Genomic DNA, 59,709 nt, shown 5'->3' with positions numbered 1-59,709 from the left:
GAAACAACTACACTGAGAACTACCATAACCATGTGAATGAATGAAGGAACTGGAAAGCTGTCTAGAGTACAGGTGGGGGTGGGGTGGAATGGAGGGAGATTTGGGACATTGATGGGAATGTTGCACTGGTGAAGGGGGATGCTCTTTACATGACTGAAACCTAATCACAATCATATTTATAATCAAGATGTTTAAAGAAAGATATTATATTAAAAATTCAAGTATTATTCATCTTCATTTCTTCTGACACTGGAAGGCAACAATATGGCTAACCTCTACTTAAAGAATACTTATTTACAAATATCTCTTACATTTTGCATATTTCCTTATGACTTATAAAACCTTTCACACATCTTGCTTGATCTTTGTAGTTCTCTGAGTTAAGTGCTACTATCATTAGTTATGATTTGTATATGATTATGTGAATGCTCATAAAGGTCCATGGATCTGTTCGATGACATATAATGAGTAAGTGGGAAGAGTCACATATCTTGTCATCCTGCCTTTTGATTCTAATTATTTCAATTGCTCAGTTTTGTGCAAGACAATCAATCAGTCCTTTATCTTAAACCAAGAACAAAACTAGTGCACAATTGATAAGAATTGTCAAAATTAGATTCTCTGTTTGCACTTTCCACTGTACTTTTAATAATCTAACTCATTTATAATATTATTATTCAATTATAATAAATTCACTTTTAAATCTTTTAATTCACCTTTCTAATCATGCAACCAGGGCTCTATTAGCATACTCATTTTATAGGTAGAGAAAAAGTGAGAAACAAAGAATTTAAATTGTGTTTCTTAGATCTACAAAACTTAAGCTTGCTAATGATGGAAACATAATTTAGACCAAAACTGCATGGCTCCTGAGTCCTAAGTCATAAATCTAAGTTTCCTTTTATATTAAAAAATATATATTTGTGTATAGGAATATTTATGCTCGTATGCTCCAGGAAAAGGCATGTAAGATTTGTTTTATCCTAATTAGAAAAACATTTAAATTTTTTTTGTTTTTGTTTCGGTTTGGGTTTTGTTTTTTTTGTTTTGTTTTGTTTTGGTTTTTGGGTCACACCCAGCAGTGCTCAGGGGTTACTCCTGGCTCTACACTCAGAAATCGCTCCTGGCAGGCTCGGGGGACCATATGGGATGCACTATCCTTCTGCATGCAAGGCAAACACCTTACCTCCATGCTATCTCTCCGGTCCCTTTGTTTTTGTTTTTGGGTCAACCTGGCAGCGCTCAGGGGATACTCCTGGATGCAAGGCAAATGCCTTACCTCCATGTTATCTCTCCAGACCCTAATTTTTTTTTTTTTTTTTTTTTTTTTGGTTTTTGGGCCACACCCAGTGACGCTCAGGGGTTACTCCTGGCTATGCGCTCAGAAGTCGCTCCTGGCTTGGGGGACCATATGGGACGCCGGGGGATCGAACCGCGGTCTGTCTCCTAGGCTAGTGCAGGTAAGGCAGGCACCTTACCTCGAGCGCCACCGCCCGGCCCCCAGACCCTAAATTTTAATTAAAATTAAAAAATACAGAGACACAGGGAGGAAAGGTAAGAGTAAGAGAACAAAGAAAAAACTTTAAAATGCCTATGATAAGCTCAGCTATTCAACTGAAGAATAATGGCCTGAAGTAAGCATCAGACAAAAGAATCAGATCCCTTGACTGCTCCTTCTTCCCTCATAGTTCTCAAAGCATGATTAGTTCACATAACTGAGAATGAATATAGTGTTCAAAGATTTGTGATTTTCTTAGAACAGAATCCCAAATTGCCAGCCAATTATCTCTTTTGATTTCCAATCAAAGAAATTGCAGTTTCTTCCAGTACTGGAATAAAAACTAATTCTTGTGCTCTAAAGTATTTAGACTCAGTGAGATAGCTCAAAAACACAACGCTTGCCTGAAATGCATGAGGCCTCAAGTTTAGTCCCCAGCACCATAAAGACCCCCCCCCAATTAATTGTAGTATATCCCTGGTGGCCTCAAAGCAAGGCCAGGGTGACCCTGGTGATCTCTAGTGTTGCTGAGCCTATGCAGTACCACATTGCCATGCCTAAACATTAAACAGTTTGGTGTGCAAGAGCTTTGTTGAGTATTTCCAAGATTTGTCCCTATAAATACCATATAAATATCAATAAATACCATTTGGGAGACCCTTACCTAACCCATCCATATACTTTAAAGTAGGAGGCATTTGGATCTCCAAAGAGATACTTTCCTAAGGTGGATTTGGGTTTTTCTTGACTTGGGGATTCAGTTCTTTTTTTTTTTTTTTTTTTTTGGTTTTGGGCCACACCCTGTGACGCTCAGGGGTTACTCCTGGCTATGCGCTCAGAAGTTGCTCCTGGCTTCTTGGGGGACCATATGGGACGCCGGGGATCGAACCGCGGTCCGTCCTAGGCTAGCGCAGGCAAGGCAGGCACCTTACCTCCAGCGCCACCGCCCGGCCCGGGATTCAGTTCTTAAAGAAATCACAACCCACTTGCTATCATTGAACCTGACTAGTGCTGAAAGGAATAGTTAAATTTCAGCCATTTGTAATGTAACTGTTGTGTATATTCAACAATGCTCATGGGGTAAAGTGTAGCTACCAGATGTACAGGAAACTACCATCTGTGAGAACAGTTGCTTGAAAAAATAGGCCTCTTATTTTGGTTCAGTCACTATTGAGCTGCTCAGCTCGAGGAGGGCAGATCTTTCAGAGACTTGAAACTGAAGTACTAACACCTTTATCCCTTATGTTACAATATTGATGTTTTTAACTTAATAACAGGGTCTGAAGTGATAGCACAGCAGTATAGCCGACCTGGAAGAGACCTGGATTCAATCCCTAGCATCCCATATGATCCCCTGAGCCTGCCAGGAGCGATTTCTGAGCTCAAAGACCAGGAGTAACCCTTGACCCAAAACCAAAATAAATAAATAAATAAATAAATAAATAAATAAATAAATAAATAAATAAAAACCAATAACAAAACAACTCTTAGGAACTTTACTACAGCTTTGCATGTCATTTGGCAAACCATTTTCTTTTTTCTTTTTTTTTTGGGGGGGGGAGCAAACACGTTGATGCTCAGGAGTTACTCCTGACTATGCGCTCAGAGATCGCTCCTGGCTTGGGGGGACCATATAGGATCGAAGCGTGGACAGTCCTAGGCTAGCGCTTGCAAGGCAAACGCCTTACCTCTAGCACCACCGCTCCGGCCCCTTGGCAAATGATTTTCTTTGTATGGTGTGATTACTTTTATTTTTTTTTAATTTTTATTAAATCACAGTGAGATACAGTTAAAAAGTTATTAATAATCAAATCTCAGCCACACAGTGTTTCAACACCCATCCCTTCACCAGTGTTTCTGCCACCAATTTCGGCTACCTCTCAGGTCCCTCAATCCCCACTCCCAATCTGCTTCTATGGTAATTCCTATCTTCTCTCATTCTCTTTCTGTGTGTGTGTGTGTGTGTGTGTGTATGTGTGTGTGTGTGTGTTTTGTTTTGGGGGCACACCCAGCTACGCTCAGAGGTTTTTCCTGGCTCTGTGCTCAGAAATCGCTCCTGGCAGGCTTGGGGAACCATATGGAATGCCGGGGAATTGAACCCAGGTCGATCCTGGGTCAGCCGCATGCAAGGCAAATGCCCTACCACTGTGCTATCTCTCTGGCCTCTGTCTCTCTCTGTCTCTGTCTCCTTGCCTTTCTCTAGCTCTTCCTTTTTTCCTTTTAGGCACTATGGTTTGCAACACTGTTATGAAATGGTATCATGCATATCATTTTACTTCCTTTCAGTTCCCAGTTCTTATTCAGTCATCATTTTTAACTATTATTGTCATAGTGATCCCTTCTCTATCTTAACTGTACCTCCCCCCATCATTTCTATTGTCTCTGGATATTATTCGCATACCATGGGTTGTTCTTTTAATATCCCACAAATGAGTACGAATAGGCAAACAGTATTCCTTTACAACACATTCTCAATCAGGTCATTTTCACTCTGGCTGTCTTTTTTAGGTTTTATAGGCAACTCATGTACATAATTTTAAATACTCCAACAAAAATATAAACTGTGTTAATAAAAAAAATCATAACCTTGAAATTATAAATTTTATAGTGATGGTACTCAGAAAAGTATTTAATAAAAAGGGGGGCCAGAACAATCTCACAGCAGGTAGGGCGTTTGCCTTGCACATGTTCGATCCCTGGCATCTCATATGGTCCCCAAGGCAACTTCTGAGTGCAGAACCAAGAGTAACCCTGTTATGCCACTGGTTGTGGCACAAAAACAAACAAACAAAGTGCTTAGTAACAGTTTGGCTCATTTGGAAATCATTGGTCTAAAGAGCTTTGCATCAATTTGGTTCATATGTTTTTTAAAGCAAAACATCTTTAATTATTGTTTTTACAATCATATTTATTTTCTTCATCTCCATTCATTAATGTGGTGGTGACTGGAAGTCACATTCTTTTTTTTATTCATATCTTTATTTAAACACCTTGATTACAAATATGATTGTAGTTGGGTTTCAGTCATGTAAAGAACACCCCCCCCCTTTGCTGCTGCAACATTCCCACCACCAATGTCCCAAATCTCCCTCCTCCCCACCCCACCTCCGCCTGTACTCTAGCCAATACAATCAAGAATGTGACTTTCCACTTACCTCATTCATTCACATTGGAAAGTCACATTCTTGATTGTAGCACTTACTTTAGCTGCAATGTTTTGGGAGAGGAGGGGGTTGCAAACTTTAGTTTTGGTACTTGCACAAGCATACTAGTTGTGACACTCATCAGTGACCACACACTTACAATGTTCTCAGATTTATAGATAAATGAGCCAAAGATTACGTGCTTGTAATCACAGTTGCAGTGTCACTTCCAGTCACATTGTCAGTGGGTAGGGTATGAAATCAAGCTTATACCTCATGCTTGCACAGTAGGTATTTTGTCACAGAACAATCCTAAGGCAACCCCTTTTTTCTGTTCATATTTGACCTTTTGGGCTTATTTTATTTTTGTTTGTTTGTTTATTTGGGCAAGGGAGAGAGGATGATAAAATTGGGGATGGTTTTGAATCCTAAATTAGTCTACGGTCCTCATATTTGTTTTAAAGAAAATATTTAATCCAAAGACATTAGAAAAGAGGGCTAGGAGGACCATTCATGGTAGTAGGAAGATTGCTACAAACAGCCTGAGAATGCAGTTAGAGCAGATAAGGTGACAATGATAATGATCATAGGAAATGATCATTCTGAACAAGAACTGGGTGTTGAAAGAAAATAAAGTGATATACATGATACCCTTTCAGTAACAATATAACAAACCACAGTGTTTAAAAAAAAAAAAAGAAAAGAAAAGGAAGAGAGATAAAAATTGTCTCTCGGGCCCGGAGAGATAGCACAGCGGCATTTGCTTTGCAAGCAGCTGATCCAGGACCAAAGGTGGTTGGTTCGAATCCTGGTGTCCCATATGGTCCCCAGTGCCTGCCAGGAGCTATTTCTGAGCAGACAGCCAGGAGTAACCCCTGAGCATCGCCAGGTGTGGCCCCAAAACCAAAATAATAATAATAATAATAATAATAATAATAATAATAATAATAATAATTTTTGTCTCTCACAGAAGTAAGGGGAGAGGGCAGTAGAGAAGGTTGGAGGGAAACTGGCTGGGGACATTGGTGGTGGGAAATGTGCACCGGTAAAGGGTATTGGACATTGTATGATTAAAATTCAGTCATGAGGGGCCAGAGGGATAGCATGGAGGTAAGGCGTTTGCCTTTCATGCAGAAGGACGGTGGTTCGGATCCCGGCATCCCATATAGTCCCCTGTGCCTGTCCGGAGCGATTTCTGAACATAGAGCCAGGAGTATAACCCCTGAGCACTGCTGGGTGTGACCCAAAAACCAAAAAAAAAAAGAAATTCAGTCATGAACAACTTTGTAACTGTACCTCACAATAAATAAATGAAAGCATTTATTTTTTAATTAAATTTAATTAAAAAATTTTTAAAGAACTGCTGTGAATATGTTGGTAATCATGGTGCTTAAATAAAGATATTATTTTAAAAAGAGTACCATCTAGGATATTATACTTTTTGAAAGGTTATAAACTGAATTTCAATGTAATATTGCTGAATAAAATAATGAAACACTGAAGAAAATAAAAAATAAATAGAAATCAAACAAAAAATCTTCATAATTGGTCATAAATATAATCAACTAATTCCAATCGTGATTAAAAATATTGAAACTCAGGGCCGGGAAGGTGGCGCTAGAGGTAAGGTGTCTGTCTTGCAAGTGCTAGCGTAGGACAGACCGCAGTTCGATCCCCCTGCATCCCATATGGTCCCCCCAAGCCTGGGGCGATTTCTGAGCGCATAGCCAGGAGTAACCCCTGAGCGTCAAACGGGTGTGGCCCATAAAGAAAAACAAACAAAAAATATTGAAACCCTACTCTACCTTTACATATTAAACAAAGGATCATTCTTAATTTTCACTGAAAAAAAAAAATAACTGCTGTGAAACAAGAGCTGAAAAGTAAAGAAAAAGAAAGAATGTAATGATTAATAACAAGTTTACATTTTGTCTAAAGATTTATGCATACCCTCTTTGGATGACTCAAAAATGTAAGCATAAAGTATTCTATGATTTTACAAAGCTACTAATCATCTAATTAAGGTTTCTATCATTTATTTTTATGTTGTTACCACTCAACATCTGATATTATGATTTTCTACTGACATCTAACAAATTTTAATTGGCCAATGTGAAAACTTAAAGACTGCATATGTATGTGCCTAAGAAAAACTCCCAATTTTGTTCCCACAAATTTTTTTTTGGTATTTTTTTTTGGGGGGTCACACCCGGCAGTGCTCAGGGGACCATATGGGACACCGGGATTCGAACCAACCACCTTTGGTCCTGGATCAGCTGCTTGCAAGGCAAACACCGCTGTGCTATCTCTCTGGGCCCAAAACACCCACAAATTTAAAGCATTCTTATCACTATGTCAAAAGCTGTAAAATGACATACATCACTTTAACTTTTCTAAACCTGCAGGTTATTTGTTTTGACTAGTTTGTATGCAAAGTAACTGAGTTTCCCAATGTTTTCATTTACATTTATATTTTTTAGTACTTAGGTTTGGAGAATTTAAATTCTTTGTCTCTGAATCAGATTACTCGGAAGCAAATTTCAAACTAGTTGAAATTACCATTTTTCTAGCTGTATAGACGTGCTAATTACTGAATTTACTATTTCTATATTACTATCATTATATTTCCTTATTGGTACACTGGGGGTTCACAAAATTTATCTCCTGGCCTAAGATTATTGTTAAGATTAAATAAACTAAAGCCAATACAGTATAAGACTTGTGGTATAATAAGCATCTAATAAGTTTTAGCAATTATATTCTATTTAATAGATAACACTCCATTTTCCAGAAGAGAAAACTGAGACTGATTAAATGACTGCTTACAATTTTAAAGAGTAAAACCAGATCTCATGTGTAAATGACTCTGGGGAAGTGAGAACCCAAGATGTAGAAGTCACTGGTAAGGTCTGATCTCAGGCAAGTAGAGTTCGCTCAAAGAAGTATCCATCTATCACTCGGAGAGTAACTCAATTCATTGTAAGAAGGAAATGGATATTTATTTTAGGGGAGAGTAGGGCATGGACTCTGTGTCAGCCAAAAGGTAGGATGTGAGAGGGGATTAAAACAGAATGTGTGCTTCTGTGTTTAGGGAAGACAGAGTAAGGGGATTAGGGAAAGCATGATATGTGCTCTGGGTGTTAAAACAGGTATGTGCTTAAGGTGATTAGTCCCACTCATGTGTTGTGTCAAATAATTAAGGATGGGCTGGATGGAAGTGGATGCCATCCCAGGCCACGTGGCTCCGCAACCCCCATCCAGCCGGCCAGTTCCAGGTCCAGGTGAACGGAGGAATCAGACTCATTCAGAGACAGGCATCAGGAAGCATCAGCTTTATTCATGCCCTATTCACCACATGTGTGGCCAATATCATAACCAATTAAGCATTCAGCCATTCTAGGCTAGCCCTGCGTCTTAATTCCTTTCAGCCATCTTCCTTTGACCTCCATCCTGGTCAAAGACCAAAAGAGGCAAAGACCCTAAAGCCAGAGAGCCCAGCAGGGCAGCCACCCCTAATCCTCTGGTTCAAAGGCTATCTACCTTTTCCAAGACCCCTCCCAGGAATGGGCGAGGTCTTGCAAGTAAGGTCACACATAATATCTGGTTCCCAAGACCCCTCCCAGAAATGGGTGGGTCTCAGGTAGCTACACCTAAATCCAGGGTGGAGTTACACTCATGAACTACAAATCTTAGCCTCTTTTCCATTTTTTCTTTTGGTTTGGAGGGGCTCTGTGAACAGTGCTCAGGGCTTATTACTGGCTCTGTGCTCAGGGGTCACTCCTGATAGTGTGCAGATAATCCAATGTGGCATCTGAGATTGATTTTGGGTGGATCCTGGGTGGATTGATCTTGGGTGGATGTGCAAGGCAAACCCTTGGACTACTTCTGTGATTCCTTTGGTCTCTTATGCTGCCTTTCTCATTTAACCTTTGTAAAAATATTTTCTAATTGAGGGCATTCAAGGTCCAAAATTAACTTAGTTCTAGAAAGAACTTTTCATTCACTTTGTTGCTAGATGCAGTTCTGTTTTTTTTTTTAAAAACTTTATGAATATGTCTGTTTCACTTTGATTTATGAATTATTCTCCTTGGAAAAAGAAATAAAAGAAAATGAGAAAAATAAAGGAAAATGCAAAAGTGGAATTTGAGGAGAAAATATTATAAAGGGTAAGCATTAGAAAAGGTGAATTAAATTCACTAACTCCTGCTGTGACTCAATCTTATTTTTGGCATTTTGTTATTCAAAGATAAGCCTTTGACGAGGAATAGAATTCCTTAGTCATTTTTTTTTTTTTTTTTTTTTGGTTTTTGGGTCACACCCAGCAGCGCTCAGGAATTACTCCTGACTCTACGCTCAGAAATCGCTCCTGGCAGGCTAGGAGGACCATATGGGATGCCAGGATTTGAACCACCGACCTTCTGCATGCAAGGCAAATGCTTTATCTCCATGCTATTTCTCTGGCCCCTCCTTAGTCATTTCTAAGTGTGATGACTTAAGTAATAGTTATTTCAGATACTGAAGAATAGCTCATAAGCAAAAGAAGACTCAAAGAATCACCTGACTTTGTTCCTTGCAGCTTTGAGCAAAGTTTGTGTTACAACATTCCAAAATCAAAATCAAAATCTACAGTTTTTAATTATTTCCAATAGTATTTAATTATTATTTTTCCTCATTTGGCACTATAATTTTCTCTTCTTTTTTCTTGCTATCTTCATTTTGATCTTTCTGTAATTCAACAAAAGCTAAATTTTGTTGATCATAGATAAAAAACGATTCACACAAAGAGAAGTAATTTTTCAGAATAGCCTAATCAGGACTCTATTCTCACTTCATTGGATCAGTGCTTTCTTGTGTTGTTCACAAGGATCCTCATGTCTCTCCCAAAAGAAAGAAAATGAAAAAGTTTGCTGCATTTTTCAGAACAAGGTCTCAGTTCTCAATGGACATGAGTGGCCTCCATTCTGGTTCCTGCCCTCTTCATTCCTATCTATGCTCAATGTCTACAGCTTCTTGAAAATTGTCTTCAGTTTCTAGAACCTTGCATCACCCAAAGCACAGATTCAACAACACTGAGATCATGAGACCTAACCTGCAACCACTGAATTTTGTAATGTGCCTGTCAAAGTACAGATGAGTAGAGGGGTAAGGTGGAGGAGAGGGTAGGAGATGATGAAGTACGGAAATGAATAGTGGTGGTGAGAGTTGAAACTGGTGATGGGATTGGTGATGATGAAACATTAGATGTCTAAAACTCAATTACAATAAATTGGTAAATCACAGTTCTTTAATTAAATAAAAATTATTTTTAGGGGGGCTGGGAAGATAGCACAGCGGTAAGGCGTTTGCCTTACATGCAGCTGACCCAGGACAGCCGGTGGTTCCAATCTCAGCATCCCATATGCACACACACACACACACACACACACACACACACACACACACACACCACACCACACCACACCACCCCCATGTCTGCTAGGAGCGATTTCTGAGCACAGAGCTAGGAGTAACCCCTGAGAGCCGCTGAGTGTGACCCCCAAACAAAACAAAACAAAAAAACCAACAACTTTCAATTTTTATTCTACAATCTATTTTGCTTTTGTTTTTCATTAAATTAAAGCCACATGCCCTGTGAAAAGGAAAGAATAAAGAGAAGAAAAGAAAGAGAGAAGAAAGAAAGAAAGAAAGAAAGAAAAAGAAAGAAAGAAAGAAAGAAAGAAAGAAGGAAGGAAGGAAGGAAGGAAGGAAGGAAGGAAGGAAGGAAGGAAGGAAGGAAGGAAGGAAGGAAGGAAGGAAGGAAGGAAGGAAGGAAGGAAGGAAGGAAGAAGAGAAAAGAAAAAAGAAAGGAAGGAAGGAAGGAAGGAAGGAAGGAAGGAAGAAGAGAAAAGAAAAAAGAAAGGAAGGAAGGAGAGAGGGAGGGAGGGAGAGAGTGGAGGGAGGGAGAAAGAAAGGAAGGAAGGAGAGAGGGAGGGAGGGAGGAAGGAAAGGAGGAAGAGAGGGAGGGATGCAAGGAGAAAGGAGGGAGGGAAGGAAGGAAGGGAGGGGAGGAAGGAAGGGAGGGGAGGAAGGAAGGGAAGGATGCAAGGAGAAAGGGAGGAAGGAAGCCGAGTCAAAAATACTAACTGGGGGGCCGGAGAGATAGCATGGAGGTAAGGCGTTTGCCTTTCATGCAGGAGGTCATCGGTTCGAATCCCGGCGCCCCATATGGTCCCCTGTGCCTGCCAGGAGCAATTTCTGAGCCTGGAGCCAGGAATAACCCCTGAGCACTGCCAGGTGTGACCCAAAAACCAAAAAAAAAAAAAAAAAATACTAACTGGGATCGGAAGTATACATGGAGGTATGACATTTGCCTTGCATGCAAAAGGCTGATGATTTGAATCCCCGGCATCCCATATGATCCCCTGAGCCTGCCAGGAGTAATTTCTGAGCATAGAGCCAGGAATAACACCCTGAGCGCTGCCAGGTGTGACCCAAAAACCAAAAACCAAAAAAAAAAAAAAAAATACTAATTCACACTGCTCCCTATCCACAATGTCTGGTTACCAAAATAATAACAATTACACAATTAAATTAAAATGACAGCTTTGCAACTTGCTTTTGGCATGCAACATTACCTTTCTGAAATTTATTCATGGTATATTTTTTACCTCCATTTAGTATTCCATGGCATGAGTATTAGAATTTATGCAAATTCCTAATGATGAAATATTCGAATTTTCCCAGGTTCTATGCAATAATTAATAATGCAAAAATAATTTGAATATAGGGTAAAACTTTTTAGGGTGAGGTTACTCAACAGAACTTACTAATTGATGTGATGAAATCATAGTGATATGAAATATTCCATATCTATTCATCAATATAGTAGCCACATTTTATTATTGCGTGTTTGGAATAAGACTAGTATAACTGAGAAAGTAAATCTTGTTGCTTAGTATTCAGAAACTATATATATATATAATCTCGTATGGCTTACAGAGCAAGAGCCAATGCCAATAGCTGGTGACAAATTAAAGTCATATGCTATTGGGTATAGAACCCAGGGCCCCACATATTCAAAGTATGTGTTCTACCAGTTAAGTCACATCCCTAGTCCTAGTAAATTTTGTTTGTTTGGGCTATAACCATGTGGTGATCAGGGCCTATTTTCAGCTGAAACTCAGGGATTGCTCCAAGTGCTATTTGGGGAACCATATGGTGCCAAGAATCAAATCTGGGCTTCATACATGCTAAACATACACTCTAGTCCATTGCACATGCTCCTACACACCAATAAAATTTTCATTTATTCAATTTTAATTAATAATAAGTTAAATAGTCAAAGTAACTAGTAACTACATTGAATAGAATAGCTTTAGATATATGTATATATTATATAAAGATATAAGGTATATGTATGTATGTATATATACATATAATAAAGGTACTGGGTCACACAAATGATTCCTAAAGGTAAATATTAATTCATATTTCCATAAGCAGTATATAAGAATTGGCAGCAGTGCTTCTGAATTTTCTGCCTATTTATATATATATAAAGGAATTAAAACTTTATTTTAATTTTCAATTATTTTCAATTATTTTTGTTGATTTGTTTTCCAGTCTCCCTTTTTGTGGAGACTTTGACAAAAATTTTTATTAAAAATTTATAAAAATTCTTATTATAAAAATTCTCATCACCAAAAATATAATATAACCATGTATGTTTATGAATGGTAACTGCACTTGTTGTGGTGATCATTTCACAATACACACCAATGTGGAATTATTACATTATACATATGAAACTTCAATTATACCTTAATAAGAAAAACAAATTCTGGGACTGGAGCAGTGGTGCAGCAGTAAGGTTTTGCCTTGCTAATCGTCTGACCTAGAACGGACCACAATTTGATCCCCAGAGTCCCATATGGTCCCCTAAGCCAGGAGCGATTTTTGAGTGCATAGCCAAGAGTAATCCTTGAACGTCACAGGTGTGGCCCCAAAACAAACAAACAAACAAAAGTAATAAGAAAAACAAATTTAAGTTTGTTTTTTATTTCCCCCATTAGATTTAAGCTCTTTGGGGTTCAGGACCAATGTCTTGTTTATTATTGTATTTTAAGTGGCTAATAAATTTGCACCAAAAAGTTGGTGTTGGATTCATAAGATAAACAGGAGAAATATTTCTCTTAAATAAAGTTTCAGCCTAGGGTCAGAGAAGTAGTACTGGGTTAAGGCTCTTGCTTTGCAAACTACTGACTCTGGTACGATTACATAGGTTGCTCTGAACACTGCCAGGTGTGACCCCTAGGCAGTATCAGGTTTAAGTTCTGAACAGCTCCAAAACAAAAGAAAAAAAAATATGTGAATATATAATTTATGTTAAGTCTATTGTTTTTGTGGGCAATATCCCTCCTATTCTTCTTGATGGGGTGGGGGATTTTTGTGGACATAGAAATATCCCCATAAATAAAAAGTAATTGGGGCCGAAGAGATAGCACAGCCGTAAGGCGTTTGCCTAAGACACAGAAGGATGATGGTTTGAATCCCAGCATCCCATATGGTCCCTCGAGCCTGCCAGGAATGATTTCTGAGCACAGAGCCAGGAGTAACCCCTGAGCGCTGCCGGGTGTAACCCAAAATACAAAACAAAAAATAAATAAATATAAAAATAAAAAGTAATTGTTCTAAAAGGACTTCACTCTTCAACTATAAACAATCTTTTTAAATCTCATTTCTCATCTCTCTGTCTTCTTTCCCCTTATCATATTATTCTGTACTCTTGCCACACCAAATTCTAGTGCACTGAATTTTATGCAAAAAAAATAGGGTCTTGAAACATTGACATAATATGTTAAACATTCATAAATCAATATTATTGAGCAACAGAATTTAGGAAGCAAGATTATTTAGTGATAAATGGAACTTTATTTAATAGAAGATACTCCTTTACTAACTAAAACAGATCTTCCTAGTATTACCATGTTTAATTACTAAGAAATCAGTAGCTTCATAGAATACAATTCTGACAAATTTAAACATAATGAGACTTCTCTAGGGGATGGAGAGATTGTACAGCAGGTAAGGTGCTCGCTTTGCTTGAGATCAACCCAGGTTCAATTCCTAGTACCACATATGGTCACCTGAGCATACCAGGAGAGATTATAGAAGTAATCCCTGAGTACCACTGGGTATGGGTTCCTTCACCCCCCCCCAAAATACATAATGATGCTTTTCATTACCTTAAGTTCTGCATACCTTGTTACTACTAAAAAAAAAAAAAAGATTTCATAAAGCATAATTAAGGGCCCCGGAGAGATAGCACAGCGGTGTTTGCCTTGCAAGCAGCTGATCCAGGACCAAAGGTGGTTGGTTCAAATCCCAGTGTCCCATATGGTCCCCCCATGCCTGCCAGGAGCTATTTCTGAGCAGACAGCCAGGAGTAACCCCTGAGCACTGCCGGGTGTGGCCCAAAAACCAAAAAAAAAAAAAAAAAAAGCGTAATTAAAATGCTCAAAACTTTGATTAGTCTTTCTCATTATTCCCAAGTCATACTCAAGCCTATTCAAGCTTCTTTGCCATTCTACATTTCCTCTGTTTAGAATACTCTGTCAATTGCCAGCACCTAAAACAGTGAGTAGCAGAAATGTCATATCCAGAGGGAAGAATACCATTGCTGGTATAACATTGTCATTTCAATGAGATAGTACAGCAGGAAAGGCACTTGCCTTGCATGTGGCTGACCCTGATTTGATCCCTAGCATCTGATATGGTCCCCCAAGAACTTCAGGAATTATTCCTGAATGCAGATCCAAAAGTAAACCCTGAGCATTGCTGGAAAATGTCATTTCAGGATATTGAAAAAAATATTGCTGAAAACTAAGCCCACGTAACTAACAATGAAGTTTAAAAAACTGAAACAGTGCCCAAAAGGTGGCTTAACAGCCTGGGGTGCATGCTTTGCATGCAGGAAGCCTGAGCTTAATCCTTGGCACCAAACAGATCCCTCGGGTGTACACACACCCACACCCACACCCACACTCATAGCCCTCCACCCACCCACAAACACACACACAAACACACACACACACACACACACACACACACACGGCTGAAACACTTAAAATCTGAATCTGCATTTTTCTGTGCAAAGGAAGAAAAGACAATGGCACACAAAGACATGCAAATTACTAAAGTAAGCTAGATAAAAGAAAAGTATGTAGACTTCCCTGATCTTGTTTATTAGCTTTTTATTTTTCACGCTCAAAGGAGAAATATTTATCACTGAGAAACCACAATATTTTCAAGAGAAACTAACTACCCAAATTTGTCCACAAAACTTCCCACTTTTAAACATCATCTCAAACATTTGAAAATGCTTTAAAAGTCAAACAATACTTCCTGGAGCTAAATTTGGCGATAAGGTGTGAATTCTTATATTTATTATCCAATCTATGAATGATCTATCAGGCGGCTTTACTGACCAAAGTAAATCTCAGAGTGAGGTAGGGCTACATTTAAATGTGAACAAAATGCCAGTCTCACAGAGTAATTGTATTGATGTATGGCCGGGCTTCCATCCAACAAAAACATCTGGTCTTTCCTATCAAAGTAGAAGCAATTAGGGCCTGGAACAATAGTGCAGTGGGTAGGGTGCTTGCCTTGCAGTGGCTGACTGGGGTTCAGTCCTCGGTAACCCATTTGGTTCTCCAGGTCCACAAGAAGTGATCCCTGAGTGCACAGCCAGGAATAAGCCTTTAGCACCACAAACAAACAAAAAAATGTAAAAGCATTTACCAACATAGGTCCCAGACTAATAAATCACAAAGAACACCGTTTTTACTGTGCTCCTTTGACTCTAAATCTTAAAAAAAAAAAAAAAAAAAAAAAAAAACCCACAAAAAAACCCCACAAACTTTTGAGGTTGACTTGAACTAATATGCAGGTGCATGGAAATGTAAAAAACTACTATGTCTTCAAGTTTAAGGAGTTACATAAATTTTATGGCTTTAGATTGCTTTGTGTACCTCTAGGAAAATTTATAATGTACTGCAATCTGGGGTCTTGGGGGACAAAGTAATTGTACATGGGTTCTGTTTAATCGTTCTTTGATTGTAAGTTTAAACTTGGGGTGTCAGCAGGGGGATTTCTTCTGAAAACTCTGTTTTTGGGTGATTGTCCTTCCACTGTAACTTTACCTTGTCCTCTTTCTTTGTATCATTGTTCACAAAATTAAAAATAAAAATATCACAAAGAAGGCTTACTGGAACCCCAAGAAAGCAGCTGGGAGAAGATATCTGCAATGGCAGGTGGTCATAAGTCACATCACTTATAAAGTCATTTTTCTGTCATTGTGACTTTCATAGTAGAATTACTGCAGGTTGTATTGTTCTGTGAGGTGTCACTAGACCTGACAACACATCTTCAGATAGAGTTCAGGGGGGTGGAATGTCAGAATTCTCTATTCTGGGGAAAGTTCTTCTTGGCTAGGTTATGGGGAAGAAAACAATTTGCTTCTGAACCTCTTTTCCATGCTGAGTATATGCTAGGGGCTGAGTATATAGGTGTGAGTTTCTGGGTGGAAAATGGCACTAAGGCACCACCCTGACAATGAAGGCAGAGCAAGAGACCTGGCAAAGAGATGATGATGATATAAATCTCTAGGCAAAGGGTGGGGAAATATAATCACTGGCATGAAAAGGGTGGCTATAGCTGCAAAACTGGTCCCCTCCACCTTCCCCAGTGATTCCATCTCTTTTCTTTTTCTGACTCCTGTTCTGGCATTTGTTTTGTTTTGTTTTGTTTTGTTTTGGGGCTACACCCAGAGGCACTCAGAGGTTACTCCTGGCTCTGTGCTCAGAAATCACTCCTGTAGGCTCAGGGGACCATATGGGATGCTGGGGATCAAAGCTGGGTCAAACATCAGCTAGGCAAACACCCTACTTGCTGTGCTATCGCTCCGGACCACTGTTCTGGCACTTTAAACCTCTCATCTGTACTGGTTCCTATCTCTCATTTTCCCAGTAGACTTTGTGTTTTCCATTTTTCCCAGGAGAACCTCCCTAGTTTATTGCACTAGCACCCTGGTCTTGTCAAAAGATCTCCCCTGTATTTTCTTCCCTTTCACTGCAGAGTAGTTGCTGTGTGCCCTACCATTCCAATAATAGTACCCTCATTAAAGTCACCTCCAACCCAGTTGTCAAACTCAATCACCCTGGTTTTTCTGAAGCTATCCATCTCATTTACCATCTGAACTTACTCTTATACCTGTTTTCCTGAAGCATAGTTCTTTACATATTCTCCTATCTAGAACTCCTTTGTCCTTTTTTTTTTCTGCTCTTGTTTTCACCAATATTTCTCCAGAGGTGACACATTCTTGTAAAATAGTAAATCCTAGGGGTCAGAGCAATAGCATAGCAGTAGGGCAATTTGCCTTGCATCCAGACAACCTGGGACGGACTGTGGTTCAATCCTCGGCATCCCATATGGTCCTCTGAGCCTGCCAGGAGTGATTTCTGAGCGCAGAACCAGGAGTAACCCCTGAGTGCTGTTGGGTGTGGCCCAAAAATGAAAGAAAGAAAAGGAAGAAAGGAAGGAAGGAAAGAAGGATGGAAGGAAGGAAGGAGGGAGGGAAGGAAGGAAGGAGGAAGGAGAGAGAGGAAGAAGAAAGAAAAGAAAGAAAGAAAGAAAGAAAGAAAGAAAGAAAGAAAGAAAGAAAGAAAGAAAGAAAGAAAGAAAGAAAGAAAGAAAGAAAGAAAGAAAGAAAGAAAGAAAATGAAAGAAAGAAAATGAAAGAAAGAAAATGAAAGAAAGAAAATGAAAGAATGAAAGAACCTACACATATTCCAGTCTGGAACCATGCCTTCTCAAGATGTATTGAAAGATGCATGCCTTCGCAAGCAGTGTGTGGACTGGGCTTAAAGCGCCACTGTCCTCACTCAGCCTGGAAGCTTTGTGCTAAGCACACTGTTGTCTGTTCAGGATATGAGTCTTAATTCTTTTATCTCTTTTACTTGACCATATGTAAGTTTATTGATGACTTTTATGGTTCTAACTCTAACTATATGGTCTGCCTAATCTCCAGACATCTTTTCATATGTCTCCTGGACTTTCATTTCAGGTATCCTGTGGGTTTCCCACATTTTCCAGTACCCTAAATGAACCCATAATTTGCTTACTCATATAATACAAACATGTCTACTTTTCTATATTCTCTCTTGGCTAATCCTTCCATCTTCAGATCAGAAAGATAGCTCAGCAAGCTAGAGCATATACTTTTAAAACAGGAGATCCAGGTTCAGCCTATATTATTACATGGTCCCCTGAGCACTGCCAGGATCAAACCCTGAGCAATGAGCTGGGAATAGCTTCTAAACCAAATCTTCTCATTCATCAAAAACTTTAGATTCTGTGCTTATTCCTTCTTCACATTTTAAGGCTTTCCTTACCTGAATGCAGAATAGACTTCTAGCTAGTTTCCCTATATCCAGCAGATCTCTGCTCCAAATTATCTTCCCCACTGCCATCAGCAGGGTTTTGTTCTTTAGAAAAATCTAAGCACACTGTCCATTATTTAAAGACATATTTTTCCTTTTCCTTCTAATTAGACATAGGATAACATCCAGAGGCTCAGGAATAGCATATAAAGCCCTTCATATCCTGGCTCAGACTTACCTTTCCAGTTCTACACCTTGTCCCTGATCTCATCACCTTCCTTGATCTTAACCACTTATGGCTATGATGCAGTTTCTTAAACAGGATTTTGCTGTGTTTTATTGCTCCTGTGTCTTGTCTGGTGCCTTACTAGTCTTTTTTTTAGACTCCTAAAATCTCACTCTCCACTCTTCCAGATTATGTTCCTTGTTACCACTTCTTCTTCACCCCCCATTGTCCAGACCTGGGAATTCTGGCCCTCATGAACTCAGATTTGAGAACTATTGGTGTGATAGTTTAACTTTCTCTAAAGTGATTTTGCAACTCTTTCCCACTATAGTGAGAGATTCTTAGGGAACAGGTTAAGCTTTAAGTTTCCAGGGGCTGAAGTAATAGATAGTATGGGGGGGGGGGTAGGGTATTTGCCTTGTATGTGGCTGACTCGGGTTCAGTCTGTGGCACCCCATATGGTCCCCAGAGTCCTCCAGAAGTGATCCTTAAGCACAGTTCTAGGAGTAAGCCATGAGTACTGCCAAGTGTGACCCCAAAGCAAAACAAACAAAAGCTTTAAAATCTCCATTTTATCAGCACCTTACATGATAGATATAAACTTTTTAGTTGAATTGAGTAGAATGCTTGATTTGAACCTTTTGTGTAAGAACCAACGGCTCATTTTAGTTTATTATTCAGCCTATGTCTTTCCTTCAATCATCAAGAGTGTCACAATAGGACAATTGATGGGCCCTCCTAGACCAGTAACTGTTTACTGGTCTCATATCCTGAAACTTTAGCTAGGACTCTCTAGGGACAATAAAACTGACTTTTATGTGACAAGTGATTGTTACCTTGCTATGGTTTTTTTTCTCATACCCTTTAACTAAGTAATGATTTTTGGTCTATCTAGAAAGTAGGTTCCCCAGAACTCTTGTATTTACAGAAAGAACATACAGATGGCGAATCAGGGCTTTCAATGACCAACAGATTCATTTAATGCTTTTTTATCATCCCAACATCTCTTTAAGGGGTCAGATTTTAGGTTTTTTTTTATATTTGCATATGTGTGTATATATGTATATGTCTGTATAATGTGTATATGTAAATATGTATATATAAGAGTTTCACAATCTCAAAATCTTGCCTAGCCAAGTTTCTTGTGTTGTAGAAATTTCCACCAAAAGTCATCAAAAAACCAAGCAGCATGCCCTGAGAAGTAGGTAAATTTCTGCAGAAATGGAACTCATGTTCCTAAAGAACTGGGTTCAGAACAAAAGGCGAGAGCTCCATTTTATAGAATATCTGGTGGGCTTGGGCATTTACTGGCAGCTGGCAGGAAACTGAAGTACTGAAGCAGAAATTCCAATGCATGTTATTATGCAAAGTCGGGTTTGGGACCACCTCAATTACATGAACATATTTGGCAAGCCTTTCCATTTGTTCAGGTTACTAAGGTTGCATAGTGAGGCTCTTAAACAAGGACATCCTAAATGCACTAGATGCTTATGTTGTGCCTCCCAGACTCAGCTATCCCTTTGCAGGTCCTGTTCTCTGATATTATCCTGCACAAAGTTGGCCTGTTTGAAACATGGGTAAGGATCTCTTTTTTTCTTCATCACTTGAAAATCTGGGGAGGCTGAATTAAGAGTGAGCTCCTCTGCAGGTTTTGCTGGGACAGCAAAACTTTATTGTCAGAACCCACATATGGAACTGAGCTGGGATGTTGTCAGACCCCAAACTCACAGACTCTCTAAAACCAGAAAGGGTGACTTCTTTGAAATAAGCCAGTGTATGTTAGTAGCATGGCTTTAGAAGGCTCTGGAGTGGATGGAAGAACTAGGTTCCAATGTCCCCTCTCTAGGACCAGAACTTGGCCAACAAGAATAAGAACAAGCAACAAGTTGCCAAGGGGGGGTTAAAAAAATGCAGAGACTAAATAGTAAACGATGCCCTCAAGGGGGTGGAGGGGTGGGGGGGCTTGGGGTACCATTTTGGAAGAGCCAAGCACTCCTTAATCTTGGACTCCATTGGAGCGGTTCACTGAACTCCTTCCTAGCAAGTCGAACCCCCCTTTGACTTGGGAAGGCTTTTCATTTCAGGTGCAAGTTGGCCTGCCTTAGGGTATTCGAAAGGCTCGGCCTCTGCCCGGCCCCGCGCAGGCTCCCCCATCCGCATCCCCCCGGGGCCTGCCAGCGGGATCCGGGGGCGTCCCGGGGCTCGGCGTCGGGTGGGCGGCGCAGATGGCGCGGGCGTGTCCCGGGGTCCCGCGGGGCCGGGCAGGGCCCCGGGCCGGAGGAGCGCGTCACGAGCCCGGCCCCGTCGGCCCTCCCCCAGGCGGGGCCAGCCCCCACGGCGCTGACTCAGCAACGCGAGGGGGGAGTTTTGTCCCTCCGCGGACCCCGTTTCTGGGCCTCAACCCTCCCCGCCGCCGCCGAACCGGTTTCCTTTTTCCGGCGCCCGGGGTGCGAGCAGCGACTTGGGCCGCCTGGGGAGCGCCCCGCCGTGCCAGCCCGGCGCCCGCCCGCCCGCAGACACCCGAGCCTCGCGACTCCTGCCGGGAGCCATGAACCACGCCGGTGAGGCAGCGCCGCGTTTGCCCCCGGCCGGGCCCGCCCGGGCTCCTGCGTGGCGCGGGCTGGGCCCGGGAGGCCCGCGGCTGGGCGGGATGGAGCGGCCGGGAGGGAGGACGCGGAGGAAGGGTGCTTTGCTTGCACCCCGCTGCTCACCTCGCTGCCCTGAGGAAGTTACAGTGTGTGTGTGTGTGTGTGTGTGTGTGTGTGTGTGTGTGTTGGGTGAATATGTGTATGTTTGGGTTGAGTGTTTGGGGGTCAATATGTGTTTTGGGATGAATATGTGTGTGTTTGGGGGTGAATGTGTGTATTTTGGGGCGAATGTGTGTGTTTGGGGATGAAAGTGTTTGGGGGTGAATATGTGTGTTTTGGGATGCCTGGCTGGTGTGTGTGTGTTTTGGGTGAATATGTGTATGTTTGGGGGTGAATATGTGTGTTTTGGGATGAATATTTGTGTGTTTGGGGGTGAATGTGTGTATTTTGGGGCGAATGTGTGTGTTTGGGGATGAAAGTGTTTGGGGGTGAATATGTGTGTATTATGGGGTGAATATGTGTGTTTGGGGATGAATATTTGTGTATTTTGGGGTGAATATGTGTGTGTTTTGGGATGAATGTGTTTGAGAGTGAAGATGTGTGTTTGGGGGTGAATATATATGTTATGGGGTGAATATGTGTGTGTTTTGGGATGCCTGGCTGGTGTGTGTGTGTGTTTTGGGGTGCCAGGGCTCCGATGCTGCCCGCCTCGGGTGCTCTTGGGGTCAACATCCCCCCTCTGGCCTTCTTCGCCGCAGGACTGAACTCGGAGAAGGTGGCTGCGCTGATTCAGAAACTCAATTCCGATCCCCAGTTCGTGCTTGCCCAGAATGTCGGGACTACTCACGACCTGCTGGACATCTGCCTGAAGAGGGCCACGGTCCAGGGCGCTCAGCATGTGTTCCAGCACGTCGTCCCCCAGGAGGGCAAGCCCGTTACCAACCAGAAGAGCTCAGGTGAGCGCCGGTGCGGCTTGGCGTAGCGAAGGTGGCGGAAAGTCGTCTGTATTATGCAGAAATCAAATCGGCCCAGGGAAGAGCCCGCCCCCCCCCCTATCTATCCCTGGTGTGAGAGAAGCGGGGGCCAGTTCCTAGAGAACTGGCGCCTGTTGAGGCAGGTCGGGAAAACGATTACTCCTTGCATTGTTTGGGTGCTCTGCGGCTGGCTTCTCAGGGGCAGGTTGGCTTTCAACCCTGAAATTGGGAATCCAAGTCCTTGGTGTGTAAATCACTCTCAGTGGCCTGAGCTTACTGACTCAGGACATATAGCCCTGGGTCTTAGGGATTTCTGTGCTTTGGGTACAAAAAGAACCAATCAGAATGTTTATGACCAGAGGATGCTCCTAATGGCCCAGAGGCCAGATACAAATGTAAGAGTGGGGAAAGAGGTCACCCACCAAATATTATTTTATTATTATATCTTGAGCCACACCTGCTGGTGCTTAAGGGACTCTGTGATTTTGGGGATCTTACCCGGGACTCAATACAAGTCAAGAGCTTTAACCCCTGGACTGTCTCTCCTGCCCCTAGATAATTTTAAATATGCTTTTTTGGTTGCAGTAATAAGTCAGGGCTTGTTTAGAGCTGATCACAACTCAAAGTATATGTATAACGTGGATGCATATATGGCATGTAAATTAATCTCTAATGTAGTTCTTAAATTTTTACAGAAAGTTATGACATTGTATAAATTAATATTTTATTAAAAATGCCTGTGGTAGTATGGAATGTCAAACTACAAATGATTCAGTTAGTAATATTACAGTGACTTTTAGGGGAAAGGCTGGAATTTTTGGTCTGGAGCAGATTGAGTCATGTATACTGTATATATTATACACATACTGTATTTATAAAAAATAATATGTGAACTGTGTAGTTTATTTTCATGTAGTTTTCACAATAGTTTCTTCAGATTACCTGTTAGAAAAATATTGTTATTGGGGCCAGAACAGAGGTGCAGCGGTAGGGCATTTGCCTTGTACAAGACTGACCCAGGATGGACCTGGGTTCTATCCCCGGCATCCCATATGGTCCCCCAAACCACGAGTGATTTCTGAGCACATATCCAGTAGTAACCCCAAGTGTTACTCCTGAGCGCCACCAGGTGTGGCCCAAAAACCAATAAAAAAAAGAAAATTATTGGGGCTGGAGAGATAGCACAGAGGCATTTGCCTTGTAAGCAGCCGATCCAGGACCTAAGGTGGTTAGTTCGAATCCCTGTGTCCCACATGGTCATGTCCCCCCCCCCCCCCCCCCCCCGTGCCTGCCAGGAGCTATTTCTGAGCAGATAGCCAGGAGTAACCCCTGAGCACCCCGGATGTGGCCCAAAAACCAAAAAAAAAAAAAAAAAAAAAAAAAAGAAAGAAAAATATTGTTATTTAGGAAAGTGGCATGTAGCTAAATTCAAGAAAGGTGAGCTCTACTGTTACTAGCATTACATTTAGATACATAGATTTTTTTAAAATTTTTTTATTTTTATTTTTTTACAAAACTATTGTTTGTATAATATAGACTATTTGCAAAACACCAACAAGTAAAATTGTTTTCAGTTGGGTCTTTATTCTGAATGTTTGTCTTTATAAATTATTAGTAATCTAACTTATCTATCTTACTTTTTTGTTTGGGTTTTGTTTTTCTTTGTTTGTTTGTTTTGATTTTGGGCCACACCTGGCGCCGCTCAGAAATCACTCCTGGCAGGCTCTGGGGTCCCATATCGGATGCTGGGGATTGAACCCAGCTCCATCCTGGATCAGCTGCTTGCAAGGCCTTTCTGCTGTGCTATCTCTCCGGCCCACTTTTTTTTTTTTTTTTTTTATTAACTTACCAATATGTTGTGGACATGTTTTTATAGTAGTGGAAGAGTTGTGTCCAAACAATATCTAGCTTTTCCCTTTGAATTTTTCTTAAAACAATACTTGAGGCCTCACAGACACTCATAATGAATATAGTTAAATTTATTTTGGAGCAAAATATAATTTGGCAAAGACATTCTGAAATGACTCTAGTATGGGCTAGTTTGGGGTCATTTGAAAAAAACTTTTTTCAGGGGAGCAGGAGAAAAAAAAACTTTTTTCATAAAGGCAAAAAGTTTTAACACAGCATATTCTGGGATTTGTTCTCATATGAAATATTTTGGTATTACTATAAATTGTCCAAAAGATTACTTACCTAGTACCAAAAATGGTGATCTGGAATTTATGATTATCCACTTAACAGGAAAAACAAAGAATGTGATTATAGAGTTGGAGTGTGGCAGAAAAATGTCAAGATCAGCAGTATACACACATCTGATTTGAAATAAATGGATAAAGATGATGTAATACGGATGAGGACAGGAAATGCACTGATGGCAGAATTCATGTTAAGCATAGGAATTGGTGTAAAAATGTCAAGTGGAAAAGCAGTTTGCTTCAGTGTGATTTTTAATAAATTGTTAAATTAGGGCCCGGAGAGATAGCACAGCGGCGTTTGCTTTGCAAGCAGCCGATCCAAGACCTAAGGTGGTTGGTTCGAATCCCGGTGTCCCATATGGTCCCCTGTGCCTGCCAGGAGCTATTTCTGAGCAGACAGCCAGGAGTAACCCCTGAGCACCACTGGGTGTGGCCCCCCAAAAAATAAATAAATTTAAAAAATTGTTAAGTTATTTAATATAATTGAATTATATCAATGTAATTTAATATATAATATAAATTATTGCTAGTAACTTATTTAAATTGTTAAACTAAACTAAATGTTATAGCCTGTTACTATTTCATCATATATCTATAACTGTTATATTATCCAGTTAACTCAACAACTTTTTAAAATTCTCATTGGGCTAGTAGGGGATTAATTTATATTGGGTGTCTCCTTATCTTTTTCTTTCCGAGGTGCCAGGGATTGAACCCTATAGCACCTCACACAGGCATTTTACTGCCAATGTACATCTCTGGCGTATGGTTGCCTTATCTTAAAGTTTATACTATATATTGAAGATTAAAGGGTGGATATTTTTAGCCAGGCATATAACTTAGTAGTAAAATATAGGCCTTTCATGTATGAAATCTGGGTTCCATCCCAGGCACCATAAAAAAGATGAAGTGTAGAAAAAATTTTATAGCTTTTTAATAGGAATTTCCCTCAAGTATTTTTATGTGTTTAATCTCTTTATAGTATATAATAATTCTTGCCAAAATAGGGCATTATCCATTTAAAAATTAATGTTCTTCCACTTAACAGGTATCTTTATGACTTTTAGAAATTTTTTTTTGCCATTTTTATCTTTTTCTGGCCACATTTTTTCCAACAGTATTTATTTTTTGAATTTTATTAGGTGATTTCCAATGGAGTCTTTATATAACACATATGTTTTATGTTTTTTTAATGTTAAAATTTGCCATATAAATTGAAAACAGTAATTAAATCTTATTAAAAAATTGTTTTCTGATTTAGTCTCAAATTGTGTAAGATCTTAGCATGGGTTTGTCGTTGAAGTATATATATTTGGAACAAGTAACCTGTGTGAATACTTAACATAGTTGGTATCCTTTCTCGTTTCAGGGAGATGCTGGATCTTTTCTTGTCTAAATGTTATGAGACTTCCATTCATGAAAAAATTAAATATTGAAGAGTTTGAGTTTAGTCAATCTTACCTCTTTTTCTGGGACAAGGTATGAGACAGATCTTATAATAGTTTGTTTTTTTTCATTAATATCAGCCTTGATAGACTTTTTTCATTTCTTATTCTTTTTATTTATTTATTTATTTTTTAAATATTTTTTTTGTTTGTTTTGTTTTTGGGTCACATCCGTTTGATGCTCAGGGGTTACTCCTGGCTATGTGCTCAGAAATCGCCCCTGGCTTGGGGGACCATATGGGACACCTGGGGATCGAACCACGGTCCGTCCTACGCTAGCGCTTGCAAGGCAGACACCTTACCTCTAGCGCCACCTTCCCGGCCCCCATTTCTTATTCTTAATTACTGTTTTCCTCTTATTATTTATGGGACATTAATTATTCTAACTTGCAAAATATCGAAAATACAGTTCTTTTGGAACCAGAGATATAGCACAGCAGTAGGGCATTTGCCTTGCATGCAGCCAACCTGGGAGGGACCCGGTTCAATTCCCAGCATCCCATATTGTCCCTCACCCTGCCAGGGGTGATTTCTGAGTGCAGAGCCAGAAGTAACCCCTGAGCACCATTGGTTGTGGCCCCAAAACCAATCAATCAAGTTTAAAAAAATAAAATAAAATATAGTTCTTTTGCTTGGTAGAATTACTTTTGGCAATGACATAATAAATCTGTTGACTTTTTTTTCCACTTACTTGAAATTTTTAACTTTAAAAAATAGTTTTCCCTTTAAGCATTTTCACTTATGTTATTTGGTTTTACTAGGACTTAGTTTTCTTTCTCTGGGTATTTTGTCTGAAAAGCAGTGACTTTTTTTTTTTTTTTTTTTTAAGTTTTTGGGCCACACTCGACTGCCCTCCAGAGTTACTCCTGGCTCTACTATCCTGGCTTGGGCACCATAGGGATTCTGGGATTTGAACCAGGTCCGTCCTGAGATGGCCGTGTGCAAGGCAAATGCCCTACCACTGTGCTATCTCATTGGCCTTTTTACTTGTTTGTTTTTTGAGTCACACCAGCTTGCTCACTGGCTCTATGCTCAGTAATCACTTTTAGCAGGGCTTAGGGAACCATATCAGGTTCTAGGATAGAACCCAGGATGGCTGTTTACAAGGCAAGCACCCTGCTGAACTATCTCTAACCCCATTTTATTCCATTTTTTAAATCTTTACAGATGTGTATTGATTGAAACCTCTACATTACAAATTTCATTTTAAATAAAGCATTAAGTGACATACACACAAATATAAGAAGAAACTTTAAATATTCTTAAGAAACTGAATAACAGCCTTGGGATGTACTTATGTGTGTGAGGCCCTAGGTTCAAGTTCCTAGCACTTCAGGGGGGGAAAAAAAGCTAAATACTAATACTTTTAATTAAAAAAATTTTTGTGCCAGACCCAGCTGGTCTCATGGCCTATTTGAAGCTCTTTGCTCAGGGATAAATCATGGTGGTGCTCAAGGAACCATATGGGCTTCTGGGGATCAAACTCAGATTAGCTGCACATAAAGCAAGCATCTTACCTGCCATTCTATCTCTTTGATCCCAGATACTGTTATTTAGTTTCAATTTTAGCTTAACATTCTTTATATGTTATTTCTAAGATTTTTATTGATAATGTCAATTTACCCTCTTTCTCTACTTTTATTTAACTTCTTTTAACTTAGGTTGAACGCTGTTATTACTTCTTAAATGCTTTTGTGGATACAGCCCAGAAAAAGGAGCCTGAGGATGGTAGACTGGTGCAGTACTTGCTTACGAATCCTGCAAATGATGGTGGACAATGGGATATGCTTGTCAATATTGTTGGTAAGCTCTACATTACTAGACCTTAAACTCAGCATGATCAAACAAGATCTGTAGTTAATTAGACTATGCCCTTTCTCTGGTGCTATTAAACAGAAAGAATTCTTTCCTCAGAACACTATACAGTTGACTGAGAATCTTTACACATCTATAAGTTATTTTTCTTAACTGAGAATGATAGAAGATAATGAGGAAGTACTATTAATGGTGAATTCGAGAAGAAAAGGTAACTCTAAATAGACTTTTTTAATGAAAAAATGCTTATCCACTGATAGAATAAAGGAACATTCGAATTGTAACTATTTGAAAATATCCTCAGTAACAGAAGGGTTTTTTAACAGAGAGCTTCATCACACTGAGCACCTTAAAAGTTTAATAATAAAACGCATTCCTCAGTTATGAGATGGATGGTTGTGTAGGTCAAATAACCTCTTTAATGTCAAATGAAAATGAACTTTTCTGATTGTGGCCTATTCTTTGAAGTAGATGCTATTTTGGCTAGTTTCTAACACTTGAGTACACTTTTAATTTGTTTAATTTTTTTTGGTTTGTTTTTTGTTGTTTGTTTCTAAGAAAAATATGGTGTTGTCCCTAAGAGGTGCTTCCCTGAATCTCATACAACAGAGGCAACCAGAAGAATGAATGATATTCTCAATCACAAGGTACAACATGTAATAGTGAGGAATTAAATTTGGAAAATGCATGCTAAAACTTGGGAGGGCTGGAGCAATAGTACAACAGGGAGGGCTTGGGTAAGGCATTTTACTTTCTTTCCTCCAAGAATGACTCTGCATTGTGAGTAGAATTGGAAATAAAATCTAGGGGGCCGGAGTGATAGTATCGCAGGTGGGGCATTTGCCAAACCAGGTTTATTATCTAGTTACCTATATGGTTCCCTAAACCCGTCCAGGAGTGATCTTGAGCACAGAGCCAGGAGTAAGTCCTAAGCACTGTTGGGTGTGACCCCCAAACCAAAATATATGTAAAAAAATTTTTAATACAGCTGATTATTTTTTTCAAGAGGACCTCTGGACACTTCAGTGTACAAATTTATGAGCAAGATCAGAGGCATATTAACTTTAAAATTAACTAAATGGGGTAGGGTTTTTTTATCCTTGTAAAAATTTTTTCATTTTTGGGCTAGACTGATAGAATAACAGATAGGACTTTGCCTTGCACACAGCTGGCCTGGGCTTGAATCCTAGCATCCCATATGGTCTTCGAGCACCAACAGGAGTGATTCCTGAGTGCAGAGTCAAGAATAATTCCAGAGTGTTGCCCAGTGTGGCCCAAAACTTAAAAAAAATTCCACTTTGTGAATTGTAATATTGTCGTGGATTTTCAAGGGAAAAAAATTTCCTTAATAGAGGCTAACGTGGACACAGTTTTGAGTTGCTTCTAAACATGTCAGTGTAGTTTATGTACTCACTAAAGATTTGATGTAGTTACTGAACTGCTTTTGATTGCTTTAGTTTTTGTAGTGAAAACTGAAAAGGTTTTCCTTTTTTTGACCCATTTTCCCAAGGAGAATTATGAATCCTTTAGTGATTCTTCTTTGCCAGCTAGTATCTTGGTTTTTGGTTTGGGGGGTTGTTTTGTTTTTTTAAGAACAAAGGAGTTGCCAAAATCTTCAATTCTAATCTTAGAGGCTAAAATTGGATTTGTTATCCATGGCATGAAGAATTCATTTTTATTTTGTAGCCATTTTTTACTCAAGAAAGTAGAAGTGGAAAATCAGAAAAATTGTAAATAAGACAAAGTTCTTGAGTTTCCCTTTTTTTCCCCTCTAATCGTATCAGACATATGTATGTAAAACATATAAAATGTATATATATACATACTTATGTATTACATATATACACGCATACATATATATGTAATCAGATGTTTCTCCAGAATCTAGGGATCTACTGTCGCAGGTTTATTTGTTGCAGAGCAACAGGAGTTGCATCTAATATTTTATGGGGTCAGGGAGTCGAGTAATTTGTGTCTTTCTCCTTATGGAAAATATTTTAGCTATATAACTAAAATTACTTATTGGGGAAAATACACTTTCTTTTGTGAACCTCTCCTGAGTTTTGGCTGAGGTATATTTTGTAGTAGTAGTAGTAGTAGTAGTAGAAGTAGTATTGCTATATTAGGCTTATTTAGTTGAATTTGAGGAAATACCAAAACACTAAATGAGTTTCTGTCATAGATGAGAGAATTCTGTATACGACTACGAAACCTGGTACAAAGTGGAGCAACCAAAGGAGAGATCTCTGCCACACAGGACAACATGATGGAGGAGGTAATAAAAATTACTTGGATTTTATTTTTCCCTTCTGCAGAATTCTGCAGAATATTCCTATTGGTTAGGAGGTAGTCATTGAATAAATTGCTGAGTTTAACTGAAAATTCTAATCTCCATTTTAGTGATCGATATAAGAACTTTATAATTCTCTTTGCAGTCTTGTTTTAATTAGGAAATACGTTAGAAAAGAGTAAGAGTGTAGGTACTAGAGAGAAAAATATTTTCATTAAAGTATTTATAAATATGGAATGCAACCTTGGTCTTAGACACTGGGTAATACAAAGTTGAAAGAGTTGTAGATGCTCTCTCTATGTGGGGTAATTCTGTGGATCACTGGTTGTTGGCTGGTTTCCTGGTTCAGTTGCCTGCAATTCACAGTATTCACTATGTTTGTGCCAACCCTGGAATGGACAGGTCAACAGCAAGGAGCCACTCACTAGATACCAGATGGTCACGGGGGAAACTGCATTTCAGCCAGGGTTTGTTGAGCAGCCTCTTGGATCTTACTGAATCAGCCAAGCTTCTAGCCCTCTGCTGCTTCCCCTGCCATTTTTATTAGCCAGAGTTTAACATAAAATATTGAGAGCCAGGGTTGATATAATTAAGGGTACTTGTGTTTAATTCAGAAAAGGTAAAAGGAAAAAGTGAAGTAATTTTACAGGTGTATGATAACACTTTAGAAGTTCACATTGCCTTAGGAATAGAAACACATGGTTAATTATAATCAATTCTAATGTAAAAATGGATAAAGAGAGGAATGACTAACTCATTGAGATGAAGTTTGATGAGGAATAGATTCTGTTGACAATGGCAGGGCAAAGGTGGATCCTTCAGAGAATAAATGTAGCTGAAACATCTTGGGTGTCATGGGAAGCAAATTAAGCTAGAGAGATAAGTTATGAGGTTTCTTAGGCCTGGGGCTCAGGAGGCAATGCTGGTTAAGCCCTGCAGTACAGGGGTTACTTGGACTTCCCTGTGGTGCTCGGGCGCTTGGAAGGTTACACCTAGCAGAGTTCAGGCACCATGTAGTGCTGAGATACGAATCCAGTTCAGGTACATGTCTTAGCTGTATACCCTCTTAACATCTCCTGGTCCCCATAACAGTGGCATCCTAGAGGCAAACATAGCAGTGAAACATTGGGACCTCCAAAAGATAAAGGCAGGATAACTTTATATTGGAGGAGTTGCAGATACTACATGTCAAGTAACCTACAATTTGGGAACAATAACACATGTAGTATGAAGGGAGATTCAAATATATCTAACTTCAAAGAGTTTTTCTACATCTTATTTGGGGCACCAACAGGCCCAAGTGGCACCACATCCTGAAATCATCATATTGAACCTTCTGCAAGTTGGCTGAAAATCACCTGGAGGAGCCCCTGTCTTCCTAAGCACTGCTTACATGGACCTTCACCCCCAAATTGGGCAACCAGGGATATAGTTCAGTGTGCTAGAGTATATGTTTGCATGCAGGTTCAAACCCTGGCACCATATGCCTCTCTGCCATATGGTGAAGCTGTCAAGCTATACTGATGGGGAGAATAGGAAAGGAAAGATCCCTAGGGTTATGGGAATCTTGAAGAGAGAAAATTGCAGATAGAAAAAGAAGGCTTGTTATACTTGAACTCTTCCTGCTTTTGCAGACAGATTTTTTTATTTGCTTTTTGGGTGGGAGGACTATAACACTCCTTGTTTATATCATTAATCACCAAGATCCCTTATTTATCCACTGCACTGGATTTTCTGCAAGATATAGCTATTTTCTGTGACCATTTTTTTTCCTTCTGGCCATTCTCCATGATCACTAGGCCATTTTACCCATGAGCTCTATTTCTTCTTCAGGAATAAAAATGAAATGTTTGAGGTAGGTGATTTCTAATGCTACTGTATCTTTTCATTTTTTAATGATAAAATGAACTTATATTTCTGTAGCGCTTTAAACTTTACACTCTCTTAACAAGTCAGAATTGTGAATATAAGTGAATCTAAAATTGTAGCATCTGTTAGAATTCTCAGCACTTCTTTTTCCATTCCTCATTAGACCTTGTTAGACTTTATTTTTTCCTTTCTGGGCTACATCTAGCATTGCTTAGGACTTACTCCAGGTGGTGTATGGAGGATCAAATGGATTGCTGGGGATTGTACCCAGGTCGGTCACTTACACAATGTACTGTCGCTCTGGCACTCATCTTGTAAGACTTTTACAGACCATTTAAAATCGTTTCAGGGCTAGAGAGATAGTATAGGAGTTAAAGTTGCCTTGCATGTAGCCCACCTTTGTTTGATCACTGAGCACTGCTGGTTATGGTTTTAATACCAAATTAAATAGAATTAAGAGTCTCGGGCTGGAGAGATAGCATGGAGGTAAGGCATTTGCCTTGCATGCAGAAGGCAGGTGGTTCAAATCCCGGCATCCCATATGGTCCATCGAGCAAGTCTACCAGGAGAGATTTCTGAGCATAGAGCCAGGAGTAACCCCTGAGCGCTGCCAGGTGTGACGCCCCCACCCCCCCAAAAATAAAGTCTCTGTGATAGGGGAAAAATTTTAAGAGCCCACTTGCAATGATGTCTCTTTAAAAGATAAGCTTGAGGGGCAGGACCCAAAACCAAATTATAGACATTAAATAGACTATAACTCAAGCAAGAAATATCAAATGGATATAAAAAAAAAAACAACTAATACTTCAGGTTTTTTTTATTTCACTTAAACACAAAGTGGTTTACAAAGTTGTTCATAATACAGTTGTTTCAGGCATTCAATGTTCCATCACCAATCCCACCACCAATGTGACTTTCCTTCACTATTGTCTCCTGTGTCCCACCTCCCTCAATCCTGCACCCCTAGCAGGCACAAAATAATTTATTTTATATTGCTTGTTCTAGCAAAATAGTAAATGAAATTATTAAAAAAAAAAAAAAGTTCAGGCACGGAGAGATAGCACAGCAGCGTTTGCCTTGCAAGCAGCCTATCCAGGACCAAAGGTGATTGGTTCGAATCCCGGTGTCCCATGGTCCCCCGTGCCTGCCAGGAGCTATTTCTGAGTAGACAGCCAGGAGTAACCCCTGAGCACCGCCGGGTGTGGCCCAAAAACAAACAAACAAACAAAAAAAGTTCAGGAAGAGAAATTTGTGAAAATTGTTTAATCTCACAATGGGGTCATTATTAGCTCAGTGAGTGCTTACTGACACTTCTCTGTTACAGTTTTTGCTTATTGAGTTTAGTTAGTGGGCTTCTATAGCTACTTTTCTATCTACTTGTTCTCCTAATGGCCTGTCAGTTCTGTGGATTAACAGCTGCATTTTAGGAGCTTCAGGAATTATAAAACTGATAGTTTTCCGCCTACCGCTTCCTGAGGAGGCCCCAGAGTTTTCAGCCTAAAAGACCAGTGTGACTGATCGGTTTTGCATCTCTTGAGAGATTTGTGTAAAGCTTTCAGGAATTGGACCTTTCCAATACAAACTAGTTTTTCTGGTAGATTATAGGTTGTTAGGAAGAGTTTACACATAATAACCACATTGTAAAGTTAAACTTCCCAATTTGACTAGCCAAGAAGATAAAATCTTAGAAGCCAGATGGCCCCAAGAGGCAAGTATAGTTGCAGCCTATCTCAACAAAGCTTCCTTTGATCATCCCCTAAATGAGCAGAAAGAATCTTAGTGGATCTAAAAATTTAGCACTCATCACAGTTTTACAAGAACCTTCTCTGATGATTGTTGTTTATGGGAATAATTACAAACACTAGATTCTCCTATTCATTTTTCAAATTGAATTAATCAAGGTCTCATCACTATAGGAGTGAAATTTAGAGAAAAGAAACAGTTCTCAGGTGTCACTGAGCTGTCACCCTCTGCCTCAAGCTTTCTATCATTTTGGAAAATGCATGTTTTGCATGTTCACTCCCTTGACTCCAGTGCTTTGTCTTTAACTTGGTTCTGGTTTAAAATTTGGTCTAAAACCAGTTGTAGGAGCCAGAGATGTAGTAACAGAGTTAAGGGACTTGTCTTGAATACAGCCATTTTCACTGACAATAGCTTGATCCCTAGTTCTACATAGGTTTCCTAGGCCCACCATTCCAGGAGTAGCCCCTGAGTGTTGCTGGATGTGGCTCCAGCCCCCACTCCAAGCTCCCATCTCTAAATAGAATCATAATTACTGCACTGATGTTTCTTTCACACACATCTGGCACTATTCAGCAGTGAACAGAGAAGACAAATATTTTTGTGTTTATGTAGTTTACTTTCTAATAGGGAGAAACAAAGTACAGAGAAAACATACGTAATATACCAGAAGTCATATGCCTGAATTTTTGTGGAAAAAAATGAGAAAGATCAAAGTACTAGGACAGGAACTGGGCAGTTTAGTTGAAGTCTTTGAAGTCTCAAAAAATTTTCCCTAAAGTGTAGTTTTTCCATCTGTAATTATATTCTTGGAAATATGGGTTTAGTCTTTCTTGGTATTATATAATAGACTGTGTTTAGTGTCTAGTCTGGCTTCCTCACTCAACATATCTACAAATGTTATTTCGATGTTGTCCACTAGAGAGCAGACTTGGACTTTAAATTTTCACCTTTGGGTACAGGGAATGTTATTTTGAAAGAGCCGAGTCTCACTAAGAAAATATAATATTAGGGACCCTGGAGATTATGCTTTGGAGAACTATCTGGTTTCTATTGTTTTTGTTTGCTTTATACTAGAAATTTCTATCATTAGTTAAATATTCCTTTCTGGGGCCAGAGAGATACTGCAAAGCAATAGGGCGTTTTTGCCTTGCAAGCAGATAACCAATAGTGGTTCGAATCCCAGCATCCCATGTGGTCTCCCATACCTACCAAGAGCAATTTCTGAGCACAGAGCCAGGAGTAGCCTCTGAGAGTCGCCAGGTGTGACCCAAAAACCAAAGGAAAAAAAAAAGAATTCCTTTCTGAGTGTTACAAAGTGACTTGAATATAAATGACTGGTTAATTTATAGTCATGGTAAACAATTTAAAACAAAGCAAATGTCTTGTTACAGTTACTATAAAATCTGAAAGAGATGTCATCCTTATTTATGACTCATCTGATGAAAGTTAAGCCTTTTTTTCTTCTTAGTGAAGCAAGACAGTTTTAATTGAAAGAAACTTACTTAGATGTGAGGGGGAAAAAAGAGAGGATTATGTGTTCAAGAGAGAACATGTGCTTGAAAAGCAAGCTAAAAAAGACTTCTAAGAAGCAGTGAATTCATTATAGAATTTAGTTAGAAAAAGTCCCAAATTTCCTTATGGATTTGTTTTGTTTTCGTTTTTGCGCCACAACCAGTGATACTCAGGATTTAATCCTAGCTCTGTACTCATGGATCTATCAGTGGTGTTAAGGGACTAGGGTGCTGTGGGTGCTAGAGACCAAACCTGCACTGGCTGTATGCAAGGTACCTTAACCACTGTACTATTTTCCATCTCCTCCATATGGAGTTTGGAGAGAAATAGCATTTTAAAAACATTTCAGATAATCAAATAGTAATGTACTACCTCAAATAAGAAGTGAAAAATAGCTTCTGTATAAGCTTTTTTTGGTATAAAATGTTCATGTTCAGAATATGTTGAAAAGCAAGTAGAGAGACTAAGGAAATGACTTAAAGGGCTCAAACACATACTTTTTTTTTTTTTTTTTTTTTTTTTTTTTTTGGTTTTTGGTTTTTGGGCCACACCCGGTGGTGCTCAGGGGTTACTCCTGGCTGTCTGCTCAAAAACAGCTCCTGGCAGGCACGGGGGACCATATGGGACACTGGGATTCAAACCAACCACCTTAGGTCCTGGATTGGCTGCTTGCAAGGCAAACGCCGCTGTGCTATGTCTCAGGTCCCTCAAACATATACTTTAAATATGGGGAGCCCTGTTTCAATCCCTGACACTAACATAGTCCTCTCAACTCATCTGGAATGTACCTCTTGAGTTCTAAGCTGTGAGTAGCCTCTCAGCACTATCAGGTGCAACCCATAAACCAAAAAATAATGGTAAGAAGGTTTGGAAATTCACTTGATTGATTGACTTAATCTTCACTGATCCTGACTTTTTTTTTTGGACAAGGCCCTCACTGAACTGGATAAACCACCCTTGAATGACAATACAAAATAGATCTGAATGATCCTGTTGATACATTAAGGCATACATGACCACAGTTATTGGTTGAAAATACACATCATTTAACCCTATAAAACCTTCGTCGTCTAAACTTGTTCATGCAGTACCCTTTCATTTTTACTGTTTGATCATAGTTGCCCATGGCAATGTCTCATGCCTAATAACAGATTTCTTAAGTGACTATTTGTAGTTTTGTTGCTGAGCAAATACAAAATGTCACTTTGGTCCTTGTGACTCCACCCACAGCTCATCATCTATGACTAGAGCAGCTCAATTACAATTGCTGACATGATGCTCTGCCTCTGTTTCTATGCTAGAAACTAATCTGGGAATGATCCATCATTAAAAGAGATATGGTTTAAGGACCAGCTATTCAGGCTCATAAAACAAAAGGTAAACCCTAGTCAAAGAAAATAATATAAAAACAATGAAAAGCAAACATAGCCTCCTCTTTTGTAGTTCAATCTGCCTTGTCATGGTAGTAGATTCAGGTTTTGTCTTTCATAATAACCCATGAATAAAGAATTTCCTTGTAGTTGTTTAGGTATTTAATGTAATTACCATGCCTATTCCTAGTTTTCTTCCTTTGATTCAGAGAATTAAGTTGACCTTGGTATCAGGTTCCAGTATGTCTTAAGTCTTTAAGACTTAGGTCACTGGGGATGATAAAGGAACAATTACACAATTTTAGTGGTTGGTGGTAACCTATGTATGAGAAATGGAAGATCTTGGCTTATATTAACTGATGGATGAGGAAATCAGATAGGAATGGGGGGTATATAATAAATTTTTCTAAAGATCAAACAGGGAAGACCTGAGTTCTCAGAACAACTGCTCAGATGTAGTTGAGAGAAACAAAAACTAAGCTACTTAAAAGAGCTTTCAATATAAAAGTAATAGAACATAGGATTATTAGGAAGAAAGGTAGGCAAAACTCACTATTTTGTTAGTTTCTCTAAAAGCAGTTATTTTTGAAGGAAGAATAGGTCAAAGTGAAAAAAGAAATAAGTTCTGACGTCTTTGAACAGCAGAGTTCTCCAAAGTGAGGGCCTAAAGGAAAGCAAGAGAAGATGTTTGTTATGAAATATGTTTGTTGTTGTGAGTGTGCCATTGGTTTTTGGGTATCTTGCTACCTTTAGTGTACCTTGGAGATTTGTCTCAGGTCATACTCAGATATTTACCATCTTGCCCTGTTGAGACCTTAGGGTCAGAAAGAATACATAGAAGTTGTAGAACTTAGGAAAAAAGGGCTGCACCCCTCCAAGAATGACTCTGCAGGCAGGATTAGAAATAACATCTAGGGAACCAGAACAGTAATACAGTAGGTAGATTGTATGCCTTGCATTTGGCAACCCGGTTCGATTCCCAGCACCCCATGTAGTCCCCTGATCCCTATTAAGAGTGATCCCTGATTGCAGATCCTTGAGTAAGCCCTGAGAATCACTGGGTATAGACCAAAACGAAAAAAGAAAGTTGAGATGGGGAAGGAGGGTTAAAAAACAAAAAAGACTAGTTAATGTGTTATCATGACAAAATGAGGGAGAAGATTGGAGAAAGTCAGAGCTTGCTCCATCCCAGTACATAGTTTGATAAAGTGTTGCTTCTGATCCTTACAGTGAAAAGATCACAGTATATCATGCTATATTTTGGAAGTCATTATCTAGCAGGAAAGAGAAAGAAATGTTCTTGATTATAAATGGAACTTCCCTCTCACCCCAAATAAATAAATAAATGGGACTGATAGGTGATGATTCCTATAAATAGTTTTAGACAGGTATTCTGCCTGTCAGAAGTGAACTGAAGTTTGTGTGACCTGTTACTAATTTTTAGGTAGTAGAGTCTAGTAACATATTGCCCTACTTAGAAATAATGTCTCATAGGGTCTATGAGTTAGTACAGCTTGCACACAGCCAACCCAGGTTTGAACTCTGATATGCCATAGATTCCTGAATCCACCAGAAGTGATCCCTGAGCACAGGGCCAGGAATAAATCTTGAGCAATTGCCCAGCATAGCTCAGAACCTAATAAACAGGAACTGGAGAGATAGCACAATGACGAAGATACTTGCATTGGATGCAGCCAGCCCAGGTTTGATCTCTGGCATCCCATGTGGATCCCCTGAGCATCTCCAGGAATAATTTCTGCTTGCAGAATTGGGGGTATCCCCTGAGCATTGCCAGGTGTTGTAACCCCCCCCCCAAAAAAAAAAAAAACAAATTAGAATGTATGTGTTTGGGTTTGTTTTTTTGTTTGTTTTTGTTTTTAGTTTTTGGACTCTATCCTATTCTTGATGATTTGGGGGCTTTTCCAGGCAGTGCCAGGGTTTGAACTCAGGTTTGAACATGGAAAGTATATGTTCAAACTCTTTGAATATAGCTAGCTTTGAGCTAGCTCTATGGCTTTTTTTTTTCTTTTTTAGCGGGGTCACTTGGGGATTGAACCCAGGGTTTATATGCAAAGCAGATGATCTGCCACTGAGCTGTATTCGTAGTCTTGTGTTTTAAACTCCTTTAGGGAAGAAGAGTACCTGTCAAGCAATATTTATGAGCTCAGGGATTCTTCTGGTAACACTTGGTCAACTGAACTGGGATAGCTCAGAGGTAGGGCTCAAGAATGTGGCACACTGTTCAGACCCTGCAATACTAGAGTCGACCATATGTTATATTTTTTTTATAAAGATGTAGCAAATTTGACCTAAGAGACTTGAGTACTTCCTACATTCTCTCTGTACCTCTTTTTCTATAAGATGAACATAAAATATTTGATTGTAAAGATGCTTACTTGAAAAGGGGTAACATCATTTAAAGTGTTATTTTGGGAGTAGGGTACAATTCCCAAAATGGACCCTACTAAGGTTTATTGCTGTTCTAATCATGCCTTTCCTGAGCATTGTCATTCAAGTTATGGCTAAGTCATAAAATAACTTTTATTTGAGTGAGACCCCATCACTCTCAAAAAACCTTGATGCATAATGGGGAAAAGATCCACTTTTAAAATTTACATATTTATCACTTGAAAGGGTAACAGAGCAGCAGCCCAGGTCTTGTTGGGATTCCATGGTGCAGTTTCTTAGCCAAAGAAGTTAAACAGAGCAAGTACTAATTACTAAATACTAACATTTCAGAGCTGTATTGTTTGGAGTGTTTATCTGATGGCTCACATGTTAACCAGTATCAAATCTCAGACATCCATCTTTAGATAGATTTACTGCAAAACTTCTGGCTTGAATTTCAGTCACTGATTTCTTGTGTTTTCCAAGCTTCAGATGAAAAGATAACACTTCCTTCTATCAGCTGCTTTTTTTTTTTTCTTCTTCTCAATTTCTAGATCTTTCGAGTGGTTTGTATCTGTTTGGGAAATCCACCAGAGACATTCACCTGGGAGTATCGAGACAAAGATAAAAATTATCAGAAGATTGGCCCCATATCGCCCTTGGAGTTTTATAAAGAACATGTCAAGCCACTCTTCAATATGGAAGATAAGGTTGGTGACTGGCACTGTAGCCACTGACTGTTTACTTTCAAATGTCTGTTTACTATAAAGAAGGATATGAGTCCTAGGTTAGCATTCCTTTTGATTGTCAACTAAACACTGAAATGGACACTTTGTTCTCCCTTTCTTCTGAAATATTTTATGTACCTAGAAAGGCTAGTACACCAGTATCTCCTTTTCCAAGTACTTCTAAATTAGACTGAGCCTATAGTCGTCTTCATTCTTATATGCCCCCAGATTTGGACCTAGAATACCTTCTCAGGTGCTAAAACAATGAAATGAAAGTGAGTTGGGTATTTCTTACCATGGTTTCAGAGCGCATTGGAACTCTGGGCCTCTCAGGAGACTAATGGAAGGAAGCACTATCACTTCACCCACTAAGCATGGTGAGACAATCAGAGTTTTCCCTCCATATTGGCATCTTGACTCTTAGAAATGAATGGTTTTTTTTTTTTTTAATTATTAGAATCCAAGTTCAGGCTTCAGTCCTATCTTGTAATTTGAGATTAGGATTCTTAAAATGATGTGTTCACTATCTTACTTATTTGGTATGTGCAGTTTTTCAGAATTGGTTGGGGCAGGGATTCTCAAGGAGGAAAAACAGGTGCAGTTCCCTTAAAATAATTAGAATATGTAATTGCTTTGTTGTTGTTGTTGTTATTGTTCTTACTGTTATTTAGCAATGTGGTTGTAATATTTATTCTTATAGTCAGAAATAATGAACATGATCAAACATAGGAACTTTGAGGCCAAGTATGGGTCTTACTTGATATTTCCTGCTTTTATGTCCTAAGCAGCATATTCTTGATTTTGATAGATTTGTTTAGTGAATGATCCTCGACCCCAGCACAAATACAACAAGCTTTACACAGTGGAATACCTAAGCAATATGGTTGGAGGAAGAAAAACTCTATATAACAACCAGCCCATTGATTTCTTGAAAAAGATGGTCGCTGCCTCCATCAAAGATGGAGAGGTTGGTATTGTTTCTGTGTCTTTCACATTAGGGTTAGAGCCTCTTCATTTCTCATGTCATAGATAATATTGTTTGATTGTCTCCTTTCACATCCAGGCTGTGTGGTTTGGCTGTGATGTTGGAAAACACTTCAATAGCAAGTTGGGCCTCAGTGACATGAATGTGTGAGTACAAGAAACTTGAAGCAGACAGTTATGTGTGGGTTGTTGCTGTTGGAGTATATATAGCCTTGGAACACAGTGACTTCACTGAGAAGCAACTGGAAATTAAGGTTGACCTAAGAGTGGTCTCTCCCCTTCCTTCTTTCAGAGTTTAAAGACTGAGCAGGTATTCTGTGTATTTCAATGTTCTAACCTGGGAAATTAAGGTCATACTTTGTATCTGAGTTGAAATTGTTGGTTGTCCCTAAGAAGACATCCACTGGCGGAAAACTCTAAAATAGTACTTGATTGCTATGTAAATCTGTTTTCATGCTTTTGGCAAAGTAATGAAAGATATTCCAGATCTCTTGTCTGCTGTTAGTCTTCCTAATTTCTCCTCTTGCCTTATGTATATTATGTCTGTGACAACTAATTTGCATGTATGCATTTTAGAACACTCCTTTTGTTTGATAATCAGTTATGAATTGAGTATAAATTATTTTTGCAAGGGGCTGGCGAGGTGGCACTAGAGGTATGGTGTCTGCCTTGCAAGCGCTAGCCAAGGAAGGACCGCGGTTCGATCCCCCCGGCGTCCAATATGGTCCCCCCAAGCCAGGGGCAATTTCTGAGTGCTTAGCCAGGAGTAACCCTTGAGCATCAAACGGGTGTGGCCCCAAAAACCAAAAAAAAAAAAAAATTATTTTTGCAAGAGGACCCAGAGTGAAAGCACAGTGGGTAGGGTGTTTATCTTGCACATAGCTGACCTGAATTCAATCCCATAGATCCTCCGAGCCTGCCAGGAGTAATTTCTGAATGCAAAGCCAGGAATAATCTCTGGGTACCACCAGGTGTGGCCCAAAAAGCAAATAAATAAATAAATAAATAAATAAATAAATAAATAAATAAATAAATATGATTGATAGATAGATAGATAGATAGATAGATAGATAGATAGATAGATAAGATATGCCACTTTAGGGTGTAAATAAGTAATTGTTACTAAGTTGAGTAAATATTTTGACATTTAATATAAGAAAAGAAAACAGTTGTAGAATAGAGAATCAATGAATTTGGTTTTGAGCTTTGTGTGTTTTTTGTTTTTGTCTCATTTTATCCTGATTGTGGGAGTCATGCATATAATTCTTCTTGGGGAGGTCCAGAGCACCTGGTGGTTTGCTCTGGGATTTATCAGGGATACTAGGATTTAACCCAGAGCTTCATATACTTTACATTTGAGCTACATCCTCCACCCTTTCTGGGATTATGGTTTTTGTTTCAATTTAAAGAAGTGGAATTTATTTGCCCTTTCCTGGAATTGTTCAGGGATTAGTGCTGGCTCTGTGCTCTGGGATGACTCCTGGCTGAGATAGGGGAACCATATTTGGAGCCAGGGATTGAACCAGGGTCTTGCTACATACAAGGCAATCATCCTATCCACTACCACTATAACCTGGTGTTTCCTTTTTAATTTGAAATATTCTCTGATATTTTTAACATTTTAAACATTGATTTGTGTTTTTTGGGCTCTACTCAGTGACCATATGTAATATCAGGGAATGAACCTGGGTCAGCAATATGGAAGTCAACCTTACCACCTTACCTACTGTAGTATGTCCAATGCCATTACTTTAAATTTCAGTATTATAGCAATAGTCTGAATGAATTTAGATATTGAATTCATGGTGATTCTACCAGCTTAAAAGAGTGGCCTTTTTTAAAAGTTACTTTAAAACTTTTTAATTTTTCTTGCCAAATTTCTTGCCTACCTTTTGAAATGAGGGTATGTATATGTATATATATGTATGTATATATGTATATATTTAATCTTTCAGATGTTTCTTCTGTCCTTATGTCTCAGGCCATGAGGAATAGAATAATTCCATTGAAATGTTAGGTTTTGCATACACCACCTTCTCTAAAGAGCAACAACACAGATTTATTTGGAGTCCCTTTAGTTTTTTCTCTGTTCCTTTAATATATAGATGGATTTCAATTTCCCTTTGTAATTGTACTCTCTTTATTCTGTCATTCTTTTTACAGCTATGATCATGAGTTAGTATTTGGTGTCTCCTTGAAGAACATGAATAAAGCTGAGAGATTGACTTTTGGTGAGTCACTTATGACCCACGCCATGACCTTCACTGCTTTCTCAGAGAAGGTATGACCTCAGCTTATCTGCTACAGTGTTGGCACAGGTGGCCATCCATTCTCTCTCAGACTGTTTATCTGGCAGCACTTCCTTTCTTATGCATATTATTTCTGTTAAAGTTAGCTTTTAGGAGCCTGGAGTGATAATAAAGCTGGTACTTACCATGCATGCAGCCAACCCAGGTTCAATTCCCAGGGTCTCTTTAGCCCTATAAGGAGTGATTCCTGATTGCAGAGCCAGGAGTAACCCTGAGCATTGCAGGGTAGAGCCTTCCCCCCAAAAAGAAAAGGTTAGCTTTTAGAGGCCAAAAGATAGTATAGCAGTTGTTTGATTTCCAGCACAACACGGTCCCTTCAGTATATCTGAATGCAGACCTCAGGTACCCCGAGCACTACAGATGCAGCCCAGGGGGCTCCTAACACACTGGGATAGCTTCCAGGTATCCCAATTCTACATACCTAAGAGAATCATGTCCTCAGACTCTTACACTGAACCAGTGACTCAGTTGGCAGGATTTGCCAGTGGGACCTCTAGACCTCCTGAGCACTATTTGGGAGGCTTCCTGCCACACCCAGGAAAAAATTGTTGGTTTCTAAGTAGGACATTGTACCCAATCACTTGGAGTTTGGCTGCAAGTCAGAGGTAAGGAACATTAAGAATTTACCTTGAAGAATAGGATTTGAGTCCACAGGAAATACTAACAGCCTTTCTTTAACTCTTATGGTTGGTAGGTTGGGAGGTTAGCTGGTTGGGTGGGTAGGTGCTTCAGGCTACTTCTAGCATAGTGCTCAGAGTCTACTCCAAGAGTTATCAAGCTTTGAGCTTCAATCCTTGAAGTTAACCAACCCCACACTCCACAAAGCTCCGTTGGATATTCTGAATGTGAAAAGGGAACATGTCTTTGTCTCTGTCTCTCTGTCTCTCTGTCTCTCTCACACACACACACACACACACACACACACAAATATGAGCTGGAATGATAGTTCAAAGAACTGGCTCACACAGTTTGCATGTGGGGTGCCCGTTTGGTCCCCATATCACATGGTTCCCTAAGCATTACCAGGTATGCTGCCCCATACAGGAAAATAAAAAAAGTGAAAATATAATCTGTTATTGAAGATAGAAGAGGGTGTTTGTAGAGTTCTGGGTTTGGTTTTATGAAAATAGTCTGAATTATTTTTACTTTTGCTTTACCATTCAATATATAACTGAATTAAAAATATATATTTGGGGCCGGCTAGATAGCATGGAGGTAAGGTGTTTGCCTTTCATGCAGAATGTCATTGGTTCAAATCCAGGCATCCCATATGGTCCCCTGAGCCTGCCAGGAGTGATTTCTGAGCGTGGAGCCAGGAGTAACCCCTGAGCACTGCCCGGTGTGACCCAAAAATATACACACACACACACACATATATATTCAAGAACTATCATTATTTGTTTCTCCTAAGGAGAAAATCAGTATGGTGAGAATTTGTTTGTTTTCTTGTTTAAAACTGTGACCAAGAAATTGGAGAGAGAGTATAGCAGGTAAGGTGCTTGCCTTACAGCTGATCTGTGTTCCATCCCTGGCACACCATGTGGTACCCCAGTCCCACCAGAAGTGATCCTTGAGCTCAGAGCCAAGAGTAAGCCCTGAGCACTGCTGGGTGTGGATCCAAAACTAAATTTAAAAAAAAAAAAAAAAAAAAAAGGAGCCTGAGAGATAGCAGGGAGGTAAGGCGTTTGCTTTGCATGCAGAAGGACGGTGGTTCAAATCCCGGCATCCCATATGGTCCCCTGAGCCTGCCAGGAGCCATTTCTGAGCATAGAGCCAGGAGTAACCCCTGAGTGCTGCTGGGTGTGACCCAACCCCCCCCCCCAAAAAAAGACATTCAATATTGTGACCAAGTCTTGGAATCATTTCTAAAATATGTTCGTGGGCCAAAGTAATAGTAGAGAAGGTACGGTACTTATATCTGACAGACCTCGGTTATATGGTCCCCTAAACCCCACCAGGTGTGATCCTTGAGCACAGAACCAGGAATAAGCCCAGAACACCTGTGGGTGTGGCCAAAAAAATTTCTTGAATATAGTAGGGTGCCTTTGCAGAGATTCCACCTCCTTTTCTATGATTTCTCTGATTATAGTAGAAAATAGATGGCCCTAATCATGTATCATGGCTGAAACAGTCTTATGTGACACTTCAGCAGGAGATCGGTTTTTATACTATATAATGCCATTCACTCTTTTTGCAGGATGAACAAGAAGGAGCATATTCGAAGTGGAGAGTTGAGAATTCATGGGGTGAAGACCATGGCCACAAAGGTGAGCTTAATCTAGTAATAATGACTCCGATGAATGGATTCTGCTTCATTTCTGCATCGTAAGCAGCATGTGTTGAAAGCTATCCTCTATCCTAGTGTGGAATATTTCTCAGTATTGTTCCCAATGACTAGACTGTTAGAAAAGAATCTAAGAATCTTTTTTTGGCACTAGGGTTACTTCTGGCAGGCTTGGGGAACTATATGGAATGCCAGAGATCAAACCCGGCTGACCACATGCAGGGCAAATGCCCTACCCTCTGTGCTATCAGCCGGCCATAATCTACAATCTTGCTCTTAATATTTCCATAACAAACTTTTGAGAGAGAGAATGGGATTGTCAAAAAAAAATTAAGCATTTATATTAGAGACTCCTTAAAAAACATTAAACCTAAAAAGAAAAGAAGCATTTTGATGTTCTTCAAATTTTTCTGTCAGATAAAAACCCAAACAGAAAGCATCAGTAATTATAATAATTAGACTAAAAAGTTTCAACTCGGGCCCGGAGAGATAGCACAGCGGCGTTTGCCTTGCAAGCAGCCGATCCAGGACCAAAGGTGGTTGGTTCGAATCCCGGTGTCCCATATGGTCCCCCGTGCCTGCCAGGAGCTATTTCTGAGCAGACAGCCAGGAGTAACCCCTGAGCACCGCCGGGTGTGGCCCAAAAAAAAAAAGTTTCAACTAATACGTGATTTTTAGAAAAATTTAAAATACTGAAGGGCCTCATACATTTAATGCAGGTGCTCTGACACATGAGTCAGATTGCTAACCCAGATTATATTTTAAGAACTTTTTGTTATAGATAAAGGCCTTTTAAAATATATTCTTCAAGGGCCGGAGAGGTAGCATGGAGGTAAGGCGTTTGCCTTTCATGCAGAAGGTCATCAGTTTGAATCCCGGTGTCCTATATGGTCCCCAGTGCCTGCCAGGAGCAATTTCTGAGCATGGAGCCAGTAATAACCCGTGAGCACTGCTGGGTGTGACCCAAAACCCCTCCCCCCCACACACAAATTTCTGAGCATGGAGCCAGTAATAACCCCTGAGCACTGCTGGGTGTGACCCAAAAACCACACACACACACACACACACACACAAAAACCACACACACACACACTATATATATATATATATGCTTCATATTTTATAGTTTCAAAAAGAAGCAGCTAAAACCACACACACACACTCTCTCTCTCTCTCTCTCTCTCTCTCTCTCTCTCTCTCTCTCTCTCTCTCTCTCTCTCTCTCTCTCTCTCTCTCTCTCTCAGTGATATTTTATAGTGGCCAAGATTTTATATTTCTCTTAGCCAGTTGATTTTTATTGGAGAAACAAAAAAGACACTAAACACAGTTTACCAGATTAGAAGACTAGGAGAAAGTAGGTATAGAGGACAGTGAAATGCTCAGGTACTTTAGAATCAAGTATTAGCATCCATCTTAAACCTAGAGATCATTGAATCTCTGCATCTTTTCTTCTCTCTGAAATGATCATTGCTGGATTTTGGCTGACTGTCCTAGAAATTTGATGTGTAACTCAGCAGCTCTGTGTTTCTCTCTCTTTTTTTTTTTTTTTTTGGTTTTTGGGTCACACCTGCCAGCGCTCAGGAGTTACTCCTGGCTCTACATTCAGAAATCGCTCCTGGCAGGCACCAACCTGGATTGGCTGCTTGCAAGGCTAATGCCGCTGCTGTGCTATCTCTCTGGCCCCATCAGCACCTCTGTGTTTTACATAAAAGCTCTTTGAATAATTTCTATTCATCATTACATAGTTGCATTTCCCCTCCTGTGATTTCTGTGGCTATATGTTAATATACATTAACTTCTGAATTAAAGGGCAATTGTATTTTTTTTTGTTGTTGTTTTTTTGGGCCACACCCGTTTGATGCTCAGGGTTACTCCTGGCTAAGCGCTCAGAAATTGCCCCTGGCTTGGGGGGACCATATGGGACGCTGGGGGAATCGAACCGAAGTCCTTCCTTGGCTAGCGCTTGCAAGGCAGACACCTTACCTCTAGCGCCACCTCACCGGCCCTGGGCAATTGTATTTTTAATTAGTGGTTTCTAGTAAAGTGACTCTCATCTTAAGACAAAGTATATTTGTATTATTATATTATAATGTAATATTATAATATATAATAGTATAATCTTAAGGCTAGCAGGAAATTGAAAACAAATTACAATTCAGCTATATTTTTAAGTCGCCAGTAATGAGTACCAGTTTCTCAAGATCTCTCACACCTTCCCCACCTCTGTAAATAGTTCTTTTTAAAATGGACCTTCCTGGGCTGGAGCAATACCGCAGTGGTATGGTGTTTTCCTTGTACACGGCTGACCCAGGATGGACCTCTGTTTGATCACCAGCATCCCATATAGTTCCCCAGCCAGGAGCGATTTCTGAGCGCATAGCCAGGAGTAACCCCTGAGTGTCACCGGGTGTGACCCCAAAACAAACAAACAAACAAACAAACAAAAATTAATAAAATGGACCTACCTGAGCCAGAGCAATAGTACTTTTTAAGTTGGGTGTTTGCCTTATTCAAGGCCAACCTGGGGTTTGATTCCTGGCATCCTATGGGCCTCCTCTCCCCTGCAGCACTACTAGGAGTGAATCCTGAGTGCAAAGCCAGAAGTAAACTCTGAGCATCACCAGGTATGATGATGTGCCCTCCTTGAAATAGACTTTGACTGTGCTTTTCCCTTTGGAACTCTGATTACTATTCCTTTGTTAATATGAACATTTGATTTGTTTTATTATAATTTTGTTCATTTCATTTAAACTAATGTTTCATTAACAATTGTTTTGAGAGGAGTAGAGCTAGTTTTGAAGAGTTATAATTGTTATTGTATTTATAAAGTTATACATTTTCATAGATTCCTCTTATAATTTAATATTGATGGTGGAATAATACCTTTAATAATAAAACAAATATTTTCTTTTTTTTTTTTTTTTTGGTTTTTGGGCCACACCCGGCGGTGCTCAGGGGTGACTCCTGGCTGTCTGCTCAGAAATAGCTCCTGGCAGGCACGGGGGACCATATGGGACACCGGGATTCGAACCAACCACCTTTGGTCCTGGATCGGCTGCTTGCAAGGCAAACGCCGCTGTGCTATCTCCCCGGGCCCAAAACAAATATTTTCAAAATAAACCTTTTTCTGAATTAAAACTTCCACACATATGTAAAATAGAATTTTTTTAAAAGAAAGTAATGAGGGTCTGGAGCAATAGTGTAGTGTTAAGGTAACACAGCAACCCTGTTTCTATCCTGCACTACCAGGACTGATCCTTGAGCCCAAAGCCAAGAATATGAGTGCACTTGCCTTGCATATAATGGACCAAGTTTGATCCCAGCATCCCTGGTTCCTGGTTCATTAAGCCTTCCAGGAGTGATCCTTGAATTCAGAACCAGGTATAAACCCTGAGCACTGCCAAGAGTTGTCCAAAAACAAGCGAAAGAACAACAATAAAGTAAAGCCATAAGAATTAGGTCCTAACATCATCAGGGCTAAGCCTTGAGCATTTGAGTTGGGCAGGGGTAGAGGCTAAAATATTTTTTAATCTATCTTTATTGAGTTAATAGGACTTAATGGTTTATAGTTATATTGCATATATAGGTTCTTATGGAAAGTGAGGATAGCATGCTGGCTACCAAATACCTTTAGTTAATAGCTCTTACTTATATCACAATAAGCACATCTCTGCAGATGACTCTATAATGGAATCAGCAGCAGCAGTAATGATTCAGCAATAGAACAAATAGCAGCAGTCACATTGATTATTGCAACAAGCTCAACCTACCAATACCATTACTTTATTCCAACCCTAGACTGCTGCTGTCTGATTTGGTTATAACTTATGTAAATGTGGGTTTATGAAACCAACCAATTTGTTCACGTGTCTTATATAAATGAGAGACCAAGGGAGGTCTTAATTATCTAGCTCCTCCTTTCCTTGCAATAGTAGAGTATATTTTGCATGTGTAGGGGCCTAAGTTCAGTTATCTGGAGCAGAAAAAGCAAAATCACAAAACAAGAAAACTTCTGTAGCTTCTGTTTGTATGGGTTCGGTTTCCCCCAGTCTGGTCCCCATGGTTGGGTTTGTTATCACAAAGGTTAGTGTCTATATAAAGTTAACATTCTATTTTATTTAGAAGTCTGCCTGCATCTGTTGGCTTGCTTGCTTCTGGGACACTTTTCTTTTTGTAACATTTACTGAATTTGTTAATAATATTGATAAACATTTAGGAGTGGATAGACAGGCAAATAGTCTTTTTTGTGTAGTGTGTTACTGTCTTTATTACTAACCAAAGTAATTACTCTTAAAACAAAGCCTAGATTATTGAGCTATTTATTTTTCGCAGTGAGCTCTGCCTCTTTCGTCCTACACTTTTACTCATTCTGTCATTTTTTTGAGAAAGGTAAGATCTTGATCCCTCCTATCTGCCTAAAACCCACCATTCTAGTGAAACCAACAGCTATCTAGTTAAGATAGCTTTGTTGTTCTTGAATAACTGAAATGCCTGAGATTATACAGAGCAAAACATTTCAGTAGGGAGCCAAAAGATAAGAAATTTAACTAGAGAGGGGGTAGGGAATAGTTAATTCAAAGCCAGAATAAATTATTCTCCTGTATTTCTTGGTAATGTTCTCTCTGGCTTGATAGGAAGGAAAGAAAGAAAACATGATCTCATTTCATTGGCACACTTGGCCTGACCGTAGGAGAATGCATTGTATGTTATTATGCTGGCACTGTGTGTTTACCCCTGCAGAACCCTCCTGTCTCATCCGGTGGGCATTGGCTGGCATGTCTGAGGCAGAAGCTCTGTTTGTAATCTTGCTAGAGACATTCTGATTTAAACAACTCTTGCTGGGATTTTGTTTCTGTAGATAACATTGTTAACAGTTTTTACTATTCTCGTTGGGATTTCTAATAAGTGATAATTTTCAAAAAATATAGTGTTGATCATAAAAGCTGGAGGTAAACTGCACAGAGATACTATGCAGATTGCCCTGACCTCTGCAATTTGTAGTTTTGACTTCCCTACTGATATCATGATATCAAAGTCTACTATTTCAGACTTACTGGAATTAAATAACTTGTTTTGCAAAAATGGGCAACATTCTAATCATGAGAGACAAAAGAGAAGAAATTTGGAGCTTACTGTAAATCTTTCATTTTATAAAGTAAATAATTTGTATATTATTTAGGAATTAAGCTCAGTGTTATAACTCAATCCTTATATGAATGAGGTCCTGAGTTTGGTCCCAAGTCTAAAACAAAAGAACAACAAAAACGGGCCAGAGTGATGGTACATTGGGTAGGGTTCTACTTGCTTTGTACACAGTCAACTCAAATTTGATCCCTTATATAATCTCCTGAACCCATCAGGAATATACAAAGCCAGGAATAAGTCCTGAGCACTGCTAAGTATGGCCCAGCCTCCCCCCCCCCCCCAAATAAAATGGACTAGAGAAAGTACAGTGGGCAAACACTTGCTAGCACCCACCAGATCCCAGTTCAGTCCCCAGCTCTACATATGGCTCCTCACAAGGAGTGATTCATGAAACACAGTGTCACAAGTAAGCCCTGAGCACAGCCTAGTGTGCCCTCCCCCAAAAAAAGATAAGATAAAAAAAAAAAGATATTTCAAATTTTACAGTGAGGAAATGACATTACTTGCTTTGTGGTGCCAAGAATTGAATCCAAGGCCTCATGCAAGGTGGGCATTCTGCTACTGAGTTATATCTCTGGCCTGGAAGTAACTGTTGTTAGTTTTTGGGGTTTGTTTTTTTTTCCCCCACTCTTAACCAGAAAATATCTAAGAACAGCACATCACTAGCTAAGTGATGAAACCAGGAGTATCTAAATAGTCAGACAGTACAACCTTTCTGTGTCATGAACCACTAAACTGTGCTTCCTCTCAGCTTCTCTGGACAGACCCTTGAGGATTTTTTCTGGCAAAGGAGGGGTTGGGGCCATACCCAGCTGTGCTCAGGGATGACTCCTAAAAGTACTTGTGAGACCATATATAGTGCTGGCAACTGAACTCAAGGCTGACAATGCTGCACTATCTCTTCTGGCCCCAGATATCTTAGCTCCTTCAGAGAGTTTATTAACCAAAAGCTACATATCCTAGACTGAGTAGTCAAGTGAATAAAACCAAGAAAGCCTATGCTAGCAGATTGCTCTCACTACTTCTGTGCAAAGTAAGTAGTAAGGTGAGAGCTACCAATAGTGAGGGGAAGGCACACTCCGGAGAACTCTCTTCCTAACCTGTTCCATGAAGCCGAGCATTCGTTTTCAGGAACAGCCTCCTTCATGTTTAATTTACACAACAGATTGTCTCCAAAGCATGTGTGCATTAGTTTGAGAAAGACAGAGATTAAGCACAAACTCTAGCCAGATTGACTGCCTGTGTCCACATCATAGCAGTCCTTTCTATTAGTTTTCTCATCAATAAAATGGGCATAATGCTCGTTTTTCATAGGATTGTTGGAAGAACTGTTACCAGGCTGGGCCAATAATTTAAACAACAGGAGCACATGCCTGATATACAGAAAGTCCTGAGTTTGGTTCCCAACACTGTATGTGCCTCTTTCCTTTCAGCACTGCCAGGTGTGGTGCTGGTGACCTCTGAGCACTACTGGCAGCCCCCCCCCCCCCACTAGAAAATGAATTATTCCAGACACAAAGATTAGCTACTGCTACTATTACAACATACTATATTGTTACTACTTAAAAAACTAGCTAATATTATCTGTAGACAAATGAGGGACTTTTTGAAGAAGAATATAAGCTTTGTTTTTTTGGGGGGTCACACCCAGCAGCACTCAGGGTTTACTCCTGGCTCTACACTCAGAAATCACTCCTGGCAGGCTCGGGGCACCATATGGGATGCCTGGATTCAAGCAACTGTCCTTTTGCATGCAAGGCAAATACCTACCTCCATACTCTCCGGCTTCATTGTTTTTTTAATTTTTAGAAATTATTATAATTTAGGTCATGTTTCAGTAGTGATAACACTTATGGGATTTTTTTTTTGTTTTGTTTTTATTTTAGGCACCATAGTTTGCCACACTGTATTGGGAGGGTATGTTTAGTGTTAATACACATAGTTACCACACCTCACTACCACTGAAAGTGCTCAAGACCCTCCACCAGTAGTATCCTATGTTACTTTTAGTAAACCTCATCTCCCTCCTCCTACTTACTCTGTCTCTGCTTGATATCCTTGGTTGTGTAATTCAGGGCAAGGGTGTATTATCAATGGATACTGCTTATTCCCTTGTCTTGTTCCTCTGTATGAGATCGTCTCTATTATTTGTCCTCCACCTGACTTACTTTGCTTAATATGTCCTCCAGTTCCATGTTCCATCTAAGTTGTAGTGAACTTCATAATTTCATCTCCTCATATGACATTTCTGTGTGTATGCCACAACTCCCATATCCATTCATCTGTCTTTGGACATTTGGTTATTTCTATAGCCTGACTTTTGTACTAAGCACTGCAGTAAACATAGATGTCCATATATCTTTATGAATTAATGTTTTTGAATTTGCGGGTAGATGCCAACAAGTAGAATTTCTGGTTCATATAGAAGCTCTCTTTATTCTAGTGTTTTTGAGAAGTCTCTATATTGTTTTCTGTTTTGTTTTATTTTTTGTATGTTTTATTATCACTGGTGTGAGATGGTTTCTTATTGTTGCATCTATCTACTGGCCACTGATAGGTCTTTATGGAAGTGTCTCTTCATCTCTTCATTTTGAGTAGGTAGGTGGGTATTCATATTTTGTTGTTGAGTTTTGTAAATACTTTATATGGCTTGGATATTAGTACTTTTTCTTTTGTGTTGTATGCATATATCTTCTGCCACTTTTATTTTAGCCTGAGTTTCTTTTGCCATGTAAAAATGTATTATTTTTATATAGTCCAATGAGGTCAAATAATTGAAAACTCCTCTGAACATTTGACTCCTTAGCCACTCTTCTTGACGATGGATCTTAAAGAGTAAAGGTATCCAGTAAGACCATTGTGCTATATTACCTATTCATTGGATGAATGTCTCATCTCTTGGAGTGAATTTTCTGAGAAAAGGCAGTGGAGATGACTAATCCTAGTGGTGAGGTAAAACTATTAGCAATAGCATTATTTCATTTTTGAGGGTGTGATGCAAGAAACAATGCTGATCACATTGGAGTGACCACTAGAGGAGTTTATGCTTATTCACTTGTCACCTAAGAAGGGAATTTAAAGGTAGCTGAGATGGTGTGACTGCGACCTGCACCATAGATCCTGGTTTGCTTCTTAGACTTATAAGGATTAGAATAAGTAGACCCATAAAGGCAAGAAAGGGGATAGTTTCTTTGGGAAGGGAGATGACAGAAAAGACAAAAGAAAGCATTGAAGCTGAAATTATCAAATCTGATAAAGGGTTTGAGAAGCTAATGCAATATAGATAGATAGATAGATAGATAGATAGATAGATAGATAGATAGATAGATATCAGGAAGTACATGGTTGTAAGTAGTGATGTTGGGAGGGACCATAGTGATAGTACAGTAGATATCTACTAAACTTGGGTTTAGTTCCCAGCACCCCATTTGATCCCCAGGCCCTCACAGGAGGGATTCCTGATCACTGCCAGGTGTGGCCCAAATACAAAAAAAACAAAAATAGTACTATAGCAAAGCAGCTAGGAAATAATCAAAGGAAAAAGACTTTGAGGTTGGACTTAAGGGACTATTTCTGGAAACTTGTGGGGTGGGTGGATCAATGCTATATTATACCATATTAGCAATATTTTAGTATTTTTATTTCTTCAAATGGACAGTGAGGGGCTAAAAAGATAGCACAGCAGGTAAGGAATTTGCCTTGCACATGGCTAATCTGGTTTAATCCTTGGCATCCCATATGGTCCCTCTGAGCAGTCCCTGAGCCCAGAGCCAGAGTAACCCTTGAGCACTTTCTCAGTGGTATGGCTCAAAAACCAAAAAATAAATAAATGGATAAATAAATAAGTAAATGGCTGAGAGGGGTGGTAGAGGAATTAAAAGCTGAAACAACTAAAACCAAAACTCTTCAGTGATGTTTGAAATTTATTATTTAAAATATATGAGAAACAAAAACAAGTGTAGAATAATAGAGATTTGCTGACGTGAGATAGTGAATGATTGGAACTATGAACATTTCTCAGTGATGTTTCGAGGCTGATTGGAGCTTTAGGAGAGAGATTAGAATTGTGGCTCTTTCCTGGAAAGACAAGACTTTTGAGGACACTTAAATAGTATTTTCCTCTCCAATGTCTAAGATCTTGGCAGAATTCAACATACTTCAGTCCTGCCTGTATGGTGCTCACCAGTCCAGAGGAAGGGGAAACCTTACTGGTTAGTAGGTCACTTTCTTTTTCTCAGAGTCAAACTGACTTCATCTGGACTAGAACAGAGGATCTTCTTTTGTAAGTGTACCTTTGTGCAGAGTTAACTTGTATTGCCATTTGATGGTTCTCATTGCAGTTACTTAATATGTACAATATGCTTAGGACCTGTCTCACACATAGTAAGTGCTAGATAAGTATTAGCTATTATTGTGCATAAATACTTTAGGTTCCTGGGGCCAAAGCAATAGTACAGCAGTGGGGCACTTGCCTTGCACACAGTCAACTCAGATTTGATCCCCCGGCATCCTATATTGTGCCCTGAGCTGGGTATGATGCTTGGAGAACCATGTGGTTCTAGAGATTGAACTAAGGTCAGCCACAGGCACCTTAACCACTGTATTCTGTCAGGCCTGGGCCATTTTTCTCTGAAAGTATAAATCTAGGCTTATGCTATAGAATTTGCCACTATTTGTCTGAGTGAATTTGTCTAGAAGCTATATTCAGTGACTAGTTATTGCTTACCCTTCCTTGCTCATTCTGTGTCTGGTTGTTTTTGTTTATTTTGACCGATTTGTGGTACAGGGGATAAAACTCAGGACCCCACACATATAAGGCAAGTGATGTACTGCGCTGTATCTGTAGTCTAACTACCCTTTCTCTCAACTAGTACAGAAACATTGCCAGTTTTCTTAACTTACTTCTTCCTTGTTGCTTGTAAACAAGGCATCAGAATTTAAACAGCTTTATTTCACTTTCATTCCTAAAGCTATGTTTATTTATTTTTTCTGTTTCCCTAAGTGTATACTTGGAATCTCTGTAGCAGACTTTGGTTTTTCTTAGGGAGAATATCATTTGTAATGGTAAGGGCTGAATAGTTGTAACTTTCCTCCAAAATGGCCACATTAATCCTGGTCCGCAGCACTCTCTTGGGTTCAGACATAACTGATTCTAATCTTCTCAGTCAAACTCCAAGAGACGAAGTATCAACAGTTACAGCAGCCACAAGTTCATTATCTTCTCAGGGTGCAATTACTTGGCAGCCACCTAGACCGTGAGGTTTTTGTGGGCCCCCAAAGAATTCATATCCTGAAGAGAGAGACACTAATCAAGGCAGGTCCTCTTGGCGGGGACTCTGAAAGGGTGGATTGCAATTGATAGGAGTTTTAATTTGTGAGAACTTAATCTGATCTCCTGCTTTGGGAACAAGATAGTGTAGATGTACTTACTGTCCATTTTTCCTGGGCATTTTTTGAAGACTCATTTGATTGTGTGATGATAGTATTGTCATAAAGCCACAGAACTTTATTATGTGAGTCTGCCTCTATACTTCACCTGCCTCACTGTTCAGAACTACCCAAAGAATTTATTCAGTCTGCCTTAAAGTAAGGGGAGGAATAACTGATGTCCTGAATGGTGCCATCGGGTTTAGTTGTCAGGTCTCCTGACCACAGAAACTTTTGGGGGGCAGGAGATACTCAGTTCCTGTCATAACTTAGGCTGCAACAAGAAATGGTACATGCTGGCCCCCCAACTAACTGAGCTGTGGTTGCTAGAATTGTACGTAATAGGCACTGCCAGGCAGCAGTATAGATTTTGGTGAGGGCCAGGTCGTGCCTGCCTGCCTATCAAATGGAATATCTAATCAGGAGAGAGATCCGAAAAAGCACAGACTGCTGGGTTTGTAAGCTCCTTTCCTCTGTCTCCTGTTGAGAAAAGTAGCTCTGAACCAGGGAACAGGGATGCCTTGTCTATTTTGGTCAGTGCCCTTGAACCCTTTTCCAGGGCATTTCCCTTGAGGGTGAACATACTGTGCTGCATCTGAAGTGCTGTCTTTGATTCTGTTGGTGGTGAGAAGCAGAACTGAGCATAGATAGCTTCACCAAAACTATTTGTGTCTTCAACTTTCTTGAAGTCAAACATTTAATTGTTCTTTTTCTATTGTCCTTTCAGCTTAAACTATATTATTTACATTTTAAAAATTACTTCCTAGGCTGGAATAATAGTACAACAGGTAGGGCATTTGCCTTGCATGTGTGATCTCTGGCATCCCAAATGGTCCCCCAAGCAGCACCAGGAGTAATTACTGAGCACGGAGCCAGGAGTAACCCCTGAGCACCACTGGGTATGGCTTAAAAACAAACAAAAAATTTATCTTCTTAGGTTTTGGAGCTACAACCTAGCTAGGTAGCTTTCAACAACATGGGTTGTAGCCCCAAAACCATGACTCTGCTCAGGGATCATGCCTTGTGCTCAGGAGATCATATAGGAAAATCAAACCTGGGTTGGCCACATACAAGGCAAACACCCCTTTCTTTCTGGACGCCGTCTTTTTAATTATTTTTTGGTTTTTGGGCTTCGTGGCAATCAGAGGTTACTCTTGGCTCTGTGCTCAGAAATACCTCTTGGCAGGCTGGGGGGACCATATGGGATGCTGGGGATCAAACTTGGCTACGTGCAAGGCAAATCCCTACCTGGTGTGCTATCGTTCCAGCCCCTTTTTTTTAATATTTTAAAGGAACTAACATTTTAAGTTTTCTTTTTTAGTTCTAATGAGAAATATTAATATATTTTAACGTGCATAAACAACTTTTGGGGATCCTCAATTTGAAGTGAAAATAGTCCTAGGCTTGAGACTAAGAACTTGGAGAACTACTCCCAAAGATACATTGAGAAGTAGATTTACATCGTCTCTCTTTTGATCTGTGACTTGAGAAATTGTACAGCATAGACCGAGGTTTACACTGTTAGCGAAAAAGGGCCCATAGCCAAAGAGATAGTTCAGAGGTTAAGGTGTTGTACCTGACCCCAGTTCAGTCCCAGCACCACGTGATATTCTAAGTAATTGCCAGATGTGACCACTGAGCACTGCAGTGTGCATGGCTGACTCAGGTGGTCTCCATCAATGATGGCACAGAGCTCATGGGTCCTCACATTGTTCCACTGGTCCTGGGCTGAGATTCTTCAGGAAGGGGCTCCTAGGCCTCCTGAGTACTGCTTAGGAAAACTCTACTTCACACACTCCTTTGATTTCTTTTGGTTTTTGGGCCACACAGGCATTGCTCCAGGATTACTCCTGGTTCTGCTGAATTACTCCTAGCAGTGCCTCAGGGACCAAATGGGATGCCAGGTCAGCCACATGCAAGGCAAACTCCCTATGCACTATACTATTGCTTTGGGCCCCGTTCCCATTTTTAATGGCCTAAGTATTTTAGAAGAGAACGTGATGCTGTGCTCTGCTCATCCCTCCTGTTGTTTAAATTAGATACACAGATTTTTTTTGCTTTCATTTTATTTTTTATATTAGCAGTGACATGGGTGAAGCATTTTTTCCAGCATTTTTTTTTGCTGGAAGAATGCCCCTCAGGGGGAATTTGTGTTGTCCCTTTGAAACTGGGATGCAAGTTAATCTTCCTAATGGGAAGAGGGAGGGTTCTAGGGTGAGTACCTGATGAGATGACACCAGCTGATCTCTCCCCCTGATCTTGTATATCTGCCTCTTTTTAATCCTGTCCCCTAGAGAGAGCCACAGAGCCTAGGGCCTTTCTGAAGAAATTCAGTCAAGCAGCTGCCTTAGTCTTTTATTTCTGTTGGATTCTCATCACATCACCTAGGAAAGTCAGGACTACATTACCACTTGATGCACATGATATCATCTGTTATGGCTCCCTAGGAATATTGATGTGGCCATGCTGAGATTTCCTGATAATTCAGCTAGTTAACGAAAAGGATTTATTTATAATAGCGGGAGGAAAGGTGAATAGCCATAGTGCTGAGAATGGAACAGGTATATTCATAGAGATTAATCTCAAAGGACCAACTGTAAGAACAAAAAGCATTTCCAGGACCAGAGAAATAGATACATGGATTAAAATAACTTGATTGCATGAAACCAACACCCAGCTCAATCTCCTGAGTACCACTGACTATGAGTTATAAATTATGCCCCCCTGCCATCCTTCCTGTAAAAAAAGAACATTTGTACCTGCCTTTTAAGACCTTTGACTCAGGCTAAAGGCCAAGACCCACTCCTGAATCTTACCTCTGTGACTGGCACATAATTACTCCGAGCCCCAGTTTTGATAGGTAAAAATAATAACCTTATATGTTCTGCCTACTTCACAGAAGTGAGATTATGAGTAGGAAAGCTTAATACATCAAATAAAAGCTTTATAAAAGGCTACTATATTGTTTCTGCTCTTTGCTTTTATGTCTAAATTCACAAGGCTTCTGTTCTTTTCTCCAGGTTACTTGTGCATGACAGATGAGTGGTTCTCAGAGTATGTGTACGAAGTGGTGGTGGACAGGAAGCATGTACCAGAAGAGGTGCTAGCTGTGTTGGAACAGGAGCCTATTGTCCTGCCAGCCTGGGACCCCATGGGTGCTTTGGCCGAGTGATCCTGCCTTCAGCGCTCTCCTCCTCCCTTGGGACCTGAAGTTGCAGCAAAGGACAGATCCAGGCAGTGAAGCCAAAGTGACACAGATGACTGTGTGTTCCACAAGACACAGACTCTTGGATTTCTCCTCCAGGAATCTCTTCGGGAAAGTGTGCTTATGCTGAACCACAATATTCTTAAACAAAAAGAAAAAATTGGGGGGTGGGGGAGATCAAGTCACACTATCTACTCTCCTCATCTCCAACAGCTCAGGATTTTCATCTCTTAGCATTTTCATCAGATGCAATTGTTTGTCTTGATTTGTCAAAAAAAAAAAAAAAAAAAAAGAAAGTATGGTCCAGTCTTCATGAGATGGGAGAGGATGAGCAATTGAGGTGTGTGGAGGGAAAAATGGACTTAATACTCCTTATTCCTAGAATAGAATGGGGGAAGGTTAGCCTAAGATTTGAGCTCTCTCAACTGCATGCTGCCAACAGTATCACTGTCCTTCCTGATTGGCAGTCACTAGACCGAATTATTTTCAAGGCAATTTGTGCCTCTAATAGTGTAGGAAGGGGAGGTTGATCAAGTCTGACATGATTCCTTTCTATTGTTCTGAACTATGGGGGGTCACAGCTGTACTTGAGTCAGGTTTAAATAGAGACTTAGAGAAATGTTGGGTAAGAAAACTGCGACCTTATCATGATCTGAATTATAATCATTAGGGGGAGCTCTAGCCAAAGGGTTTTAACGTCTGCCTCTGGAATTGGGAGTTGGGTGGGCAGGAAAAGGTGATATCCATTCTTTCTGACAACTAGATGGTGCTGAGAAGCTTTCGAATAAAACACTTTGCTAACTGACAGTAGGTTGGTTTGTTTAATAAAAAGAATTATTGTCTTTATTTAGCTGCAAAGGAAAGCATCCAGGTGACTCATGCTCTTGGAAGTAAAGAAATGAGAGATCAGGGAGAGAGCTCAGAGGGCTGGGGCGGATGCTTGCGCATGCACAGCCCCAGATTTTCTCCCCAACACTGGTACTCCAGACACCAGCAGGAGTGAGCCCTGAGCACAGCCCAGGAGTCGTTTCTTCAAATACTTCAGAGTGTGGCCCCAAAACAAAAGAAAAACAACAAGATGGGTCTCTGCTTTAAGTTCTCTAATTTCACTGGCTTATGCGGGGGCCTTCCCAGAACCTTATATAGTGGAAGA

At 39.8% G+C, this 59,709-nt stretch overlaps 1 protein-coding gene across 1 annotated transcript; it reads left to right on the top strand.

Annotated features, from left to right (window-relative positions):
- The first annotated feature begins 20,710 nt into the window (after positions 1 to 20,710).
- On the top strand, positions 20,711 to 59,361 carry BLMH (bleomycin hydrolase). The gene is made up of 12 exons (XM_049772027.1): positions 20,711 to 20,846; positions 21,632 to 21,829; positions 25,412 to 25,521; positions 27,149 to 27,290; positions 27,861 to 27,949; positions 29,485 to 29,577; positions 39,029 to 39,184; positions 40,011 to 40,169; positions 40,266 to 40,333; positions 42,350 to 42,467; positions 44,693 to 44,762; positions 58,372 to 59,361. The coding sequence occupies exons 1-12, from the start codon at positions 20,834 to 20,836 to the stop codon at positions 58,521 to 58,523; spliced, it is 1,368 nt and encodes a 455-aa protein (XP_049627984.1). The 5' UTR covers positions 20,711 to 20,833; the 3' UTR covers positions 58,524 to 59,361.
- Positions 59,362 to 59,709: the final 348 nt, after the last annotated feature.

Source organism: Suncus etruscus, chromosome 1 (assembly GCF_024139225.1).
Source record: "Suncus etruscus isolate mSunEtr1 chromosome 1, mSunEtr1.pri.cur, whole genome shotgun sequence".
NCBI classification, from domain to species: Eukaryota; Metazoa; Chordata; class Mammalia; order Eulipotyphla; family Soricidae; genus Suncus; species Suncus etruscus.
The sequence above is the reverse complement of the archived record's forward strand: the minus strand, read 5'-3'. Positions and strand labels throughout refer to the sequence as shown.

What these genes read in the sequence shown, in the direction of transcription:
- BLMH (XM_049772027.1), top strand. An exon ending in TACCAACCAGAAGAGCTCAG is followed by an intron (nt 21,830 to 25,411) that starts GTGAGCGCCGGT and finishes TTCTCGTTTCAG; the next exon opens with GGAGATGCTGGATCTTTTCT. An exon ending in GGCCTCAGTGACATGAATGT is followed by an intron (nt 40,334 to 42,349) that starts GTGAGTACAAGA and finishes TTCTTTTTACAG; the next exon opens with CTATGATCATGAGTTAGTAT.